This window comes from Coregonus clupeaformis, chromosome 9 (genome assembly GCF_020615455.1).
Source record: "Coregonus clupeaformis isolate EN_2021a chromosome 9, ASM2061545v1, whole genome shotgun sequence".
In the NCBI taxonomy this organism is placed as follows: domain Eukaryota; kingdom Metazoa; phylum Chordata; class Actinopteri; order Salmoniformes; family Salmonidae; genus Coregonus; species Coregonus clupeaformis.
The window spans coordinates 6,285,733-6,355,394 of record NC_059200.1 but is presented as its reverse complement, the minus strand read 5'-3'; the positions used below and the strand labels follow the sequence as shown (position 1 = coordinate 6,355,394).

General features: G+C 44.0%; 3 protein-coding genes across 5 annotated transcripts; 2 read left to right on the top strand and 1 right to left on the bottom strand.

Moving 5' to 3' along the window:
* Positions 1–29,217: 29,217 nt before the first annotated feature.
* Positions 29,218–34,507, top strand: LOC121574346 (probable E3 ubiquitin-protein ligase RNF144A-B). 2 transcript variants are annotated; one of them, XM_041886963.1, is made up of 4 exons: positions 29,218–29,375; positions 29,624–29,679; positions 32,451–32,498; positions 32,641–34,507. In XM_041886963.1, exons 1-4 carry the CDS (start codon positions 29,360–29,362, stop codon positions 33,079–33,081), a joined length of 561 nt encoding a protein of 186 aa, XP_041742897.1. In that variant the 5' UTR covers positions 29,218–29,359; the 3' UTR covers positions 33,082–34,507. The 2 variants fall into 2 exon arrangements, with proteins under 2 accessions (XP_041742897.1, XP_045078642.1); XM_045222707.1 differs by lacking the exon at positions 29,624–29,679.
* A 372-nt stretch (positions 34,508–34,879) lies between these two features.
* LOC121574345 (zinc finger protein 648-like) lies at positions 34,880–37,497 on the bottom strand. 2 transcript variants are annotated; one of them, XM_041886961.1, is made up of 3 exons: positions 36,550–37,497; positions 36,074–36,436; positions 34,880–35,851 (listed from the first exon to the last, which is right to left on the bottom strand). In XM_041886961.1, the coding sequence occupies exons 1-3, from the start codon at positions 37,130–37,132 to the stop codon at positions 35,271–35,273; spliced, it is 1,527 nt and encodes a 508-aa protein (XP_041742895.1). In that variant the 5' UTR covers positions 37,133–37,497; the 3' UTR covers positions 34,880–35,270. The 2 variants fall into 2 exon arrangements, with proteins under 2 accessions (XP_041742895.1, XP_041742896.1); XM_041886962.1 differs by having other exon boundaries at positions 34,880–35,848.
* Positions 37,498–40,517: 3,020 nt separating this feature from the next.
* On the top strand, positions 40,518–51,099 carry LOC121573626 (insulin receptor substrate 1-B-like). Its single transcript, XM_041885743.2, has 3 exons — positions 40,518–41,109; positions 42,903–46,199; positions 50,693–51,099. The coding sequence occupies exons 1-3, from the start codon at positions 40,749–40,751 to the stop codon at positions 50,698–50,700; spliced, it is 3,666 nt and encodes a 1,221-aa protein (XP_041741677.2). The 5' UTR covers positions 40,518–40,748; the 3' UTR covers positions 50,701–51,099.
* The last annotated feature ends 18,563 nt before the right edge of the window (positions 51,100–69,662 follow it).

Genomic DNA, 69,662 nt, shown 5'->3' with positions numbered 1-69,662 from the left:
CAGTCCATATCATAGGTCATCCCCTATCAGTCTCTGGTACTGTCCCCACTGTTAACAATTGACAATATTTACTGGTATGTATACGAGGCAAAAGTAAAGATGTCGTCCCCCACGAATGATGCAGTCCCCTTGGGCCAATTGAGATATCATGTGTGACTAACACATTTCAGTTAATTACTATAGCTCCCACCTTGGGCCAATCAGTAACATTTTCTAAATTCCGGATCTCTATGGCAAGACGCATCATTCACCCAAGTGCGGGCCAGTGCTGTCTGAGATATCGTGTGTGACAAATATATATGAATTGACAGAGACAGATCCACAGTCCTCTCTCCCATTTCATTGCGGGGGACAATAAAACCTTGACTTGCAACAAGCAAAATGTCACATACAAGAACTCAGTGGGGTAGGATGGGACTACAATATGAATAGAATTCAATTTCATGCCGTAGAGTAGCCCTTATGTTCTTATGTTGGCATAGAGGTGGTTGAGAGAGCACACAAGGGCTATGTCCCAATTCTCCACCCTTCTCCATAAGTGTGCACTTCTTGTCATGAATTGAAAAGCATAGGATTGGTGTAAGCATTGGAAGGAGGGCGTTTCCATTGCTAAATCCACGCAAAAAAAGTATAGAAGTACACACTTTGGGAGAAGGAAGAGAACCGGGACGCAATTCAACAACATAACTTCAGCAACACAACGTAAGTCCAACTAATTTGAGCACTGCCTATGAGGAGAAAGGGTGCGTCATATACGATCTGTTCACAGTGTGACACATGATGTGTCTTTTGGTTGCTCAATCAGTGCCAAGTAATGGCTTGCAAAGACTTGGAATCATAGAGTTAGATACAGTACAGTATCTACCTGTATGATTGCAACCACTCTACCTCCTATCTATCCATCCAAGCAGTAGTACTTAATATGGGACACCATGTATGACACAGTGTATCAGCTGCAGGGCCAGCGCCTGAACGAATCAGTTGGACGGGCCGTTGATTTCCATAGGCAGGCACGTTTTTCACTAGACCTCCTATGTGTGCATGCCAGTGGCGATCCGCCCTACCTGTTTAGCTATAAAAAAAACTTTTAAAAACTTGTGCATGTTATTTTGCCATTAATTCGTGTTACATATCAGTTTACAAACAATTATATTTGTTATTTTTTTTATAATCCTTGAGTTAATAAAGCCACATACAAACATGGAGGCGTTTCAGCCTAGCTCAGTGATTTCTGTGGTGGAGGGGCAGCCAGCGAAAGCACATAGTGTAGGCGTTGGTAATTTTCTCTAGTTGCGCCATTATTGGCTCAGTGTTCTGTCACTCATGGGAACACTACATCACTGCAGAATCTTCAGGGAGAGCTAGGCAGTTCAAGCCCCCTTGGGTGTTGCCATAGATTGACATTAGAAGTGCCCATCCACGAAGGCTCAAGGTCATTGGCCATAGATAAAATGACGTCAAATCACATTATATCTAAGGTAGCTTTGATTGGACTGATCATGTCAACATCATACTTTCAAAATCTTAGCTAGTGTGGTATCGAGACAACGATGCTGATTATGCTGTGATGACAAGAAATCCGCTGACACTGTCCTTGATTATAATGGTTTATTACATCAAAGATTTCAGCGTCAATTTACAGACTCCTGCAGACATCTGGAGAACAACTGACCCAATCTCTAATATGTTATATTCTCCCCCTCCTTTGTTCCAACCATGGTATTTATAATATGTAACATAATATGGGTGTTTTTTCATAGACCAATCCCTGGCCTTCACATAACAGACTCTCCTCTGTTTTAGGGGGCTCCTATAGTAATGCTTTCCAGATGTTTCCGCAAGCAGAGCCAACTTCCTCTAACACACCATTTGCAAACATCAGCAAAATCATAAACTGTTTAGATACTACATATTTCCCCCCTTCGAGACTAATTAAGTCTCGAAAACAAAAAGAATAGGATTATGACAAATAACAATTTTTCTTATTGAGTAACTTTAGCAATAAACCAAAATTTATGGAGAGTAAACAAATTTTTGTATGGAGTGTAAATTTCTATGAAATATGAACAAATCTTTATGGAGTGTGAGAGCGAAAAACCTGTCTGGCAGCTTTCTTTCCAAATATCCATCAATCAATCAAGACAGTAAAATTCTCTCACGGCCCCTCTGCCCCAGGCGACCACCTAAGTACTCCAGATCAATTTATAAATCTTTATCAATTCATTTTAAACTATGATGCAATTGAATACACATGAAAGCCTCAGAAAACAAAATACAATCAAAAATGTCCACATTCAGGCTGGTCGACCCATCGGACCCTCCTGCGGATTCTCTCTGTCCCTGCCTAGACCCAATATCCCTTAGCATCCACGAAAAAACAAAAACATATCATTGCAGACACTGGAATGTAGTCCACTACACTGCATCTCCTCAGCAGTGTCGACTTTTAATGCAACGTTGATGATGGAATCTGAACATTTCCACACCTTCCTTGTTCCACTTCCTCCAGTCCATTCATATTGTCCATGTTTGAGTATTTGAATCCCCTCTACACATTCCCCCATATGCTTCTGGAAGAAAAGAAAAGACCAAACAGTATCTTTTGCAAAACAACACATGCAAATTAAAACATCAATATCAACAATAATATAAAAATGATATATAAAATGATATATAAAATGAATCACATTCCATTTCCCCCCTTTGATTCATAAGAAAATACTAAATATCGCAATAATATGTAAAGACGTGAAAAATGATCAGATATTCAAAATGGATATCTATCCATCAATACTCCATCCAGTCCCACTTGTTTATCTCCATCTAGATCAGTAACAGTTTACAATGGCATCTGAGTGTTGTCTCCAGGCATCACAACTCCAATCCATCTCAATATCATAGCCTTCGCAAAAGTCAATAACAAAGTACAAAAGCAAAACATCACACACAGCGCTACAAGAGCGGCCACTAAAATCTGAACTATCACTGCTCCCACTGGGCCTAACTGATCTTGCAACCAAGCCTTCGCTGACCATCCAGCTCCTTCAGATCGACCAAACGCATCCCTTATATTCTTCAATGCATCTATAACACTAGTGATATTATCGGAACTATCAGGGATCAAAGTATAACAATCATCCCCCGTCAAGTTCATAGCCAAACATAAGCCACCTTGTTTGGCTAAAATATAGTCAAGAGCCATGTCATGTTTCAACAGCGTCAGTCTGTGACTTCTTTGAGTATTTGACAGAAGGTTAAACCCTCGTATCGTTTCATTTGCAAAACCCTGCAAAGTATAGGTAATATTATCAATGTGATCTGCCAAAAATGTTACACCATACAATGGAAAAAGTCCAAGTCCCCACTTCTCTCCTAGACTTATCCTCCAATGGTAGGATTCCAGACTATGAAATTGCGCCATTTCCCTTTTCACCCTATTTCCAGACCTAGAATCAGATTTATCTGTTTCCGGTGCCTCCCTCTTTGAATGGTAAAAACCTCATATGGAAGCTTCAACGTCGACATGTAACAACATCCTGTCCATCCATAGGGTAAGAATATATATGCTTTATCACCACAAACCCACCAAATATCTCGAAAATTCCCAATAGTCACATTGCTAGGCAAAAGCTGATCTTTCACCATCAAAGTCCTGCTCTTCTTACTAAATGGAACATAAAAAGTTACTTTATATTTCTCATTACTAACCTTACGTTCATGCTTACCCAAAGTCATCATATAATCATCACAATCTGATATTCCCATAAACATACCCGGTCCATCATATGTTTTATTTGAACAAAAACAGCTTTTAGCCCTCACGGGTTTCACCTCCAATGCTTCAGGAATCGCTGTCAAATGATTTTCCTTCCGATCTAACAAATTCACATAGGGTAATTCATTTAACCAAGAACAATTTAACCTAGGCCTAAACAAATGCTTCGACAACGACATCATTATATCTGTTAATGATTGTTGCTGATACAACAGCCATGATAAAGCATAAGATTGACACGTAGTTGATAGAGGTTGAGCCAGCGTCTCTAAGATTGAACCCCATGTGCCTGGTGCTGGAATTCTCAACAGACATGGACCCTCAAGATTCCTCACTGATCTTACAGAATGAGTTAACTGCTGGAACCATAGATTCCTACCTTCCCATCCATCTTTAATTTTCAAAACAGAAGAATCAAATCCATATGCCTTCCATTTAATTTCTCTCTTCCCTAACGAGCGGTATTGATCAGATATATCTTCTGGTCTTCCATCAAAATTAAAGAACTCATCCTGTACCTCCAGGGTAGTATTCTGCACTATTTCAGATGAATCTACATCATTCTCTACTACCATCTGCTCTCCTATTTCAACACTATCCTTACTACCATTCACAGCACTCTCCATCCGTATCATAAACTTCTGAGTCACTCTTACTACATTCTTTAGTTTCAAAAAAGTTGTTGTTGGTGTCTGTGTCACATTTCCGAAATTTGTTATCGCCGTCGTAAAATTAATCTCTTTCAAAGTTACTGTTAAAATAGTGGCTTTAGTTGATGTATTAACACTCTTAATTATTTCCAGTGGCAAAGTGACAGATATCCTCTGTGTATTATTTACTGTTGGAGTGGCTACTGTAATATACTGCTCCTGAACTCCTTTGGTGACTGTGGAAACTTCAGCAGACTTTAAATCTTCCATCATAAGCGTCACCTTACGAGTTACATAGCCTTGTAACCAATAATTCTTAACTGGAACAAATTTTAACGCTGGCTCTAAGTAAGTACACGTATATTCTCCCTGATCTTCCCATGTAACATTACGCAAAATAAGTGAGCAATCACTCATAACCCTCTTCCACTTCATATCGTTGTACAAAATATACCTCCTTTGACTAGATGGCACAGCCTCTACTTCTGGTCCTGATAACAACACTTCTTCTCCATAATTATCTCTCCACGTGGGAGGAATTTCACCACCCCCACTCCGTCTCTCACATCTACAAGGAAGATGAGCTGTACCACCCATCCTAACCCTAATGACAGTCTTTTCTTCTAAAATTGGTGTTGGAGCGATTTTCTGAGGCGCCATTGTAATCAAATGTGATACATTTGTAGCTTTAATATCTGTCAATGTTGAAAGAGTTGAATTGCTTCTCACTGTTGTTGTATTAGGCTGAAGTGTTGATATCATTGTTGTTGATTCATCTATTTTCCCTACAGCTTGGAGCTCTTTACTTGTATTTCCATCTATCACCACTAGTGTCACTACATTAACTCTCAGTCCCAACTCTAATCCCTCACTTTCAAACTGTGGATTATAAAAAATACATTTATAATCACCTTGATCCTCCTGCTGGGAATTGTACACATAGAGACTGCAATCACCCTCAATCTTCAGTCTTCTCTTATCATTCAGCAACGCATACTTTCTCAATGCAACTGCTCCTAACAGATCTAAACTCCTGCCATAGCTATCTTCCCACTGAACTCTAAATTTCCCTTCACCACTGTTCTCTCTCGTGCACTGGCATGGAAGCTGAGCTGACTTTCCTAGAGTTACTTCAATCCTAGTTTTCGTAACGTTTTGGTCTGACTTTTCTCCTAACTGGTCTGTGCCTACTTTGTCTAACCGAATCACCAGCTTCTCCTGTAACAGAGTTGCCCTTGGTGATCTCCGCTGTTTCACATTCCACTGAAATATTCCCTGTTGTTTCTGGGACGTATTGAAAATCAATGTCCCCAAATCTCCTTTCCTTTCCATCCATTGCAGAGTCATCTCTGGCATCATTAGAAGTGTAAACATTATCAGCAACTTTTTCCACAACATGGACAATCTCTCCTGGGTTTTGACTCTGGATATTGTCATGCATCCCTCCTTCTGCCTGTTCTCCCCTATCTTCATCCTGCTCTCTTGAGCCTTCAACATCCTGTCTCTCTGCGCGTGGCACCTCTTCTCCAGGCGCTTTAACACAATGTGACAAATGATACCACGTTGGAGACCCTTTAACCTGGACAGCTGTTCCAGTACCACGAACAACTTCAAATGGTCCTTCACGACGTTCGTTATACCACTTCCTTCTAAATACCTTCACGAACACCTTGTCCCCAGGTTGCACTGTACTCCTTTTTTGCTCATCAAGCTTCTCCTGCACCTCTTCTTTTCTTTTCCTGTCAGAAACATATGTGGACAACTTTTTATAAAAATTGGCCATATACAGTATGTAACGAACGCTCTCATTTCATCTTCCAAAAGAGCCAAGCTTGGACCCTTTCCGCTTGTTCGCAAACAAGGCGTAGGCATCCTTCTTCCTGTGACCAGTTCATGGGGTGTCATACGTAGATCACGCAACTCACTTGAGCGACACACCATTAATGCTAAAGGAAGCGCCGCTTTCCAGTTTAGACCCATATGCTGACAAATTTTGACAATGCAATTTTTCAAGACACTGTTCATTTTTTCACAAATCCCTTGACTTTGTGGGTGATAAACTGCTCCAAGACGTTGCTTATTTCCCAATTTTTGCAACATCAATTTCACTGATTTATCCACAAATTCCTTCCCATTATCTGAGGATATTCGATCGGGTAGTCCCCACCTGCTTATGACTTCTTTACACAAGAACTTGGCAACCGATTGAGCATCTTTTCGCTTGGTTGGACAGGCCTCCGGCCATCGTGAAAATCTATCTACAACCACCAACATGTATCTTTTCCCATGAACTGGTTTATCATATCAACAAAGTCGATAACCAACTCACGCATAGGACCTCTCGGTGTAGGAATGTAACCAGGAAGAACAGTCACACCCCTGCGAACATAATTTTTCAGATAGATTGTGCACCTGCCTATGACATAGTCAACCTGTTCAAGCAAAAATGGTGCCCAAAAACCATACTCCTTTGTGATCTTTCTCCTAACCTCCCCCCTTGCAACATGAGCTAACCCATGTGATTCCTGGATCATCAGACCTAACAGGTCTAGAGGCGCTACTATCAACCCCTCATGGTTTCAGTAGCATCTTTGACGGCACCTCTGTCTAGCCATAACTGTTTGTCGATCGTAGAAGCAGCTTCCTGCATCAAAATCACATCCTTAAGCGTAATTTTGTCTTCCAAGTCCACTCCATGAGTGACCAGACCTTTCCACACTGCTCCAAACTAATGACACACACTATGTGCATATGCTGAATGAGTGTATATAGTCACTCGCTTTCCTTCTGCTAACAAACATGCTTCTGTTAGCCCCACAAGTTCAGCAAGTTGTGCAGACGCAGGCTGCGGTATTACTTCAGCCTTTTCAACAACAAATCCAGTTCCTTGGGCTTTAACTACTGCATAGCCAGCACACAATTTATCTCCCACACGATAACAAGACCCATCAGTCCAATACTCCAGGTCTGCCTCACGTAATGGAAAGGCTTGCAAATCTGATCTAAGAGTATTTCTCTGCTTCTTGGACACAATCATGTGGCTCACCATCCTCTGAAGTTGGCAAATTCTCGGCTGGATTCACCGTATCACACCTCACTAGGGTGACATCTTCCTGCTCTAAGAGCCTATGATAGTCTCTGAGCCTAGGCATAGTCAATGTATATTTCCCATAGTTCAGAAGATTTCTGAGACTATGATGGGTAAGAATTGTTACTGGGTAACCCATCGTAACAGATTATGCTTTGTCATACATTGAATATACTCCCACCATTGCTCTGTAGCACAGTGGTAGCCCTAGTTCTACTTCTGAATAGGCAGTAGAGTAGTAGGAAATAGGCTGAGGATTCGTCCCTGTGCCTGTCGGCTGACAAAGAACTGCACATGCATATTTACCTCCAATAGAAGTAGACACATATAGCAAAACATTCTTAGAGTAGTCTGGTAGTGTGAGTGCAGGTGCCTCCTGCAACCTCTGTTTGATCGTTTCAAATGCCACATGGCCTTCCTGTGTCCAGGAAAGATTGCTATGGAGTTGGCCATTTCCAGTATCCTTAACCATAGCTCTCAAAGGTCCCGTCAAACTAGTATAGCTCTCAACCCAAGCTGAAGAATAACCAGCAAAACCAAGAAATGTCATCATCTCTCTGACAGTTCTAGGCTTTGGAGCCTTACGAATAGCTTCCAATTGACTGTCCGAAATGCTTCTATGTCCATGCGTTATTTTCTGACCCAAATAAACAACCTTCTCCTGGCAATATTGCAACTTTTTCTGTGAAACCTTATGCACCTTTTCTGCCAATACCTGTAGCAATTTAATTGAGTCTCTATGACATGTTTCCTTATTCTGTGAGCAGATAATTATATAATCTACGTACTGAATGACAGTGCTTTGCAATATCTGATCTATCCCTACCAAATCATCCTTCAGTACTGTCACGAACGTCTACTAAGTGAGTGGACCAAGGCGCAGCGTGCGATACGAACATGACTTTATTTACTTAAAGTACTCAATACAAAACAACAAACAATGACGAATCGTGAAGTCCTCAGTTACAATGACTGATACGGAACAAAAACCCACAACACTAAGGTGAACACTGACAGTTTAAATATGGCTCCCAATCAGAGATAACGAGCCGACAGCTGACACTCGTTACCACTGATTGGGAGTCACACGACCAAACAAGGAAACACAACCAAATACAACACAACCAATACCAAACACAACCAAATGAACACACCCTGGCTCAAAATACACAGTCCCGGAGCCAGAGCGTAACAGTACCCCCCCCTAAAGGCGCGGACTCCGACCGCGCCTACACCCCAAATAGGGGAGGGCTGGGTGGGTGTTGCTCCTCGGAGGCGGCTCCGGCTCGGGCTTGACCACCACCCTTCTTCAATCCCCCGTGGCGCCCCTGGTCCGATCTGACCCAGCTGGTAGGATCTGGACTGACGACGCGCACCCCCTGGCTTGGCGCGTGAGGCAGGAACGGACCGGACCTGGCTGACGATACGCACCCTAGGCTTGATGCGTGGGCCGGAACGGGCCTCACCAGGCTGACGACTCGCATCCCTGGCTTGGTGCGAGTAGCAGGAATGGGCTGGATCAGGCTGACGGCTCGCACCCTTGGCTTGGTGCGAGTAGCAGGGACGAGCTGAACCAGGCTGACGACTCGCACCCTTGGCTTGGTGCGAGTAGCAGGAACGGGCTGGACCAGGCCGACGACTCGTACCCCTGGCTTGGTGCGAGTAGCAGGAACGGGCAGGACCAGTCTGACGACTCGCACCCTTGGCTTGGTGCGAGTAGCAGGAACGGGCTGGACCAGGCCGACGACGCACACCGTAGGCTTTGTGCGTGGAGCAGGGACAGGCCGGGCTGGGCTGGCGACGCACACCGTAGGCTTTGTGCGTGGAGCAGGAACAGGCCGGGCTGGGCTGGCGACGCACACCGTAGGCTTTGTGCGTGGAGCAGGGACAGGCCGGGCTGGACTGGCGACGCACCTCGTAGGCTTGGTGCGTGGAGCAGGGACAGGCCGGGCTGGGCTGTCGACGCACACCACTGACTTGGTGGGAATGGCAGGAACCGGCCGGGCTGGGCTGACGACGTGCACCACTGACTTGGTGGGAATGGCAGGAACAGGCCGGGCCGGGCTGTCGACGCACACCACAGACTTGGTGGGAATGGCAGGAACAGGCCGGGCTGGGCTGACGACGCGCACCACTGCCTTGGTGGGAATGGCAGGAACAGGCCGGACCGTGCTGGGGACACACACCACTGGCCCCACGCAGGGATCAGGAACGGGCCGGACCGGACTGGTAACACACCCCAGTACCTCTCGCCGTGCCTCCACACTTTCCCTCTCCTCTGTGCCCAGTGGCCCCCCTAACCTGGCGGCCTTCTCTGCCAACGCTTTGCACCGCTCTAACCCGTACACCTGCTGCCCCGACGTCGTGAGCCCCCCCCTAAAAATTTCCTGGGGGTCTCTCCTCCCCGTGGCCCAGGCCTCTCTCCCTCTTGCCAGACTCGCAATCATCTCCTCCCACGTCCATCCTCTCTCCTCGTCACGCTGCTTGATCTGGTTAAGGTGGGTTTTTCTGTCACGAACGTCTACTAAGTGAGTGGACCAAGGCGCAGCGTGCGATACGAACATGACTTTATTTACTTAAAGTACTCAATACAAAACAACAAACAATGACGAATCGTGAAGTCCTCAGTTACAATGACTAATACGGAACAAAAACCCACAACACTAAGGTGAACACTGACAGTTTAAATATGGCTCCCAATCAGAGATAACGAGCCGACAGCTGACACTCGTTACCACTGATTGGGAGTCACACGACCAAACAAGGAAACACAACCAAATACAACACAACCAATACCAAACACAACCAAATGAACACACCCTGGCTCAAAATACACAGTCCCGGAGCCAGAGCGTAACAAGTACTTTATTGAAAATGTGGGGGCTATGCTTATACCCCTGTGGCAAACGACTGTACTCATAGAACTGTCCCTTATATGTGAACCCAAATAAACCCTGACTTTCTACACTAAGTGGAACACTAAAAAATGCACCACATAAGTCTAACACCGTAAAATGTGTCGCATCAGGAGGAATTTGGGCTAACAAGGTATGCGGGTCTGGCACTTCTGCTGGAAAGTCAGTCACTACCTCATTCACCGCTCTCAAATCATGAACCACACGATAAGTTTCATCTGTTTTTTTCACAGGCAACAAAGGTGTGTTACTCTGAGGATTTTTTGTTGTCCTTAAAACACCTGCTTTTGAAAGTCCTTCAATTTGTGGTTCGATCCCTTGGATTGCTTCATCTTTCAATGGATACTGATTCTTCCAAGGAGGTCTGGCTCCTGGTCGAAGTTCAACTTTCACCGGTTGGGCTGATTTCACAAGTCCAATAGCGGTACTGTGTTGAGACCACAAACATTCTGGAACTTGTTGCAACATCTCCTCTTTCATAGGGTCTGAATCCATCTTTGCACTGCAAATAGATTCATGTGTCATCCGTACAGCTTGTGGCTCTCCTTGTCCTTGAGCCGAAATCATGATTTTGAGAAATCGCTGATCTTCACTCCTCCAAATCCCCAAATTCTCTTTCATCGGTACGAAAACAGCTTTCTCTGCTTCTGTCATCATTTCTCCTATTTGCCTCTGCTCATAGCCTTCAGAAACCAACAAGGTCACATGTGGCACACTCTTCTCAATCTCAAATTCTTTATCCAGATAATCGTCTGTGTTTATCTTCATAGGTGCTCCTTGTGGTCCTAAAATTATGCAACATGAGCTGAGTTGAACTTTCTTTGGTTGATGACTCAACCATTCCTCTGAGTTCGATTGGGCAGATCTTGAAATACTTGAGCGTACAATTAAATGGATATTCCGGAAGCCTCGCATCTGGCATATTTGCCACAATACATTTCTCCCATATCTTAGCCTGCTTCAAAAAATCTTCACTGAGATTTCCAATCCAGAATACTGAAGAAGAATCCATCTCTGTCGTCATCAACAATTGATAAACCTTTTCCTTTGGCACTTCTACCAGACAGCTGTCTGGTGTACATGTTATTGTACAGTTCAATTTACACAATGCATCTCTTCCCAACAATGCAATAGGTGTATGTTCTGATACCAGTATGGGTATTGTAATTTTCAGATTTTCATAGCAGAGCTCAATTGGTTCCGTAAGAGGAATCAGCTGTTTCACTCCCTCAAATCCGATTGTCCTAATTAGTTGATTGGACATAGGGAGATGTGTAGCATCTTCAGGCCGAACACAGGTAAAAGCAGCTCCGCTATCCGCCATCACTTCCAATGGTCGGTTGTTTACTTTCACTTCAATTGTTGGATCTTTTTCCGGTCCTGATGCTACCAGCTGACACCCCCCTTTCGGATCTTCTGGGCACCCCTAGAATCCTTGCTCCGGGCCCCTATAAGGGTTCACCGGTCCTCCAGATGATCTTGACTGGCCCCTGTATCTTCCTCTGAAATTCCCTCTGGTGTTTCCTCCTGGCCCATTACACTCACGGGCAAAGTGACCAACCTGTCCACAATTATAACACACTTCTGAAGATTGCTGGAAGAATGGCTTAAATCTTCCTCCTCTTCCTCTTCCTCTTCCTAAGTCTTCTTGTCCTCTTCCTCTCCAATTCTGTGTCTGTCCAGAAACTGGCTGTGGATATGAAACAACTGGTACCGCTATTGGTGGCTGGTACAATTGCGGTTGGAACTGGTCCGGTTGAAGCTGTGGCAAATATTGTTGATTTGGTGCACACTGATTCTGCATAACCAAATCTTGTTTCTTCTCCTTCTTATTCTCCACCAGTTGTATTTGATTGAGTTTTCGGAGAGTTTCTTGGTCCTGTTCTTTCTGGTTGTGTTCCTTTTTCCGGTACAGATCCACTTGATGGGCTATATGATCTGTATAGACACCTTTTGTCATGCTTCCAAGTCCAACTACCTCTGCCAATTTGCTCCTTACTGTCTCCTATGGCAGACTGTGTTCCCACCGTAATTTCTTCCAATTTTGAAATCCAAGGATATGCTCCATCTTGAAGAGTAGGCAGCTTCTCAAGTATATCTGACATATCGGTATTCTGCAAAGGCTTATACTCCAGGTTCTGTCCTCGAATTATCACTGGCATCATCTTCTTACTTGTGCTCCCTTGTCTTGGCCTCAATGTATACCTCTTCTCCAATTCTTGGGATCCTTTTCTCAGCAGTTTTTTCTTCTGTATCTTCAGCTTCTTGAGTTGTTCTTCCAGTTCTCTTACTTCTTCTAAATTATTGGCCTTATCCAGGCATGATACGCATCGGTCTATATCTTTTTCTATTTCTTCTGTGCTAGTCATTGTAGGATAAAATCCTCTTGAATATGAAGCACCTTTAATCTCCAAATCTTTATCGCTGTCTTCATCTTCACTTTCATCAGAACTCGAATCTCTTGTATTCTTCTTCTTCCAACTTCCATCACCCCTTCTTTCCGCTCTGGCCAACCTCCGTCTGATCACAGGGTCATATCCACCCATGATCTCTTCTGAATCACTCTGATCATCATCATCATCATCTTCAAGTTCCATCCTCCTGAACCTCACTCCACCCTTAGTTTCCAGACATCTCGTTTTCTTCTTACTTTTGGAGTTTGGATTGATCTTTATGGTTGTTTCTGCTTGTCCTCTCTCTATTATTCGTTCATCTTCATCTCTGATGCAATAATCACCCTCCTGAATGATCACTGGACGCTGAGGATAGACGTCCTTAAACTCTACTTCTTCCTCGTAAGGTGGGGGTCTTTTTGCTGAATCCGTATGTGAGAAAGGTGTATTGACTTCTGCCATTAGTTTTTCTGTCACCTTCACCTCTTTTGCCATATTCTCTATACCTCTGTTTCTTTTATCTTTGGTATCTTTTATCAGTTTTTGTCCTTCATTTTCAAACAGCTTAAGAACACCCAGCTCTCTTTGTCTCTTTTCTTTACGTTGTTCCCTTTTTTCCCCCTTCTTTTGATCTGCCTTATAAATCGACACAAGCACTTTTATTATGTTGATGACGTCAGGGTTAAGAGTCCCTTCCACTGGCCATGGTTGTTCAATGTCAGGCCAACGTTTATTCCATTTTCCAGATAACCTTGCAATACCATTAACTAGAGGATTACTATTTTCTACTACATCAACAGGAGTAATTACTTTCATAGTTTTGATGTCCTTTTTCCCCATTGTAACAACTCTTTTATATTCCTTTATTGTGAAATATTTTATTATTATTATTATTTTAAACCAATTAATTTGTAAACCAAAAAATACTTTTAGACTATGTAGCTTATGTTTCCCTCCTTAATTTTTTTTTAAAATTAATTAATCAATCAATTAATTAATTAATCAATATATTTATTTTTATTATTTTATTAATTAATTAATTAATTTTTATTTTATTTTATTTTACCAAATTATTGATTAGTGGCAATCTTACCACATCCGATCAGGAAAAGTAAAGGAAAGTAGTCAACTTCAGAGCAATCCAAAAAAGAAAGACCTGTAATCCAGCTACACTACAGCACTCACAAACCAATTGCTTAATAATCACCCAATTACCTTAATTTTACAGAATAATGTCAGTGCTGGATTTCCAACACAACTCTAATCAAACCAACTCATGCACAAAAAACTCCAATGTGCAATTCTTAATTACATCAATTGATCAGTCTGTTGCCAAGTCCCTGTCAAATTGTCACAACATGAAATATGCTAGGCACACACAATATCCTGTATGGGAAAGTAAGTTTTGTGAACAGAGCAGTACTGGCCTTGATTGGACTGGATCCGGGGCAGCACACACTGTCGCGTGACGCACTGGTCAGCACCTCCTCTCTCTCTCTGTCTCCTCCTTCTCGTCTCTCACATGACAGAAGAACAAAAGGAACAGACAAGAATTTAGTCTTTTATGCACTCACTGGGTTATTTCAACCATACAATACCCTTTTAGACATACCTATGTTCACATTCGCGCTAAGAAATAAGCAAACAGCTTAACTTAGGAATATTATAAATAGCGCAATAACATTTTATTTTATTTATTTAATCATTTTTATTTTTAATCCGTCAACATATCTCTCATTTATACATTCAATAGATCTCAATCAAATAGTTTCATAGTTAAGCAACACCCGATTTAACAAACAGAATACTTTATTCGTGTGTAAGTCTCCCCCTCCTTCTCTTTCTGCATGTCACAGCAGCTCAGTGCAGGCAGGGGAGTGGCATATTTACTCTACCTAACTCTAAACTCATAAAATCCCACGCATGCGCAGCTCATTCACCAGTGCGATTTCAGAGTGAGAAGAGCTCCCAAGCAGCTCTCTCCAAGCTAAACAACAGAAAGCAGACAGACCAGCTGTCCTTCCGTTATTCCCAACACAGATAAACAGTAACACTTAACAAAACTCACAAACCAACACAGAACATAGAACACAAATCCTACTTGAAGTTTCTTAACTTCACTTATCCTAATCTGCAGATTTATAGTTATTTTCTTATCCATTACAAAACATCTCTATACAATCATAAAATCCTCCCTGTAGGCTTATAGTCTTTTAACAATTATTAAACGTTCTCTTTTATAGAGACTCATACAAGGTTTTAACCTTAACGTCCTCCCAGGGGCTCATAGTTTTGTAACAATTATTAAACGTTCTCTTTTATTAGAGACTCATACGATTTTAACCTTAACTTCCTCCCAGGGGGCTCATAGTTTTTTTAACAATTATTAAACGTTCTCTTTTATTAGAGACTCATACGATTTTAACCTTAACTTCCTATATTTCCTTACAAAAAACTAAAACCCCTGTTCTCAACCAAAACATATATATGTATATATCTCTAACATAAATCTTATCATAACATGAGTCGACACACAGCTGAAACACAACAGAGACGTCTTTATTAATTTTTTTCCCGCACACACACACATGAAAAGAATGCATCCATTCATACGGTACTCTAAAGCATGCTACCGTCGCTCCTTATTTCTCATTGTTCCTGCCTAAATTTCTGCTACCTCGAGTTGCAGATATTCAATGAGAGGTTACTTCGAACACATACCTCGTCAACTATATGTTGAGGGGTAACTTACAATCAAATGTATCTACCACAAACTCCAGTTCCCAGAACTGACCTTAAAAATCAACCTAGTGAGTTTTCAGGATTTTCGGCCCATCCTAATGATCGCCTCGTTTGAGGGCTTCCGTAGATCAGCGACGTCCTAATTAGTATACATTTTTCCTTAGTTCCTTATTCTATTCCTTTTCCCTTTAATTTTATTCAAGACAAATATCCCTGTGCCCAGTGTTATCAATTCCTATAGACACTCCCCCCTGTTTGCGTTGTTTTCAATGCAAACAAATTTAGAAATTTAGAACGGATTCTTATCCCACAGCAAATAACAGCAAAGTGCATACACAAGTCTTTAAATGGTACATCTCCTCAGCGCACACACACAAGCACACGAACCGACCAGCGCCCAAAATTGTGAGAAATCTCACCTTATCTGCCGGCGTCTTGAGCGGGAGTCACTTCGTAGCTCATGAATGGAACGCTGGAGAGACGCAACACGTCCCAAAGGTCCTCGTCGCCATTCTGTGGTATCGAGAAAACGATGCTGATTATGCTGTGATGACAAGAAATCCGCTGACACTGTCCTTGATTATAATGGTTTATTACATCAAAGATTTCAGCGTCAATTTACAGACTCCTGCAGACATCTGGAGAACAACTGACCCAATCTCTAATATGTTATATTCTCCCCCTCCTTTGTTCCAACCATGGTATTTATAATATGTAACATAATATGGGTGTTTTTTCATAGACCAATCCCTGGCCTTCACATAACAGACTCTCCTCTATTTTAGGGGGCCCCTATAGTAATGCTTTCCAGATGTTTCCGCAAGCAGAGCCAACTTCCTCTAACACACCATTTGCAAACATCAGCAAAATCATAAACTGTTTAGATACTACACTAGCAAGCTAGCTAGCTAGACAAGCAGTCATCGCCATGAATACAGTTGACAATCTACTGGCAAATCCTTTTCAATCCTTGTCATATAAAAGAGAAATTATAGATAAAACGTATCGGTGCTCATCGCCATTGTACATAAACATTACACAACAAGTTGGAAATCGCAAATTCAATAATGAGTGGTTTGGAAGGAATCAGTGGCTAACTGCAATGTAAAGCAATCACTACTTTGCTTCACCTGCCTGCTATTCGGTGGAGAGGGTGTGTGGTCCAAGTCTGGGTTTAAGCATTTAAAACATCTGTTTGAAAGAGTCTATTTTCTGTGGGGATCTATTTTCTCATAACTGGATGTGATGACTAGCTTAGAAAGAATGCATTAATGATTAAGCATAAAAGGTTTTACTGTACTGATATAAATTGTTTCACCTAACAAGCTGTGATTAATGTGAGGAGCTGTTTTAGGGAGTAGGGGGAGATAAGAACTTGTGTCTCAATATACTAGACTACACTGCCTCTTTGTGATCTGTGAACCGTCCTTGAACGTAGGTACAGAGAGTACAGGGGAACAGTGTCTATCGGTGCTGACTCTACAGGTTGTGATGATAACAACTTCTGCCTGGCAACAGTGTGCAACAGTGGAGCGCCAAGGGTCTGGGACCAGCCTGTGCGCCAACGGATTGGCTGAGTAAGTCTAAACCACGCTCAGTCTCTACCCTGATAGGCCCAGCAGAGAGCGGGAACTAAAACTGTCAGGGTATTTGAGGAAGAATTTGTAATGAGGAAGCCAGTTCTCTGTCTGCCCTGCGTGGTATTACAGTGAGCCCGTATACGAACTCTCATACTTACCATTTAAGCATTTGCATTAATAAATACTAGACTAACTTGGATACTGTGTAATGACCTCTTTTGTCCCAAATACCAGATTTGCATTGACGCAACTTAACAATTGGTGACCTCCGACGTGATCTGGTAAAGGGACTTCGCTGGATATCGTCCGGCCCATTGGACATCTCTGTCATTGGACGTGTGTTTCACAAAGAGTCCGGACTACTAACAACAGGTAAGCAGACAACTATTGTTATATAACTGAAGTTCTGCACATTAGCTTTATCCAAATTAATTTTGTGAAACACCTGTTTGATGTAAGCGAACTAAATTATGAATTATTATGAGTAAATAAGAAATTGTCGCTATTGTGATATGCAAATGTATGGTAAATGTGAGTGTTAAACCCTGGTACCATAGAGTATTTGTGCTACCGGCAAGGTCCGTAACTGTGGAGTACGGCTAGGTTCGGAGACAATACTGACATCTATCGGCAAGGTCCGTAACTGCGAGAGTACGGCTAGGTTCGAAGATACAGGGAATAATTGACTTAAGTAATTGCTATCGGCAAGGTTCGTAACTACGTCAGTACGACTAGGTTCGAAGAATTACACCGGCAAGGTCTCTAACTTCGAGGGTACGACTGGGTTCGGGAAATTTTTGATAATACTGGCGACTGGCAAGGTCCGTAACTTAGGGGTGCGGCTAGGTTCAGCAGAGTATTTGTATTAATTTTTTTAGATAGGGAGAAAAATAGTAGGCGAGGTTGAATTTGATCATGTAAAGGTAAAATAATGAATAACTAGTATGACTAAACTGAAATGTTTGAACTGATATAATTGAACTGTAACGTTTGATGTTTGACATAGCATAATACTGGTTCTAAATAATTATGTTGAAGCAATTTGGTTTATTATTTGATTTAACGTTTGATGTTTGACATAGCATAATACTGGTTTTAAATAATTATGTTGAAGCAATTTGGTTTATTATTTGATTTAACGTTTGATGTTTGACATAGCATAATACTGGTTTTAAATAATTAAATTGAAGTAATTGTCACGCCCTGGCTCTGGGGACTCTTAAATGTTGAGCTAGGGTGTGTAGTTTCGATGTTGTGTTTGTCTATGTTAGTTTCTAGATCGTTTAGATCTATGTTGGCCAGGGTGGTTCCCAATCAGAGGCAGCTGTAGCTCGTTGTCTCTGATTGGGGACCATACTTAGGCAGCCTTTTGGCACCAGTCAGTTGTGCGATCTTGTTCCGTGTAAGGTATGTTGTTTGTGTGCTACCTAGGACTTCACGTTTCGTTTGTTGTTTTGTTGTGTGTTTATTCGTTAAAAAAACATGTTGGCATATCACGCTGCGCCTTGGTCCATCCCGTCTGTAAACGAACGTGATAGAAGATCCCACCAATCCTGGATCAAGCAGCGTGACGAGGAGAGAGGATGGACTTGGGAGGAGATGAGCGAGAGTCTGGCAAGAGGGATGGAGGCCATGATCACGGGGGAGAGACAAGCCCAAAAAATGTTTAGGGGGGGCTCACGCCGTGGACGACGAGGCAGCAGGAGGCCGCGATAGAGCGGTTTAGCCGTTTAGCAGAGGAGGCCGCCAGATTAAGGGGGTCGTTGGTTCAGAGGGAGCAGAAGGAAAGTGTAGAGGCACGGCGAGAGGAGCTGGTTAGGCAGCAGAAGGAGCGGGGGTTAATGAAGGAACCCAGTCCCGCTCCTCGCACCAATCAAGTGGTGCGTGTCGCCAGTCCGGTCCGGCCCGTTCCTGCTTCCCGCACTAAGCCAGTGGTGTGTGTTCCCAGTACGGTTCGGCCCGTTCCTGCTCCTCGCATCAAGCCAGTGGTGCGCGTCGCCAGCCCGGCCTGGCCTGTTCCTGCCCCTCGCACCAAGCCAGTGGTGCGCGTCGCCAACCCGGCCCGGCCTGTTCCTGCCCCTCGCACCAAGCCAGTGGTGCGCGTCGCCAGCCCGGCCCGGCCTGTTCCTGCCCCCCGCACCAAGCCAGTGGTGCGCGTCGTCAGCCCAGTCCGGCCCGTTCATGCTCCCCGCACCGAGCCAGGGGTGCGCGTCATCAGCCAGGTCCGGCCTGTTCCTGCTCCCTGCACCAGGCCAGTGGTGCGCGTCGCCAGTCTGGTACGGCCCGTTCCTGCTCCCCGCACCAAGCCAGTGGTGCGTGTCGTCAGCCCAGTCCGGCCCGTTCCTGCTCCCCGCACCAAGCCAGGTGTGCGCGTCATCAGCCAGGTCCGGCCCGTTCCTACTCCCTGCACCAAGCCAGTGGTGCGTGTGTCCAGTCCGGCACGCCCCGTCAGCTGCTCCACTCCGGAGCCAGAGCAATCCGCTCCACCGGGGTCCAGTCCAGCTCCGGTCAGCGGCTCCACTCCGGAGCCAGAGCAGTCCGCTCCACCGGTGCCTGATCCAGCTCCGGTCAGCGGCTCCACTCCGGAGCCAGAGCAGTTCGATCCACCGTCGTCGGGTCCAGCTCCAGTCAGCGGTTCCAGACCAGACCAGGGGCACAACAGGGAGGCGGATAATAGGTGGTGGTCACGCCCGGAGCCGGATCCGCCTCCGAGGCGGAATGCCCACCCGGCCCCTACCCTGTTATGTTTAGGTTGCGCGGTCGGAGTCCGCACCTTTGGGGGGGGATACTGTCACGCCCTGGCTCTGGGGACTCTTAAATGTTGAGCCAGGGTGTGTAGTTTCGATGTTGTGTTTGTCTATGTTAGTTTCTAGATCGTTTAGATCTATGTTGGCCAGGGTGGTTCCCAATCGGAGGCAGCTGTAGCTCGTTGTCTCTGATTGGGGACCATACTTAGGCAGCCTTTTGGCACCAGTCAGTTGTGGGATCTTGTTCCGTGTAAGGTATGTTGTTTGTGTGCTACCTAGGACTTCACGTTTCGTTTGTTGTTTTGTTGTGTGTTTATTCGTTAAATAAACATGTTGGCATATCACGCTGCGCCTTGGTCCGTCCCGTTTGTAAACGAACGTGACAGTAATATGGTTTATCGTTTGAGTTGACATAACAACCATTGGTTAAATAATTGAAACACTTTGGTTTATTCGTTCGATTTACCATTTGATGTGTGGCGCTTTGATTTGACATAACAACCATTGGTTAAATAATTGAAACACTTTGGTTTATTCGTTTTGATTTACCATTTGATGTGTGGCACTGTAAGAATACTGGTTTCAAATAATTAAGGCTGAAATAATCTGGCACCGAGTTTAACTAATTAGGTGGGAATAATTTGATTTAAATAAATAGATAGACGTACTTTAAATAACTAAATAACGGACGAATATTACAAATTAAAACGAAAAACATGACTACCAGTGGAGAAGCGGAAAGAATATTGAAGGTTCTAAAATCCACACTTGAAACAAACAGAGGAAAAGATGGAAAGGAATGGAGCAGGCGAGGAGAGAAACTCTATAAGGAATGGATAGACGATGGTTGTATACTGTCCCCCGATGGAGTGCCTGTAGGAAGCGAACCAGGGAGAATACTGGAGACGTTGAAGCGGAAAACCCAGAAAGCAGAAGGTGAATGGAAGAATGAAGGAGAGCCCCGCAGAGGCAAGATTAAAGACGCAATGGAGAAAGCAAAGCTAAAGGAGCAGATTGGCCTAGCAATGCTTGGAAAATTGAAGAAACTGTGGGAGGAGAAAACAGGACAGAAGGAAAGGACCCGTTTATACCCACCCCTACCAACAGCGCCACCACCATATGACGACCACCCAAAAACAATGGCTCCGGTTCTGGACATAGCGGGAAAAGTCCACTATCAACAAAGGACAGATGAGGAGGAAGAAGGAATGTGGGTCAGAAAGAGTGATATGACTGACAGAAGGGGAGAAGTGGATGTACTTCTAAAAGCTGCAAAAGCGCTAGAAAAAGGAGTGTTTGAACTGAGTAGAATCGAGGGAGAGACGGGGAGCAGATGCGGAACAGAAGGAGGAGGGAGTGTTGACGGTGACGGTGAGAGTGAGAAGGAAGAGAGAATGAGCCTAACTGGAGGAAACGTAAGGGGTGGTCTAGCCCAGGGGGAGTGGCAACGAAACAAGGATACTGAAGAAGGGGAAAGGAGGGAGAGACTTGAGAGACAGAGAGATGAAGAACGACTGGAAAAGTTGAAGATGATAAAAGAGGAAGTACGACACCAGGAAGCACAATTGCACAAGTTAAAGATGGAGCTCGAAGCAAACAAAAACAGAAGTGAAAGTGAACGCTCACCAGTAAGGGGACACTGTATTGACCTCAGAGACGGGGAAGAGAGTGAGGAGGAAAGAGTGAAACAACAAAAACTTTTGATGGAGACATTTGATGGAGACATATGGGACAAAAATGATGGACCCGCGTACCACACCCGAGCCAGGGCCCAGTCCAGAGAAGGACACAAAGGGGGGCAGTACCCGTTGAGGGAGACCCCAGGGGGGGGGCCTCAGTTTACAAGCCATGGGCCCACAGAGACATACAGACCCTGGTGGACAGTCTCCCCCAACCTGAAGAATCTGGACACAGATGGGTGAAGGCTTTTGAGAGTCTCACCGCAGCGGATGAACTCACCATAGGTGATATGGTTACTGTAATGAACAGGTGTATGGGTGACCAGGAATGCAAAGAGATAATGACCTCTGGGGGACTGAGAGGACAAGTGGGGTCGGCTACAAGATTTGACCCCCACCGCAGTGACGTATGGGACGCCATAAGGAGGAAGTATTCTACCCAGGCCAGACCCGAACTGATGAGAACTCTGACATTGAATGACGATGAAACCATACCAGCATACATGAAGAGGGCTAAGTGCCTCTGGAGGCAAGCGTGGTATGAAGAACCAGGAAAAGACACCATGAAGCACCTCTTCCTGACAAACTGCCTGGGGGGACTCCCGGATCAGGCTCAAGTTGAATGTGAAAAAGTTGTGGCAATCACCGCAAAATCGATTCTGGAATTTACCGAGATAGCACAACACCATGTGGAACGATGGAGAGAGGGTAAGCGAAAGGAAGAGGATGAACTCAAACAACTTCAGAAGAAGGTTCTGAAGAAGCAACTGACAGAGGACAAGCCAGGAAAACAAATGGTGGTAACCAGTACCCCAACATCTAATCCTACCACTCCTGCACCCGGAAATGATACTGCTGCTGCAGTTACTGCTGTAGTACAGGCAATGACGGGAATGATGGCACCTTCTGGTCCTCCTGGATATGGTGCACCCGCATACCAGCAACCCTATGTACCGCCACGACAACAGGGCTACACCCCTAGATATGCCGACCAAGGGTGTTTTAACTGTGGGATGCATGGCCACCTGGCAAGACACTGTCATCTCCCAAGACAGGGACAACAAAGAGGGAGGGGTTACATGGGACAGCCCAGAAGACAAACACTGAGATACCAGCAAGGACGGGGAAGCTGGCAAGGAGGAGGAATGCCAGTCCAGCAGCACCAACCACCACAACAGCAGAACCGAAAACAAGACCCAGCAGTGCCTAACGCTGCCCTCCTGCCCAGCATGTCATGGCTGGTTGACGAACACAATTACCAATGAAGCTGCCCAGAAACCCATAAGGATCCCACCACCAACATTTACACTGTCCCACCAGGTTCAGAGCCGGTAGTGACATGTTTGATTGGAGGAAGACAACATAATATGCTGATTGATACAGGATGTACATGGTCTTCTGTACAAGCAACATATCAACTCACTACCAAAACACAAGCTTTCTCTGGGGTTTCTGGGGCTATTATGAGAAAGCCATACACAGTTCCATTGGAGGTTGTATGGGATGACCTACAGGTTACCCATCAGTTTCTATACAACCCGGAATGCTCGGTGGGGCTCATGGGGAGGGACCTGCTTTCCAAACTGGGATGTAGTATCTATTGTAACCAGGAGGGCCTACACGCATCCATCACGCCCATTGATTAACTCATGCCAGTAATCATGGAAAAACTCTCCGACCCCCCTCGCATGCTATATGTGGGAACACACCTAAACGAGGAAGATGAGGAGGAAGCATATGTTTACTGGCTGAAGCTCATGGATACTGACCCTGATGCTCCCCGAGTATGCAGAGAGTTCCAACTATGGAAGGCCTGGATACAGACCTTAAATGCATACTATCCACCTGAGGACCCTCCGCACATGACAATGAACTATACAAGGGACTTGGATGAAGCATATGATGAAGCCTGGGAGGAGGAAATGGACGATAGGCGCCCGATTGTGACCAGCAATCATATGTACATACTCAAAGAAGGGGTGGCTACCAGCTGCATGGTCATGGATGGAGACGTGGTGCTCACAGACAAATGGTTTGCTCTTCCTAGTGATTCTGTGCCGCATGTTACCCTTCTCGTGGGATTTGGATATGAGGCAAGATCTCTGGGACCTGCAGTAAAGGCAGCAAGTTGCCTACGGTGGAACAAAACCTCTTGTTACAAAGTGGAAAGCGCATTCCTTGATGGAAATCAAGTATGGAGAATTAAACTCAATGTGGATGATGTGTCAAAACCAGAGGTTGTGAGGAGATCACGTTACCATGGCAGGGAGATGACTGATCATCCGGATACTCCTAACATTTTCAATCAACTACCAGAGGAACTGTGGACAACAAGTGCTGAAGATGTGGGGCTGGTTGATGTAGAACCAGTGGTTGTCTCCATTCGAAAGGAGAGTGAACTCACTGTCCCAGTTCACAAATCTCAATACCCTCTCAGTGAAGAGAAGACGAGGGGAATTGAGCCTACGATATCAGGACTCCAAAAAGGACAGGTTATATATCCAACCTGTTCTGCGTGGAATACACCCATCCTTCCAGTGAAGAAAGGTGACACTGGGAAATGGAGGATGGTGCAGGACTTCAGACCAATCAACGAAGCAACTGTACCAGATGTTCGACCTGTACCAGACCCATATCTGGCCTTACAGAACATTTCACCCACCCAATATTGGTTTACAGTTGTGGATCTCGCCAATGCATTTTTCTGCATCCCATTACATCCAGAGTCCCAGACACTTTTCGCATTTACCTACAGAGGGCAGCAATTTACGTATTCCCGTCTTCCACAAGGCTACCGTGATTCCCCGGGAATCTTCAACGCTATCCTGAAGAGCCACTTGGAAGAACTAACATTACCTGAGGGGGTGACGCTACTCCAATACGTTGATGATCTTCTGTTGGCAGCACCCACTGCCGAGTCTTGTTTGCAGGCCACCAAGTCCCTTCTCCTGTTGGTAGCCAAAAAGGGATACAAGGTAAAGAAAGAGAAAGTGCAGTGCTGTCGGAGAAGTGTCCAGTTCCTGGGACGAGTGCTGTCCGGGAAGGGACAAGCTGTGTCTGTGGCCCAGAGGACCTCCATCTTGGAACATCCCAAACCCACTACTGTACAACACCTTTTGTCATTTCTTGGCCTTACTGGATACAGCAGAACACACGTGCCAGAATACTGTCTTAAAGTGGAACCACTGCCGGCAATCTTGAGAGAAGCAGGAAACAGAAACCTCACAGCAGTCCTTAAGTGGACTCCAGAGGCAGAGGCAGCTTTCATCCAACTCAAACAGACGCTAGCACAGGCTGAAGCACTGTCCTTACCCGATTACACCACGCCATTCTGTTTGGATGTTTCTGAGCAGGACGGTTATGTACATTCCATCCTGTATCAGAAACAAAAGGGGGAGAGAAGAGTGTTACACCACTACAGCGCGAAACTGGACAACATTGAAACAGGACAAACTGACTGTGCCAGACACATGGCTGCCATTGCAAAAGCTATAGGTAAAACAGCCCACATTGTGATGAGACATCCACTTGAAATCAATACAGATCATGGGGTGACCGCTTTTATAGGCTCCAAACTTTTCACACTGTCCAGTAAAAGGAAATCCAGCATAACAAAGGCCATCACTGCAAAGCACATTACATATGTGACAACAGCAACCAATATGACCGATGGTATGGGTCTTGGAGAACCACATGTCTGTGAGGATAGAGCAGCCAAACAGATCAAAGTCAGAATGGACCTGCAAAACTCACCCTTGGAGGGGAACAAAATCACCCTGTTCACTGATGGATGCTGCTATAGGTCAAAGGACCCAAAGGAAGGAAACACTGCTGCCTATGCAGTGGTGAAACAAGACACAGAAGGATGACATGAAGTAATGGAAGCAGAGAAACTTGGTCCCAATGAAGCTTCAGCACAGCTAGCTGAACTTAGGGCGTTGAGGAGAGCTCTACAACTAAGTGAAGGAAAGAATGTGGACATCTACACAGACTCTGCCTATGCACATGGGATTGCACACATTGATGGACCCCAGTGGATGAGGAGAGGATTTGTGACCAGCTCAAATGAGCCCATCAAACACAAGGTTGAAGTACAGAAGTTAATTGATGCAATCCAGCTTCCCAAACGAGTGGCAATAATGAAGTGCAAAGGTCACAGCAGAGAAAGCACCAGAGTGCGTGAAGGAAATGATCGGGCTGATCAAGCAGCAAAGGATGCAGGAGGATACACTGCCCAGCAGATGGTGCAACGAGCCACTCAAGGACAGGAGGAGCTGACGACAGACACAGTAAGACAGTTGCAAGAAGCAGCAGGCGCCTACGAACAGAACATATGGAGCAGACAGGGAGCAAGGCAAGACCATAATGGGATTTGGAGATCTCACACAGGAAAAACAGTGGGACCTGCAAAACTCCTCAGATCAATCTTAAGGGAAGAGCATGAGAAGGCTCATGGAGGATGGAAAAGTGTCACAAAATCAGTTGAGAAAGCATGGTGGCATCCACACATGTTGGACATGGCAAGAGAGACATCAGAGAGCTGTGAAGTGTGCAAACAATACAACAACAAAGTGTCACTTGGAGCAGTCATAGGCAGCTTCCCAATACCTGACGCGCCTTTTCAAGACATTTGCATAGATTTCACGGACATGGGACAGGACAACAGAGTGGAAGGAAAAAGATACCTGTTGGTAATGGTTGACAGATTCACCAGATGGGTGGAAGCCATCCCCACAGCAAGGGAAGACGCAAAGGCTGTGATTAAATGGCTGAGGAGGGACCTCATCCCAAGGTTCGGGGTCCCGCGAATGGTCCGTTCCAACAACGGTACCCATTTCAAGAATAAACACCTGAGGGAGGTAGAGCATGCCCTAGGAATCATCCACAAGTTCGGGTCAGTGTACGTTGTTTAGTAAGCTTTTAGTAGCCCATGTGTCTCACCCTAAGAATGTAGTCCTCTCTCCCCCTCAGAACTTAGCCTATAGACTACAGTTCTGACTTGGTGGTGCACATGTAGCCTATAGCCAGTTTTAGAGAAATGTCATCATCGAATATTGTAAAAGCTTTCATTGTCTGCTTATATGCCCCCGTTATTTATCCTTTCTGACTTGGTGTACAGGGAGAACACTGCAAGAACGGCCCATGTTCTGAATTCTATCGCTGTCCATTTCAAAAGTGCTGAACAAATAGGCATATCGTCCGTCTGAGCTCGGTCATGAATGTCTTAACCGAAATTACGGCTTGCCTCTTATCCGCTCATCATTCCCTTATGCCATAGTTTGTTCATCTCAATTGTTATATTGCTTATATAGGTCTATCTCATTAGTATCTTATTCATCATTTTAGGCAATGTTGGAATGATGCATTTATTTGTTTTGCTTACTTTGTGTATTATAATTAGCACATGCGCTTTTCTCCACGAGGAGGGGATACTATAATGTTGTTGGGTCTGTAACCATGTTTGCCAGTGAAAGGTCCGTAATAGACCCAATTCCAGTTGATATTGCGAGGGTTGTTTTGTTTGCGCAATGCGCTGTCTGTGCGTCGGTGTAGGCCTATTGTCTATAAGTGGATCCTCGCGATTGTATTTCCCTTCCATTTTAGACCACATAGGCATGTGACATTTTGCTTGTTGCAAGTCAAGGTTTTATTGTCCCCCGCAATGAAATGGGAGAGTGGACTGTGGATCTGTCTCTGTCAATTTAATTAATTTGCATTTTATTGCATGACATAAGTATTTGATTCATCAGAAAAGCAGAACTTAATATTTGGTACAGAAACCTTTGTTTGCAATTACAGAGATCATACGTTTCCTGTAGGTCTTGACCAGGTTTGCACACACTGCAGCAGGGTTTTTGTCCCACTCCACCATACAGACCTTCTCCAGATCCTTCAGGTTTCGGGGCTGTCGCTGGGCAATATGGACTTTCAGCTCCCTCCAAAAATGTTCTATTGGGTTCAGGTCTGGAGACTGGCTAGGCCACTCCAGGACCTTGAGATGCTTCTTACGGAGCCACTCCTTAGTTGCTCTGGCTGTGTGTTTCGGGTCGTTGTTATGCTGGAAGACCCAGCCACGACCCATCTTCAATGCTCTTACTGAGGGAAGGAGGTTGTTGGCCAAGATCTCGCGATACATGGCCCCATCCATCCTCCCCTCAATACGGTGCAGTCGTCCTGTCCCCTTTGCAGAAAAGCATCCCCAAAGAATGATGTTTCCACCTCCATGCTTCACGGTTGGGATGGTGTTCTTGGGGTTGTACTCATCCTTCTTCTTCCTCCAAACACGGCGAGTGGAGTTTAGACCAAAAGCTCTATTTTTGTCTCATCAGACCACATGACCTTCTCCCATTCCTCCTCTGGATCATCCAGATGGTCATTGGCAAACTTCAGACGGGCCTGGACATGCGCTGGCTTGAGCAGGGGGACGTTGCGTGTGCTGCAGGATTTTAATCCATGACGGCATAGTGTGTTACTAATGGTTTTCTTTGAGACTGTGGTCCCAGCTCTCTTCAGGTCATTGACCAGGTCCTGCCGTGTAGTTCTGGGCTGATCCCTCACCTTCCTCATGATCATTGATGCCCCACGAGGTGAGATCTTGCATGGAGCCCCAGACCGAGGGTGATTGACCATCATCTTGAACTTCTTCAATTTTCGAATAATTGCGGCAACAGTTGTTGCCTTCTCACCAAGCTGCTTGCCTATTGTCCTGTAGCCCATCCCAGCCTTGTGCAGGTCTACAATTTTATCCCTGATGTCCTTACACAGCTCTCTGGTCTTGGCCATTGTGGAGAGGATGTAGTCTGTTTGATTGAGTGTGTGGACAGGTGTCTTTTATACAGGTAATGAGTTCAAACAGGTGCAGTTAATACAGGTAATGAGTGGAGAACAGGAGGGCTTCTTAAAGAAAAACTAACAGGTCTGTGAGAGCCGGAATTCTTACTGGTTGGTAGGTGATCAAATACTTATGTCATGCAATAAAATGCAAATTAATTACTTAAAAATCATACAATGTGATTTGTACCTATGATAAAAATTACAGACCTCTACATGCTTTGTAAGTAGGAAAACCTGCAAAATCGGCAGTGTATCAAATACTTGTTCTCCCCACTGTATATGCTTCATTATAAACTGGGTGGTTCGAGCCCTGAATGCTGATTGGCTGACAGCCGTGGTATATCAGACCGTATACCACAGGTATGACAAAACATTTATTTTTACTGCTCTAATTTCGTTGGTAACCCGTTTATAATAGCAATAAGACACCTCGGGGGTTTGTGGTATATGGCCAACTTCAGAAGAGTTACAGTGTGTTGAGTGGTGGTGTCCCGTCCTCCCAGGCCGTTGGCATGATGCAGGAGCAGATAGCGTCAAAGTAGTGGAATGGGGTAGTGGGTAGTGGGTTTTTAATGAGTGTACGGTTAGTTGGAAGGTATTTTTTCTTATCTATATATTTGTTATTTTGTAGGGTTTTTTTGTTTCATTTTTTTTCTTCACATTTTGTATCACAAAGTATAATGGACTTATTATAGTCCAGTTGGCGGCGGTAATTTCACATATTGGATGCCAACCGCCGTTATACTCCAAAGAAGAAGAAGAATCTTGACACGTCCATATAACCAGTGAGAAAACCCTAAAACCGGAACTCAAATCTCAGGCCGTCTAAACGCAGAATTTGCCAATGGGAGATTACCCTAAAAAAGAGGAGTGGGTCACATAAACATTGCAACGAACGTACAATAAGTGGCATCATAAGCAGACCACCAGGATAAATTGATATTGCCGCTATTGCAATGGGACTGGGAGCAGGTAGGTTTGTTGATTAGGCAAAATTATTTAAAGGTTTTCGTTTATTATGTGATTAAATTATTCCAGTTATCATGAGGCCAATGAAATAGAAACTCTACTTTGCTCCAAAGATTAAATGTTGGTCGGCAACTTTTAAGTTTCTGTTTCTCTTTGGGCAAAGCAGTAGTTTGGGGAAAAACTAAATACAGCAAAACTGGATCATCACATATTCACCTCAGCTAATCCATACCCTCTTCTGGCCTGAACAGCTAAGAGTGTGGATTTGTCTCTCCCGAAGGAAGTTTATCCGAAAGTCGTTTTACAAGTAAGCTATTCTTCACACCTGCCATGTTGTGTGTACGCGTTCATAACACTCACTAGCCCTTGATCATGACTCTCAGTCCCATTACATTACACACAGTTGCGGAAAAAGTACCCAAATGCCATACTTGAGTAAAAGTAAAGATACCTTAATAGAAAATGGCTTAAGTAAAAGTGAAAGTCACCCAGTAAAATACTACTTGAGTAAAAGTCAAAAAGTATTTGGTTTTAAATATACTTAAGTATCAAAAGTAAATGTAATTGCAAAAATATACTTAAGTATTAAAAGTAAAAGTATAAATAATTTCAAATTGCTTATATTAAGCAAACCAGATGGCAACATTTTCTTGTTTTTAAAATGTAGGATAGCCAGGGACACACTACAACATGCAAGACATAATTTACAAACAAAGCATTTGTGTTTAGTGAGTCCGCCAGATCAGAGGCAGTAGGGATGACCAGGGATATTCTCTTGATAAGTGCGTGAATTGGACCATTTTCCTGTCCTGCTAAGCATTCAAAATGTAAGGAGTACTTTTGGGTGTCTGGGGAAATGTATGGAGTAAAAAGTATATTATTTTCTTTAGGAATGTAGTGAAGTAAAAGTTGTCAAAAATATAAATTGTAAAGTCGAATACCAAAAAAAACTACTTAAGTAGTACTTTAAAGTATTTTTACTTAAGTACTTCACACCACTGATTACACATACGTGTCATTGGAGGAAGGCATCTTCTGTACAGGGGAGTTTTGTTAAGAGCCCCAAGTATTTACATGCATCGCTTGCGGTATGGTTTTGGAAGCATAAGGACCTTATCTTTCATATCAGCAATAAATCATTTTCTAAAAACTGAAGGTTACATTGTACACACCTTTGTAGGGTTAGTGTTCCCACAAGGCCATATCTCCATGTTACAGCGTGTGTTTACAGATGACCGAGGGACCACCTGTGCTAATATGCTATCTAGCATGCTCCAAACACCTGTGTGTAACAGATGAAGGCCGCTAGAAACGTGTTGTCACCTGAAATATATTGTCGGCTGTAACTGATAAAGCTGGTTAAAACAGTGTACAGTAAGTGTGTCTTTAGCGTTTGTGAAAATATTTTGATATGATATGAAAGTAAAGGGCTTTATGTTTTTAGAACCGTATCGCAATTTAGAATCGGTTCACGTTTATTTGGATTATTAGGCTGTTTTGGCTGCCTGAGCAAGTTTACCTCTGAAGATATCATATAAGATCCTTGGACCTTAAGGAGTAATGGTAGGTTCCTTAAGAGTACATATTGGGCTGAACACTCACATGACAGCCTCGCCTTTATCCAACTCTCATAGACAACCTGTAGCTGTGCGTGTGTAAAATCATCAGGGAAGCCAATCCAGAAAAAACCCCATTAAAACCTATGTGCTGTGATAATTGCCTTGACACTGTGAAATATAGGCCTAAGAACAAGACAATAATAAGACAGTGGCAGAATCAATTCAACCACACATTTGTTTCATTACAAAAACGGAGAGCAACATGTCTGGGGAAGTCCACAAAACATATTGCATGTAACAAACAGTTACATGACATACAGCATGGTCAAGCAAGATAATGTTTGCGACATTTTCGGACTACTAAACAACTATAGATTTAGAACCACGGAGAGTTACCGCAAGTTGCAAAGAAAACAGGAGCTGCCTCCACTATTCAAGCACCATTTCAACTAAAACATTTCAACATCATCTAATCACCTATGCAGTCTACAGTGACAACTAAAAGATACCAAAAAATGATTTAGTCCAATCAACATAAACTAAATATGATGTAGCTGTCCATGATAATGATTTCTCTGTGTGTGCATGTAAGTAAAAAAACCTGTAGACTCACCCTACAAGTAGAGAAACGCCAATGCCATCCTCCTCATGTTGCCTAAACGCTTTTACTTTTTGTTGTCCTAGGCTACCTGGCTAAAATACTTGCTTGCTAGCGTAACTTCCTTTCATGGGCAACGATACGCCAGGCCAGCTAGTTAACATTAGCATACTACATCTAGCTACATGTTGAACTTCCATCCAGGCCAGGGACACAATGTCTGAATTTATGGTTGGATCAGAATCGCCATTATAATCATTGGCCAGTACGAAGAATTAAGTAAAACCACAAGTCCAAATCCCTATCTCTATCCATGGCAAATTTAGGAAAGGGTCGATTTTAGCTAGCTAGTTAGCCAGCCACCGGAGGACAACAACACAACGAGATGCAATAATTCAAGTTTTTTTCTGTCAATAATGACGTTTGTATTGTGATGTGATTGGTCTGAAGCCAAATCAAAAATTGCTTTCCTTGACACTTTTTTTGTTGGTGTGCCAGGACCATTCACAGCTGAGCTCACTCAGTTTAGCTCAACGCTGCTTGTCTATTATTTAATTTCTTTTTTTTATCAAGGGAGGCCAAATGCTCGCTGGCTTCCCTTGCAGTCAATGCTATGGGCGGCAACAATTTCATACCCTTTCTGACCAGACAGCATCAGATGTCTACGCTACACATACTGAGACAGAGGGGCGCTGTTTCATTCGCTCTGATGCTTTCTCCGGTGAGATACAGTCAGCCTCTTGCGAATTAAAGGACATTATGAAACACAGAGAGACGAAAGATAAATGATTTTGTATGTTCTTTTATTTATTTTTCTTGGTAAAGTTTTGGGGAAGCCTGGCTTCCCTTGGGATCCACGAATACACGTCACTGTAGGCTACATCAGAGCACTTCGGATAATTACTGAACACTTTGTTTCAGGTGGTTCAGAGACATTGCATGCTGGAGCATCCTGATCTCAACAAGAGGGTAAGCAATAGTCAATCTGATCTTTGGTGATTTTCCTATTCATATCAAGAAAGTTTAAAAAGAGGATAATTAAGAACCCTTTGGATGACAAAAATTACTTAGTTTGCAAAAACTTTTGTAATCCTCCCTCCCTGTATTCCAGTGTTTATCCTGTTCCTCCAGTCTCGTTCGCATCCTGGGCAGAGATGGAGGGCCCAGTCAGATCGCCCTGTGTACCCAGTGCCCTCTCTCTCCACGAGTCTGCTGGTCCTGCCTATCCCCCTTGCAGTCCTCTACTATTGAAGCTACACCTGGATGCTGCAGCAACAAGTCCTGCCAGCTGGTGTCCAGCCTCCTCAACTGTGATCTGGTGACAGACCCTAAGAGCCATGTTCGGGGCTGCCCAGAGTTCCGTGCCTGCCCCAGGTGCTACAGTCTGATAATGCACACGTCTGGATGTAAATACATGTGCTGTTTCAGCTGCCAGAACCGCTTCTGTTGGATCTGCTTACAGCCCAGTGAGGAGTGTGGGAAAGATAAGGAGCTGTACTGGTCTCTGTACTGCTCTAAACCCACAGTAGGCAGGCAGGTGTTCACCACGTAGCACTTGTTAGTGTGCTTGCTGAAGGCAAGACCACTCTAGATTTCTTACATACTCTTATTATTATTTGATTTCTTTAGCAATTAACAATTTAAGCTATGAACACGAAACCAACTTTAAAACATACAAATGGCCCCAATATTTTTTATAGCATTTATACTTTTTGAACTACAACAACATTTTTTAAACGATCTCCAATGGATTTCAATGGCAATAAAGGGGACATAAACTTGAATGGTAAAAACATAACAAATTCTAGACGCATCTCCTATTTCACTGTTTAAGCTTTAAACACCTAGTCTGGCTGATACCAAACTCGAAGTCCTCCTGACTTCTGAGTTTGGAAAGGCTGTTTTGATGTCGGCACGATGCGTTGATAATGAAGGGGTTGTGATTTTACCGGTTGGTTCTCCTTCGTGTCTTTCTCACTCAAACACCCACAGGCACAGCAACACACAGCCCCCCCCTGCTTAATTTCTGCGTGAATATTGCATTAACAAATTACCTCCTGTCCAGTCCAGTGAGTTACAGCTCTTCCTCGCCATGTGGTCACGTGGGACGCGTCAGCCAGGTTATTCAACACCAAACCAACATTGAAATGTGCAGACTGACCCAACTTAGATTGCTTGCCTTCAGGTTTGTTTTATACTTTTGATACTTTTTGAACTATAACCTTTTTCAATTAGCAAAAATTAACATGGGTTTGAATGAGAACCTTAGGAATACACAGCTATTCAAAATGGTCCTGCTCTTTGGCCAATTAAGCCAGAAGACCAACTTTAAAAGGTGCTGGCTATTCTAACTTCAAATCCTCTAAAACCTTTACAAACTATTCATACTTCATTGTTTCAATGCCAACCATAAGAACAGTGGTAGACATATAAAATGCTACTGCTCTTTAACTATTTCAGCTACAACCATTTTCAAAACGTTACTATAAAAATGTGCATACATTTGCATAAAACAACCCACCAACAATAATACTAACTGTTGAGGTAGTCAGGTGAAGGTGATCCGTTCGGCATTCCCTCTTTACTAAAATATGCCTCTTAAATAGGAAAAAACTTGACTCTAAAGTTAAGAAATAACTGAAACGTTCTGTTGGCAACTGCATGTTATGGCAAATTACTAGATCAACAAATCGAGAAACAGAACACGACCATAGACCAAGTAGCTGCTGACTCGATTAAAGTGAGTTTAGAGACACTAACAGAAATTCGCAATGATAATGTATTGTGTGTAGGCCACTGACAAATCTAAATTGAATGCATTTTAAATTCAGGCTGACATAAAAGAAATGTGGAAAAAGTCAAGCATACTTTGAAGGAACTGTAAGATCCTAAACTAAAACTGAATCCTACATGTACAAATTACCTCAACTAACCTGTACCCCCGCACATTGTATCGGTACTGGTACCCCCTGTATATAGCCTCGTTATTGTTATTTTATTGTTACTTTGTATTTGATTTTTTACTTTATTTAGTAAATATTTGTCTCCATTGCTTTTTCTTGAACTGCATTGTTGGTTAAGTGCTTGTAAGTAAGCATTTCACGGTAAGGTCTACACCTGTTGTATTCGGCGCATGTGACAAATAAAATTGGATTTGAATCATTGAGGAACTCCTAGATCAGTACAGTAGGTGGCAGTAATGCTCCTTTTTAGACTTGACCACGTTATTACATAGCTCTTATTAGCCAATAATCGTAGGAGCAAAATGTTCAAAGATCATGTTTCTGTATTGCAAATAGGATTGATTTATGACAGAATACATCTAACAAGAGATAAAGACAAAGTATGCATTTGTTTTGTGGAGTTTTAATACAGAAACATGTCAGTCTCCTTGGCAATACAGTAAAATAAGCAAGCCATAGCACAACACCAGCTGAGTTAATGTGTATGGGAACAGATTGTCATATTTAACAGGATATTTCAAGCCGTACATCTGTCTATACATCATCAATGATGCGCCTAACCTTGTATGAGGATTAACTGTGCTGCACTCAAAGTTCTGCCCCCTTTGCCCCCAATCTGAATTATTTCTGTTCCTTCCAGTAAAAGACAGAGGATACTTTTATTTTAACACGTACAGTAAGCTAATACCGTATTCTTTTTTTACCCGTCTCTCTGTATATCCCCAGTGCTTTCCTTGCTCCCTGTTTTTCCATCCATTAGTCTATCATGAAGACCTTGTCAGCCGACCCCTCCCATTGAGTGAGTGCGCTGGTGAAAGCGCAGCCCCCCACAGTTTCGGAAAGTCTTCCCACACTGGCTGCAGGTGTAGGGCTTCTCTCCTGTGTGAATGCGGAAGTGTCTTGTGAGAGCCCAAGAGTGACGGAAGCGTGCGTTGCAGACTGTGCAGGCATAAGGCCTTTCTCCAGTATGAATACGCTGATGGATCTTCAGGTGCTCCATGCGGTTGAAGTCTCGACCACACAGGGAGCAGTGGTATGGGCTCCGCCCAGGGGGGTAGAGGTTGCGCTTGGGGAGCTTGTTCATATCCTTTGGGTGAATAAGACTACGATGTCGCCTCAGCTCCTCAGACAGATGGAACTTCTCTCCACAGATCTTGCAGATGTGCTGTGCTGCAGCCATGTTGTTCACTTCACCTATCTCAGGGCTGTACATCTGGTGTGAGTGAGAGGTGGAAGCCCCAGCAGTCTCTCTGGGTGGGTACTGCTGCTGCTTACCAAAGCCTGCATGGAGACCTGTGGCTGAAGAAGACGATAGGATGTCCAAGTCTGGAATGTCTGGGTTGAAGATTGGGGAGTCTGCTACAAAGTCAAAGAATAGAAAATGGATTAACCACTTAAAATACTATCATTGTCACCTAACATGAGATCAAACCCAGTTACTACAGAATTCTTTGGGATAGTTTCCCAAAGACAACTTAAGGCTATTCCGGGACTAAACATTCTCTATTGAAATAGCTTTTTTTTTGGTCCAGGACTAGGCTTAATTTGTGTGCGGAAACCGGTCCATAGTGAGGGACTTACATAGAGAGTGGCTGGTGGAGGGGGTGAATGAGTCTGGGTCCCTGTGTGGGAGTTGCAGTGCCTCTGGCCTCCAATCCTCCAGCAGCCTGGTTTGAGCCAAGGAGAGACTGTCTGGACAGTACTCCTCATCTCCTCCAGTGTGGGGACCAGAGTTCCTACTGCATCCCAGGTCTGCAGACTCCACCTTCACTTCAACCAGACACTTCACCTCTGCATTCTTCATGTTAACTTCAGGGAATGGATGGCCGTCAACATGGGCTGTTGATGTGTCATGTCCTGTGGTTGTCTCTGTACCTGCTCGGTTAAAATGTTCAGCATCTTCGTGGTTGTCTGAGTACATGTTTGAGAGAACCTCTTTAGTCCCTGAAACGAAATATTGATAAGGAGAACATGCATCATAGCTTTGTGGAAACAATACATTACAGAACATTTAAAATGTGAATAGTTCAACAGTAGAGAATGACAGTCCAACTTACCAGCTGCATCTCCTTGATTTAAAGTCGACTTGCCCAATAAATCTGGCTTAATATCTTGAGTGCAGATACGACCATCCTCACGGATCTCACAAAACGATTCATTAAGATATGCAGGGTTATCAGCAACTTCTGATTCAAATCCTCCATACCTATCCTCAACATTTTTTGTATTTAGAGACTGATTGGATTCATGAACTCTATGCTCTCCTTCTCTTCCTGATTTGATTGTATTTTGTGAGACGTTTAGAGAATTCAGCTGCTGATGAACCTGTTGAATTCTACTATTGGTACTGGCTTTGTCCCCAATTATTGATTCTACTTGACGTTCCTCTCCTCGCGCTGCACATAATTCAAGTTCGGCTGCTTGCAAGCGAAACTTTAGGGACTTATTGTCCCGCAGCGTCTCGTGCATTTGATCCCGCACGTCCCTCAACACTTGGCCGACTAGTTTTGTAACCTCAACCACCGCTATCTCCACTGCCACTCCTAATGCATTTTGAATAGTAGCAGTCAATTCATCCTGAAACGAAAATGATAATTCCGCTACCAAAGCCGTGTTTGGAGGACTCAAGTTTGCCGACATTTTCGTGTTACCCTCGAACAAATGCTGACCTCAAGTCATGAGTTATGAATAACACTGATGTCCAGAGATGTTTTCAAACAAGGTAAACAAGCTAGCTAGTAGCTAAGTGAGTTAGCTTGGCCTGTATGTTAAACAGCTGGCTGCGTGCATCTGGCAGTGGCAGTTTGTTTTAGTGAAAGCTGCTCACTCCCTCCCCTTGTCTCGGACTGTCCCTTCGCTTGTTTACAACACTTACCTAGCGAGTAAATAATATTGTCTGTAGCTAACACGTAGTCACAAAATAATTAAAAACTACAATTTCAAGTGACATTTAAAGAATTGTTGCATGCTTTCCTGTTCTCATCTTTCCTCGACTAATAACGGAAGTTTCTTCTTCCTGTTTGCTGTTAGGGCCAACCGGTATCTATACCTTCAAATTGTAGCCTATACCAGCAATATCTTTCAAGAGCCTATATGATAGATCATGTAACTAGAATACGTTTAATATAAACTCAGAATTTATAACATACATGTTGGATATTATGTTTTTATCAAGTCGTGTGAAATACATTGAGTGAAAAGCAACGCAATGTTAAACTCTGGCTTGAGTCTTAGTTGGCCATCTAGTTCACGTCAAATGGCCCTGTTCGAATGGCTAGTTCCCACAGCCACAAAGTCATAACCCCCACCTATTTCTACAATTCATCTTCTTAAAATCAGATTTTAAACCTTAACCCTAACCTTAACCACACTGCTGACCTTGTGCTTAACCTTTTAATACCAAAAGGTTTTCATGATTTTTTACGATTCACTTTGTGGCTGTGGTAACTAGTGGAAACCACGAGTACGTGTACGCATAATGCATCCTTCCTTCCTTCCTTTCCTACCCTCCTTGAAATTATGACTACTGGCAAATCAGAGTGAGTAAATCATTAGTGTGATCATTTTGGGGAAGGAGGAATTGACACCTTTTTTAAAGGGCGTTGGAATTCTGTAGGCCTACAGCTATAAAATAGGTTGTGTATCTTATGCCTTTATGTTAGACAAAATGCTATTATTGACTGTATGATTGATTGATAGATGAGGAGGATGATGATGAGCAATTGATGTTGTTGCTGCTACAGTAGTAGGCCTAAGGCTATTGTTGTCATTTTCCATCATTTACTTTTCTTACATTTCCTTGCTCCTTGCCTAATGTTACCAAGTATTTTAGCAGTGGTGGAAAAAGTACCCAATTGTCATACATGAGTAAAAGTAAAGATACCTTAATAGAAAATGACTCAAGTAAAAGTGAAAGTCACCCAGTAAAATGCTACTTGAGTGAAAGTATTTGGTTTTAAATATACTTAAGTATCAAAAGTACATGTATTTGCAAAAATATACTTAAGTATCAAAAGTAAAAGTATAAATAATTTCAAATTCTTTATATTAAGCAAACCAGACAGCACCATCTTCTTGTTTTTTAAATTTACGGATAGCCAGGGGCACCCTCCAACACTTAGACATCATTTACAAATGAAGCATGTGTTTAGTGAGTCAGCCAGATCAGAGGCAGTAGGGTTGACCAGGGATGTTCTCTTGATAAGTGTGAATTAGACCATTTTCCTGTCCTGCTAAGCATTCAAAATGTAACAAGTACTTTTGGGTGTCAGAGAAAATCTATGGAGTAAAAAGTACATAATTGTCTTTAGGAATGTAGTGCAGTAAAAGTTGTCAAAAATATAAATAGTAAAGTAAAGTACAGATACCCCCAAAAAGTATTTTTACTTAAGTACTTTACACCACTGTATTTTAGTGATTGCAAAGATGAGAACAGAATTTCCAATGATATTCATTTTAATTCCTATAATTTAGCAATTCTTAAGGAGAAATGGGAATGGAATTCCAAAGATTCAACAGGCCTCTCGCCTGCAGCCACACAATGACACAGGTCATTTAGAGCTGTTCAGACCGAGTGGTCAAAAAGCCTATTGACAGGGGTGTCAAACTCATTCCATGAATGGCCAAGTAGTGTCTGGTTTTCGTTTTTTCCTTTCAATGAAGACCTAGTAGGCAACCAGGTGAGGGGAGTTATTTAGTAATTAGTGACCTTATTCATCAATCAAGAACGAGGGAGTGGCGAAAACCCATCGACACTCGTAAGTAAGTCTATGGAAGGTGGTGAGAACCATGAGCCTCCTAGGTTTTGTATTGAAGTCAATGTACCCAGAGGAGAACAGAAGCTAGCTGTCTTCCGGCTACACCATGGTGCTACCATACAGAGTGCTGCTGAGGCTACTGTAGACCTTCATTGCAAAACAGTGTGTTGTTTAATGAATTAATATAGGGGAAACACTGACCGTTATTAAGGTAATTAAGTTATTGCAGGGCCATTGTCTTTACACTGTACCACTCAGAGGGGGATATATGATGGGAGACATCTCTTATTAAATAGAGGTTTGAATCTAGATCCGTCTCTTTACACTACCTAAGTATCTCTCCTGGACCTAGTTTGTCTTAAAAAGTAATGAAGTGTAAAGAGGCCCTTAGCCTGTTGGACCTCTGGGTGTGAAAACTCTGGCATGGTGCTGAATAGTTGACCGCGGCCCTGTCCACGGACGTGGTGCTGAAGAGCTGACCGCAGCGCTGTTCATGACCCCATGGTGCTGAAGCGTTGACCGCAGCGCTGTTCACATTTATGACATTGAAAAACTGACTTGGCGCTGTTTACGGCCGTGCGTGCTGAAATAACTTAAATATTTTTGCGTTCAGCGCTTACTACGGTCCAGGCTGCTTGACGTATAGCCCACAAAATGTGCAAAAATACAAACCCATACACGGAGTGACCAACATGTGTTGCAAACGCTCTGATGAAAACATGATTGGATAAATCTGTCAATGGTCAGAAGGGATTCCGCATTCAATAATTAAAACATGTTACATATAGAAATTGATATGGCTGACAAAAATATAATCCGTAGATGTCTGGTCTTATTTTCTCTTTCTGACTAGTTAAGAGGCGTATTTCTGTAAACACATATATAGGCTAAATATAAAAGGATTTAGCCTAATTGGCTAACTTTTGGATATTTATTGATCAGTCCATCGATGGTAAAGCATGCGATCACTGGCTTGTGATAGCCTACATAAAATAGCCAATATTTGTGTTTTCTTAGTAGGCCTACAGTGAACAAGAGCCCGATATCTTATGATAATTAACCTTAACTGAACGCAATGTCCTTTCAGTTTTGCCCCACTATCAATCTCAAGACCCAAACAGTCATTTGATTGACATTGCATAATGTGTGCAGCACATGAACATGCATAGAGGAGCATCAATGTGACAGTCAATGCAGAATAGTAGGCCAGGCTACAGTAAACAGACTGAGCAAGCAGCATAGGCTGGCTATAGGGAGCAGTGCAGGCGTCACTCGCCGAATGTACCAGCCTGTGTGTGCTCGCAGACGGGGGGAAAGGCTGATTTATAGAAATAACACATGTTCAAATTAGCTCGCTTATTCTGAAGGCACGCACGTTGGATGCTTCACTCTATGGATACGATGAGAAGGAAAAGAGGAATGTGGCTATAATTAATTAATAGCCTGCTCGTTTTAGTGGGGGCGATTTTAAGCAAGCAAAACAAGAGACCTGCCTAGTAATGGAGAACCAGGCAGCGGAGCTGCTACAGCAGCAGCAGAGCTACGAGGACGTTCGGAAAAGCGGGTATCTCCGCAAGCAGAAATCTATGCACCGGCGATTCTTCGTTTTGAGGGAGGCCTCGGAACAGGGCCCAGCCCGACTAGAATATTATGAGAATGAGAAGAAATTCCAAAGCAAGTCACCTGTCCCGAAAAAAGCACTGAATCTGGAGACTTGCTTCAACATCAACAAGCGGGCGGATTCCAAGAACAAGCACATGATAGTGCTTTATACCCGCGGGGAGAGCTTTGCCATTGCAGCAGACAGTGAGGAGGTCCAGAATGAATGGTACCAGGCCATGCTGGACCTTCAGTGGAAATGTAAGCCATAGTACACGGGTTTACTATCTATGCTCAATTTTCCCATTGCACGTTTAGTCTGCATGGGCTAATGTTGGTCTAGCCATTCTGGATTGAAATCCATTTGACATTTACATCTGTAACGCGATATCATGTTATTGTATCCTTTATAGCCCATCACACGTGTGATGCTCTTTGTAGTATATATATATATATTATATAGTACATTGAATACAGGATATTGCTATTATAAATCAAGGTATAGGCCTATCCTATGAGCAGGTGCATTGCAGTTCAAATGGGGTGGTGGACCACTGCTGCATGCGCTGTCTCAGCAGTAGCCTATCTGAATAATTTTTTTGGTATAATAACCAATGTTTTTGATCGTTTTCATTTTCCTGCATGTTAGCCTACAACATTATTGCAAACGTGCGTGAACCAACATATGGAATTGTTGTATTCTTATTCGCGACCAAATAGGTTGCAGCACGCCATCATTCATAGCGCATAGCCTAGGCTACTGCAGAGGATGCAGCCGAGTAGTCCGCTGTATGTTTTTATTTTTCTACACATAACTCTGCATGTCGTGCGCATAACCTACATTTCTGTGCTATGGCGTTGCCTGGCATGGGGGAGAGCCGCAGCATCTGCGTGTTTTCATTGGGAAACGTGTTTCTATCAGTTTCCGTCGTGTTTACAGTAGGTTGTTATGCTGGAACACTAACCCCCACTGCTATCGTTTCAGTAGTAATATATATATATATATATATATAAAAAAATCCTAATAATGATTGTAATAATGTGGCACAACATTTCCTCAACATTACATTTGTCTTTATTATAAGGGCCTAGTTATTATATTTTCTATTTATATAGGCATATGTAATTGTGTCATTCCACCAATTGGGTGCCTTTTAAGTAGTGTAACTTAGTCCCAAAAACGTTTGATTTCACCTAATTTTAACATCGTCAAAGAGCACATGTTCAACTTAATAAGAAACACGTTTTTCCATCTCAAGAGTAAAAAAAAAAAAAAGAAGACTATATTAAGTGCCTATTAAGTGCCAAACAAAGCAACAGGGTTGACTGTAACAGGGTTTACGATGTCAATTGAAAACGCAAAAGGCACTCATTTCGTGGAACAACCCAATTTAAGAAACAGTATAGAGAACAAGGCTACACAAACACATATATTGGTTTCTTGAGTGGAGCAGGAATGTTGTTACATGAAACCTATCTGGTGTTACAATGTGATGGTCAGTAATAACATTGTAATAACCTGTAGTTAGAGTTTCGACACCTTGTAGGTTATAAAGATTGATCATTTTCATGATTATAAACATTCTTTATTGAAGCAACCCAATAATATTAATGTTCTTAAAGAAATGGTTTAGAAAAATATGCCTTATTTGCACAATATTAAATGTCACTCCACCACATGCGCTTAACCATCATGCAGTGTTTTTGTTATATGATACAGTCTTCAATTATTGTTTTTTTATGAATGCATTCATGCAACAACAGGGGCCTGCATGAATAATTGGGCTAGTCATGTGTCTCTCACATGGACAGGGATTTTTAAAGCAGTTAGGCTGCGGAGTTCCTAAATGTGCTGTATGTGCTACAACTGACGTTCCTTCTGACCTTGATAATATAGGAATATTGTATACAATATTTTGGTCTCCTGTCTGTCAACCGTCGTAATGTGCTGTCTCTCTGTGTGTGTCTCTCTCTGTCTCTATACTGTATATCTCTTTGCATAGTTTTTTGTCTTGCTGTGTATTGATATGTGTCTTTGTTGTGATTCTCCGCAGGTAAAAGCCCAGAGGACTGTGGCAGTGGTGGAGAGTGTGGACTCCCCTCTCCTCCAAGCCCTGTCTTTAAGGAGGTGTGGCAGGTCAAGGTGTGGCCTAAAGGGCTTGGCCAGGCCAGAAACCTAGTGGGCATCTACCGGCTGTGCCTGACTGATAAGACGGTCAACTTCGTCAAGCTCAACTCTGACATGGCCACCGTGGTCCTACAGCTGATGAATGTGCGTCGCTGTGGCCACTCTGAGAACTTCTTCTTCATCGAAGTGGGCCGCTCGGCCATGACGGGGCCTGGGGAGTTCTGGATGCAGGTGGAGGACTCGGTGGTGGCCCAGAACATGCATGAGACCCTGCTGGAGGCCATGAAGGCTCTGAGCGAGGAGTTCCGCCAGCGCAGTAAGTCCCAGTCTGTGGGAGCTACAGCTGGAGGTGGCACCGCCTCCAACCCCATCAGTGTCCCCACCCGCCGCCACCACCCCAACCTACCCCCCAGCCAGGTGGGCTTCGGCAGACGATCCCGGACCGAGACCCCTGGATCAGGTGGGGCCAACTGTACCAGCACTTCACCCACGCCACGCAACGGGTTCCCCAGGGCGCGTACAGCCAGCATCGGGGAAAGGATGGAGGAGGGTGGAGGTGGAGCCAGGGGGGCATGGGCAAGCTCCAGTCCCAGCCTGAATGGATCCTGTTCCAATACGCCCACCCTGAGACCCAAGCCCACCAGAGCTCCAACCCCAGCTAAGATCACTCTCAGCCTGGCCCGCTACACCCCCAACCCAGCCCCTTCCCCAGCCCCAAGTCTCTCCTCCAGCTCTGGTCATGGCTCAGAGTGTGGACTAGTCGGAGGGGCAATGGGAGGCGTAGCGATCTGCTCTTACACCCGTGTCCCTCAGAGAGTCTCTGTGTCGGGCTCCCCTAGTGACTATGGCTCCTCAGACGAGTATGGCTCCAGCCCTGGAGAGCACTCCCTGCTGGTCCCCAGTCTGCCTGGAGGGTCCCATGGCGGGATGGGACACCATACTCATGGAGCAAGCTCTTTCAGCTACATAGTGATGGGCCAGAGAGAGAGCCTCCCTGGGTCCCATCAGCGTCCTCAAGGCCGGAGGATGCTGCGGCGCTCCTCCAGCAGGGAGTGTGAGGCAGAGCGCAGACTCCTCAGCAAGAGGGCCTCCCTGCCCCTGGCTGCCCACGAACGCCTGGCCCCTCACAGGAAGGAGGAAGAGGATGAGGATGAAGAGTACGCTGTCATGTCGCGGAGTGTTAGCAGGGATACCTTTGTGTCACTGCGTGGATCAGGGGGCTCGGCAGCAGGGGGCTCGGCAGTGGCAGTCATGGTTGGGGAGACCCGGGCGAGGGCTGATGGCGTCCGAGGAGAGGTGGGAGGAGGAGGAGGGGCGCCAGTGGACAGTGGCTACATGTCCATGTTACCTGGAGTGACGGCTCCTCCTGTTTCTCTCTCTCTGTCTGTGGCCGTGTCTGATGTCGGTGCCAAACCTGGGGCTGATGATGAGTACATGGCCATGACCCCCAACAATAGTGTGTCTCCCCCCCAGCACATCCGCCTGCCTGTCTCAGAGGGCTACATGGTTATGTCCCCCAACAGCAGCTGCTCCCCAGACTTGCATGGAATGGCCATGTGGGGGAGCAGGGGCAGCATGGAGAGCCGGGCTGGCAGTGACTACATGAACATGTCTCCAATCAGCATCCGCTCGGCTTGCAGCACACCCCCCTCCCAACCTGAACAGAACCAGTTACAACCCAAGATGGTCTACTCCTACTTCTCTCTGCCGCGATCCTACAAACACACGCTCTCCACACGCTTCGAGGATGACTTAGATCAAGGGAAAAGGAAGGAGGGTGGTCATCACAACCATGACTGTCCTGGAAATCGGGATGGACAAGTGGGCTACAGCAAGAGGGACACAGCCATTGTTGGCCCTGCAGGAGGCTGTCAACTCTGCCTCTCCTCTTCCTCCTTCTCTTCCAGCTCAGCTAGCAGTGAGAGCCTGGATGATAGGCCCATGTCAGTGGCAACTGGGGGAGGGCTACGACTAACAAGAACAGGGCCAGGGTTCAAGAATGGGGGAGCACGCTCAAAGGACGGATCCTACCAGCAGAAACGTGCATTGCATGGCCAAGTGGGACAGCAGACGAAGCCTCGTCCCCTCAGTGTGTCTGTGGACATGTCTAAAGCTAACACCTTGCCAAGGGTTAAGGTGAATCTCCTTCCCACAGTGCCTCAGAGCCCTGGGGATTATGTCAGCATTGTGTTCAGGGGTGGTGATGTGGGGTGCAGGAGAGGGGGCCAGTGGGGGCCAGAGCATGGACTGTCAGTCACCCATGGAACCCCGAGGCCCCTGCACCGTCCAGCCCTCTGCCACAGTGGCTCCACCAACCTCCCCCGCAGCTTCTCTGCACCTCTGGCCACCTCTGCTGCCTTGGCTGCCTCTGCTGAGTACGTCAACATGGACTTGGGGATGGGGGACTCCCCTTGCCCCTCCCCCCAGACCCCTGTTAAATCACCTTTCAGCCTGCCCCCAGCCATCGCCCCGAAGCCCCGAGTTGTGGCCCGTAGTAGGACCTCTCCTAGGGCAGCAGAGGGCAATGTAGGTGGGCATAGGGCGGCAGTGCCAACAGACTTACCCACGTCATATACAGACTACACAGAGATGGCCTTCAGCATGGGTTCAGAGCCTAACCCTGCAACGCCTGCCATGCACGTTGCCCAAGCATCATCTATGGAGCAGGAACCAGGCTTGGACTATCCCTCAGAAAAGTCCTACTCATCTCCTGACCAGAACCAAAGCAGCAGGCTGGCCAGAGACAGGGTTGACAGGGGCGACCAACTGGGACGGAGACGCCACCACTCTGAGACCTTCATCATGACTCCTCCCTCTCTCCCCTTCCACCTGTCCTCCTCAGGCTCCTTGTTCTTGGAGAGCGCCCAGGCAGCATCGCCTCATCGGCATGGAGTGCTGGAGGGGGGTTCACCATGGGAGAATGCACAGGCAGCTATGTCTCAATGTGCCATTCCTGCTGCACCCGCAGCCCAGGCTTCATCCTCTGGGCCTGCTGAACAAGGCCTTAATTATATTGATCTGGACCTGGCCATTAAGGACAGCTCTCAGACTGGACTGGAGGGGGGAGCCACTGTCCCCCACAACATCTTCACATCCATCCACAGTGGGGCAGTTGGGGGAGGCATGACTGTTTTGCGGAACAACCCTGGCTATGCCAGTATTGATTTCTGCAAATCAAAGGAGCTGAGAGCACATCATCAGGGCAGCAGGAAAGATGGAAAAGGTAAAGTTACTAAACACCTGTTGTATATGTTTTATCACGAAATGCACACAGAAATGGGTATGTTAGTTATCAACATCATCATCAGTAGTAGAAATCTTTGTTATTCTGTGTGATGGAATACATTTCTGGCACACAATTGCTTCGGGGTCGAGGTGTTGGCTGGCCTCCTAAAATGACTGCTGCCTCCCTTGAGTTGAAAAACACATCTTATATCACCATCAGAGTTTTTATACATAGGGAAGCATGTAACACCAATACCCCTTCTCAAATGACCTCAAACAAACCCTGTCACCTTTTTGTCCATCTCTGAGAGGTTGTCTAGACAATGGATTGTGCTGGGTTATGAAAGCTAAAGTCTAGCCCATTGATGGCTGGAGAAACAAGGGCTTTCATTGTACAGGGGTTACAATAGGATCTGAGTGGCACTCAACTATTATTTAGCATTATTAACATTAGTTGCCTTTTAACACAGCAGAAGCTGTGTGTGGTAAAATAGGACTGATTAAGTTTATACAACTTGATAAAGGCTGACCCTGGCCCCACCACCCCTGGATTACACAGGGATTCGATTGGGAAGGGGGAGAAATACACACCAGGTTTACCTCCCCATTAATTCTACCCAAATCCAATTTTAGAATTAATTCTGGAGCAAAACACAGAAAAAAAGTTTAAGAATGTATGTTTTGTTGTAACCCTTACCCTCTTAGCTGTTTTTCAAGAGGATTGCCTTTATAAAATATTTGTTACTGTTGTAAGGACACAATTTTCTACAGTGTTTACTGCTGGTGTAATTAATAAATACTTCTCAGGTCAAGGAGACCCTTTGGATGATGCACAGTAAGCCGTGTATAAAGAACTGAAGTGGAATACAGGTTAGGTTACGTGATATCATCCTTTAGCATTCTTCAATCGGATGACTGAAGTTTAACCATAAACTATGACATGTCTGGTGGTCAGCAGGCTGTACATAGAACCATGCCATGACCAGTGTCAGTGGTCTTCATTACCCGTGGCAGAGATTGTTTTCTGTCAGTGTATGTCAAAGGATTACTCATGAGGCCTGTGTCAGCAGCGTGTACACAGTGTGTTACAGAGCCTCGAGAAAGGAGCCAGATATTTTGTGTTCTTTGATTTTGCTTACGTCAAAGGAAGTCTTATTCTCTTTGTTTCCTTAGTGATGCCAATGAAAGTGTTGTTGTTTTCACTCTGCTCCCCCCCCTCTCTTCTCCTCTCCTCCCTATTGCCCAGTTCTACTGAGCATATTTTCACCATCACAGCCTATTTTCACTCTCTCCTTTTCATTTCCTCCTTGTTGTGAAACCATTTCCTCAACCCCAAGGTGCTTATCCTTCAGTGTGTGATTGAACAGCCCAGTCAGCTCTTGTTTGGTAACAACAATCACTAAGCAGAAAGTGGTTACTCCTCTTAGTGCAATGTCCAATTCCTCAGCCAGCCACACTTAATCTATGTATCTTTGTTTTTGCCCTAAACCTTTCAGCCATGTCTGATGTGTACCTTGGCTTCCAGTCTGTGAGAAGTGTTGCGCTGCCTGCCAGGCTCAGGGTCGTCTATAGAGAGATTCTCGTAATCACAAGTGGGTGTTCAGTGAGCGAAGCCAATTGATTTGTCTGTTGGTAATGAGCCATTTCAGATGGGTGGAGGTGGAGGGTTCAGGATTGTGGCCAGGTGTTTGCGTTGATGTGTGGGTGGCTTGTTGGCTTTGGGCTTTCATATGGCAAATGATGTAGGATGTTTTGTGTGTGTGTGTGTGTGTGTTATATAGAAATGGAAGCTAGAGTGTATTTATATGATCCAATGACTGGAGAATTTTGGTTTATCAAAGGGAACAAAAACTGCGTTGCAATGGAGGATGATGCAAGAGGTGATAGATGGATTGACATTGTCTTCTGTCGCCACTCTGGTCAAAGATATACACTCAATGGCCAGTTTATTAGGTACACCCATCTAGAACCGGGTCGGACCCCACTTTGCCTCCAGAACTGCCTGAATTCTTCGGGGCATTCTACAAGGTGTCGGAAACGTTCCACCAGGATGTTGGTCCATGCTGACTAGATTGCATCACACAGTTGCTGCAGATTAGATGGCGGTGGCCTCCCAAGTGGCGCAGCGGTCTAAGGCACTGCATCGCAGTGCTTGAGGCGTCACTACAGCCCCGGGTTCGATCCCAGGCTGTGTCACAGCCAGCCGTGACCGGGAGACCCATGAGGCGGCGCACAATTGGCACAGTGTCGTTAGTCGTGGATGTTGAAATATTGAGTCTTTATGGTAACAGAATGCAGATTCTTTGTTAACAGAATAAATATGAGAGAGAGAATAGAGCTGAGAACTCTTGAGAAGGGAGGTACGGAGGAAGAAGAAGGCCTTGTTCCAGCTCTTTACAACAGTGCTTGTGTTGAGAGTTCCAGCGCTGACTGAGGTCACTATAGAAGCAGTAATGTAACAGTAACAGTGGAGGAGGCAGATGGGGCTGTTGGACAGAACAGAACCACTCCAACCTGAGGTGGATTCATCAGGTATTTTGTATGTGCTTCCTGTGATGTAGAAGAGTAGTGGGGGACCGTAGGCTACTCATGGTGGTGGAGGCCCAATGCCATGCTTATAAACCTCTTTGAAAACCGATTCTTCAGACTCTACAAATATTTTGTTATTTTCAAAAATGTATAATTATTTGATTTGACCACATTATAAGGTGTCCGCTGTTTTCTGTTGGCTTATATCTAGTGTAGCAGGAGTGGAATGTGTTGTGTTGTTGTTGCCACGACTGAAGCAATGCCCAAGAAAGCCAAGCACCCCTCGTTTTGTGATTGGGCTTAGTGTTTACTCCCCTTTGCCGTCTTGGATCCACTCCTTGTCCCCAAGCTGGTTATTCCCAAGCAGAACCCTGATATCCTTCTGTTCTACTCTCCAGTGATGCCCACAACCGTCTGTGGTGTATTGGAAATGTTCTTATTCAGAATAACCAATCATATTAATTCCAAAGAGGGTTATGGTTTGAATTAACAAGTAGTAATTGGGTTACTCAATCAAATCAATCAAATTTTTTATAAAGCCCTTTTTACATCAGCAGATGTCACAAAGTGCTATACAGAAACCCAGCCTAAAACCCCAAACAGCAAACAATGCAGATGTAGAAGGACGGTGGCTAGGAAAAACTCCCTAGAAAGGCAGGAACCTAGAGAGGTACCAGGCTCTGAGGGGTGGCCAGTCCCCTTCTGGCTGTGCCGGGTGGAGATTATAAGAGTACATGGCCATTTAAGGCCAGATTGTTCTTCAAGATGTTCAAACATTTGTAGATGACCAGCAGGGTCAAATAACAGTCACAGTGGTTGTAGAGGGTGCAACAGGTCAGTGCCTCAGGAGTAAATGTCAGTTGGCTTTTTATAGCCGAGCATCCAGAGGTCGAGACAGCAGGTGCGGTAGAGAGAGAGTGAGTCGAAAACAGCAGGTCCGGGATAAGGTAGCAGGTCAGCGTTCCCTAGCCGCAGGCAGAACAGTTGAAACTGAAGCAGCAGCACAACCAGGTGGACAAGGGACAGCCAGGAGTCATCAGGCCAGGTAGTCCTGAGGCATGATCCTAGGGCTCAGGTCCTCCGGGAGGGGAGGGAGAGAGGGAGAGAGAGAGAATTAGTGGGCGCATACTTAAATTCACACAGGACACCATATAAGACAGGAGAATTACACCAGATATAACAGACTGCCCTCCAAAGAGTGTGATTGGCTAATGAGAGGCAAGGGGGTCACCTGGGAAGGCAGTAGGGTTAATAGTAGGGCTGAAGTAGCAAAGAGTGATGGCTAGCTGTGTTACCTGTGTGAATGTGAAATAAACGTATTCCGTTGTTTTACAATTAGCGAAGTCTTGGAGTCATCAGTAAAGAACCCAGCATCTAAGATGCAACACCATCCACTCAAACACTTCCATGTGAGATCATTAATCACAATGGTCCTATGAAGATTATCTTTTCTTCCTGAATTTTCTGTTGTACTTCATGCAGTTTGTGTGTTAATTGAAACAGCATTGTTTAAGTGATACACTCAGAGATGTAACGCTATTTTAGCTTTCATAACCAGTGCTTTTGTAATGCTGAAAACAAGACAAAAATATCATTATTTGATGCAGCTTTCAAACATGTCACATAATGAAATGGGTGGGGGGAAAGGAGAGGGGGGATTCAGCTCACTCTCAAACAGACTGAAAAGGAGACAGACAAATGAGTCTCCCAGTGGCATTGTTAATGACCTGTGTACAGACAGCGAAGAAGACAAAAAACAAAATCTATTGATTGACATTACAGTTACAGGCGCGTGTGAGACAGTTAGAGACAAAGAAAGAGCTCCTTAGATTTTTTTGGGGCATCTCAACCATTTCCCCATTAGGCTTCTGAGGTGATTGTAAATCCTAGATCTTAGACCTCTCCTTAACGGTATTGTTATGATGTTTGTTAACGCCTATATTTCTTCTTCCTTTCTTTCAGAATGTTAATGATCCATCTTCATGTGGGCATTACTCCTGGGATTGAGCTGCACTGTCCAACGCTCCTCCTTACTAACCATTGTGGGGTTGTTTGGGCAACAATATGTTTCTCACTGAAAGATGAGTAACGGAGGTGAAGACATACCCATCAAATCATCATTAACTATTTGCCATTCTATCCAGTTGTTGCTATCCAATACTAATGTGTGCCAAAAAACTACTGGTTATAACCCCCACAACATGGTTAACTGAGGTTAAAAAAATCTAGCCAGTCAAGAGTGATTACAGCAACTCCAACCAACAACAAGGAACTAATTATATTTGATTTATTTTTCCTTAACATAAACTTTATGGAAATTGTTATAAAAATGTGAAATAGTATAAAGGTACATACAGTGGGGAAAAAAAGTATTTAGTCAGCCACCAATTGTGCAAGTTCTCCCACTTAAAAAGATGAGAGAGGCCTGTAATTTTCATCATAGGTACACGTCAACTATGACAGACAAAATGAGGAAAAAAAATCCAGAAAATCACATTGTAGGATTTTTAATGAATTTATTTGCAAATTATGGTGGAAAATAAGTATTTGGTCAATAACAAAAGTTTCTCAATACTTTGTTATATACCCTTTGTTGGCAATGACACAGGTCAAACGTTTTCTGTAAGTCTTCACAAGGTTTTCACACACTGTTGCTGGTATTTTGGCCCATTCCTCCATGCAGATCTCCTCTAGAGCAGTGATGTTTTGGGGCTGTCGCTGGGCAACACAGACTTTCAACTCCCTCCAAAGTTTTTCTATGGGGTTGAGATCTGGAGACTGACTAGGCCACTCCAGGACCTTGAAATGCTTCTTACGAAGCCACTCCTTCGTTGCCCGGGCGGTGTGTTTGGGATCATTGTCATGCTGAAAGACCCAGCCACGTTTCATCTTCAATGCCCTTGCTGATGGAAGGAGGTTTTCACTCAAAATCTCACGATACATGGCCCCATTCATTCTTTCCTTTACACGGATCAGTCGTCCTGGTCCCTTTGCAGAAAAAACAGCCCCAAAGCATGATGTTTCCACCCCCATGTTTCACAGTAGGTATGGTGTTCTTTGGATGCAACTCAGCATTCTTTGTCCTCCAAACACGACGAGTTGAGTTTTTACCAAAAAGTTATATTTTGGTTTCATCTGACCATATGACATTCTCCCAATCCTCTTCTGGATCATCCAAATGCACTCTAGCAAACGGACCTGGACATGTACTGGCTTAAGCAGGGGGACACGTCTGGCACTGCAGGATTTGAGTCCCTGGCGGCGTAGTGTGTTACTGATGGTAGGCTTTGTTACTTTGGTCCTAGCTCTCTGCAGGTCATTCACTAGGTCCCCCCGTGTGGTTCTGGGATTTTTTGCTCACCGTTCTTGTGATCATTTTGACCCCACGGGGTGAGATCTTGCGTGGAGCCCCAGATCGAGGGGAGATTATCAGTGGTCTTGTATGTCTTCCATTTCCTAATAATTGCTCCCACAGTTGATTTCTTCAAACCAAGCTGCTTACCTATTGCAGATTCAGTCTTCCCAGCCTGGTGCAGGTCTACAATTTTGTTTCTGGTGTCCTTTGACAGCTCTTTGGTCTTGGCCATAGTGGAGTTTGGAGTGTGACTGTTTGAGGTTGTGGACAGGTGTCTTTTATACTGATAACAAGTTCAAACAGGTGCCATTAATACAGGTAACGAGTGGAGGACAGAGGAGCCTCTTAAAGAAGAAGTTACAGGTCTGTGAGAGCCAGAAATCTTGCTTGTTTGTAGGTGACCAAATACTTATTTTCCACCATAATTTGCAAATAAATTCATTAAAAATCCTACAATGTGATTTTCTGGATTTTTTTTTCTCAATTTGTCTGTCATAGTTGACGTGTACCTATGATGAAAATTACAGGCCTCTCTCATCTTTTTAAGTGGGAGAACTTGCACAATTGGTGGCTGACTAAATACTTTTTTTCCCCACTGTACGGAAAAAAATATATAGTATACATATGTTGATGAAAGCCACAAAAATATAGAAATATATATATTATACTTTTTAAAAAGTGCCTGATTTTTTTAGTGTAGCCGTTTTTTCACAGGGAATCTTGAACTGGTCTGTGAGAGGGGAAAATATGTTTGTCTTGAATATAATTGTGTTAAGAATATTGTGTATACTGTATGTTGAAAATGACAGAAAACGTAATATAAAGTTATATAGTAAGAATAATCAAACTGCCTTACTGTGTTTGTGAAAGTACTCAAATAATAGCTTATTTTTACTTTATGCTGTGCCTGATGCTTCAGTCACAATGAAGGCTCTCATTCCCTCACTCTCCTGCCTGAACCCTACCAGCTGGATCTCAGCCAAAGACCAATGCTGTATAAAGACAACCACAACACACACACACTCACACACACACACACTTTAATAGTCATACATGTGGTCCAGCTGAGTAGATGAGGTTGATAGTAGTCACATGTACTGCTGAGATACTAGTGTTTGCCAGAACATTATTACACGAACAGGCTGAGAACGGGATTGGATGTCTATCAATGTGATTAAAGATTCCTGTACGGCATGTGTGCATGTAAGAGCAAGAGAAAGAGCATGATTAGAGTGGAGATGGATATCAATTAATTATGATATTTCCAGACCACATTATGTCCTCCCACAGCCTGTCAATGATCAACAGGGACATTTTTATTTATTTCATAATAATATTCATCCCTCACTCACTTGCTTGTTAAAGGGGCAATCTGCTGTTGCTACATCCATTTTTTGGACTTATAAATTGATGATATGTGCCCATTGATTCTTAAAGAATATAACTTAGAAATGCCTCATGAGCTTAGTTCCTCTGTCGTACCCCATCAGAACCTTAAATATAAGCTTGTTTATCTCCAATGTTTGTAAACAAGGTAAATGTAAGCAAACAAAACATGGTTAATACTATCATTTTGATATCATGGATGGTCAGTCCTTGCATCCGTAGCTCTGTCTATGAATTTGAGAGTGGTTACATTTCTCCAGCCCCATCCCTCAGCTTTTTTTTTTACTGAAACAGGGAAAACTCTTTGATTAAACTACTAAACGCTGCTTTAAGGTTCCCTCCCTCTATATAACCACAGTAAATGATAATCATATCACACACACATCCCATGTAGCCTGGTCCCAGATCTGTTTGTGCTTTCTTTCAGACTCCGAATGACCATAGGAGCTGGCACGATAGTACAAACAGATCAGGCACCAGGCTACGTCATCTGTGTATCCGAAAAGACACTCAAGTGCCTGGCTGCCTGTGTTCTTTGGTGTCCTCACATTCTACCGGTTACCCTCACTCATTCTCACTAGGTCCCCCTTCCCTTATATTTCCCTTCCCCTCCCGTACCAGTTAGATTCTCTTGCAGAAAAACTATGGTATTTTTGATGTGGTGGTTCAGTTTTATGAAATCCCTTTAGTGATTTGAACATAGCCCACCCATTACTGCCAGTATCTTGTGCTTTAATGCAGTGAAATTTTGTGCCAAAATCCTGTATTACATAGATCAATGGATTACTCATACTTCACTATGGTAGACTTACGCTGTTGTTACTCTTAAGTTTGTCTCACCATACAGGCTAATGGCATTGCTTAATGTGACTTTTATAATATGCCTTTCTTTCTTCTTCCCTTAAAATTATTATTCTTAATTGGGGATTTTCATTAGTGAGTTTCTCTTACCTCATGTCTAAAGAATCTGAACAGACGTGACAGTTGGTCTTAAGCCCCCCAGGGCTGTCTGAGAAGGGTTCAGGATCTCACCTTAAGTTCCCCACATTTTGGTTCACTTAACCACCGTAGCTATGGAAAAGTCCAATCAAGAGCTTTGTGTTTTACTGGGTATCGTTTTACCTCAAAAAAATGTTATGCTATCTTTTAATGCCTTACTATTTTCTATATTAACTCTCACATGATACAGCAGCTGTATAAAGGCGCTTTGCATTCTAGAATAACCAGAATCCTGTCAAGTCTGAATATTCTTAATTTGGAAAACTGCAGAGACGTGTTCTATGTGGCTGTAGTGTGTTCAGCATAACGCGATACAAAGTGATGTAGAAATTAGACATATATATATATATATATATATATATATATATATATACTGAGACCCCTCACCGTATCAAAATACATGCCAGTAGTTGTGGGAAAAGGGTATGATATGTACAATCATGGTAAGGCTTCCTGTTACCAAGGAGAGAGCTGTATACTTATTTCAATGCTATTAATAATACAATGACTGACAATGATGTATAATGTATTGTAAAGAGGAGAAGGAGCAGGATCTATGGGTATGTACATTATTCTTTGTATAAGGGTGTAGGCTTCATGGGAGGGATATGGGCATGGGGTTCATGAAAATGTTATGGAAAAGAGTTCTGTTCAAAACAGAATAATGCTGATGAGTCTTGCCTGTGGTGTAAACAATGTCACTTTCTTTCTTGGAATAACTGAGAAATGAAATAGAAAGAACCAATTTTATTGTGTGTCGTGTGTCTGTTTCCTAGATCTATGACAATGGCAATGTTATTCAGATCGAATTCATTAGAGAAGTCACTAAAGTGGTGCAATGTGTCAACAAACAAACCAGCCAGTCTAGACTGTAATAAGCCATCAGTGAGCCGGCTGAAGGAAGGATAAGCCTGGGGGACAGAGGGGTGCTGGTTGGCTGTATGTGTGTATTATCCTAGTCTTCCTGAACACTGACAGTCACAGTCCTCCCTACTGTATACCACTTCAGAGACTTCTGAATCCTCACAACATACACACTGTTGGTAAGGACTGTGTAAGGGTTGGGATGCACATATACACAGCTTTTGTCTATTTTTATTTGCTAATTGTTTTACTTTTTAACTCTGCATTGCTGGGAAAGGGCTTGTAAGTAAGCATTTCACAGTAAAGTCTACACCTGTTGTATTCGGCGCATGTGACAAATAAAATTGGATTTGATTCGATTTTTTCTTCTTCTCCCAAACCTACAGGATAATAACACTTTATCTGAGTGAAATTGAAATGTGATTAAGCATCAAATATAAACAGTGAGGAGATTACCTATTAATCATAAACACAGGACTTTGACACGTCTGGTTACTTTAAAATTGAACAAAGAGTGAATCTATTTTATTTTTCTTGTGAACATGGAACATAGGCCTATTATGGACGAAGTTATCCAATAGGAAAAACAAGACGAGGAGAAATACAGTATATATAATATAGCTAATGTTGACGTTTCTGCTTTGAGGCCTTTCTCAATACCAGTCACAAAGTGAAAATGACAACGTTTGTTACTGTTAAACTAATTTGAGTCAATGTCTCAACATTACAGTTATATTTCTGCATAGACCCAATGCATCTGGGATTGGATTAAAATAAACATGTTTATTAGTTTGCAAAGATAATATGAATGAAGTGTTGAAATGTAAAACACCCATGTTTCTGCCACATTTTGTGATGCTTCAGCCATCATTTGAATGGTGATGAGAAGCCTAGCAAGCTTATTGTTTTATCCACAGGTCAGCGACTTCTTCTGCACGTAGAGAAAACATGTTTGTAGGCATGTTTTAGTCATGTTTTCTTGTCAATCTTTGCCTCGTTTGCAGACTTTATTGAATCCTTACGAATACATATAGCTCCATCTAGCGTACACTGACGCAAGCAGTTGCCCTGCAAAGCAGGGTAGAATCAAGCCATGTAACTACTCAAAGAAAGCAGGACATTTTGGTCATTAAAACACAAGGACAATTTATATTTTGACACATTTTCTTTACTTTTCTTGAAAATTCAAGGAAAAGCTGATATCCTCCCTGAATGGAATACGTTGGATCTCATTGATTTCCAGTTACATCTTGTGGAGAGGCCGTCCACTCACACACCCACCCTTGACTCTTCCTGTGGTCCAGGCTAATTGAGGGCTGGGTGGGATCACCAGTCAGGAGGGCACATTCAGCCCCATATTCAGCATCCTCCTGAGGAGGATCAAACAAAGGTTAGAAAGGAACTTATTAGGAAACATTTTCTTAAAGGCCCAGTGCAGTCAAAAACATGATTTTTATATATATTTCCACACTGTGAGGTTGGTATAATACTGTGAAATCGTGAAAATTATGATAATGCCCTTTTAGTGTAAGAGCTGTTTGAAAAGACCGACTGAAATTTCAGTCTGTTTTGGTGGGATGGAGTTTTGGCCTGCCTGCCAATTAGTTAATAGACCAAAAAGAAAGAGAGTTCCAAACCTTTCTGCCAATAACAGCTAGTTTTCAGTTTTCCCCTCCCCACTCACAGACAAACCTAAAACATTATTGCTTGAGAAGTTGCTCTTTGCTAACAAGCTATTTTTGTTTATTTTTGACAATTTTAATTGAAAACAATCACAGTAAGGTTACTTAATTGTTACCCAGAAATAATTTGATATTGAGATAAAAACAGCTGTATTGGAACTTTAATGAAAACATGAAATAGAATAACTTATGGAGGATATCTGCTTTTCTTACTTCTCAAACATTTAATGAAATTTGTTGTAAAGCATTGCTTGGAAATATGGTTGAGCTCTTTACCATAAAAGAAGACAGCTGGTGAAATCTCTTTAGTATTCATCATTTGTTTTCATATTACAACGGCACTCAAGCTGATTCATATCTATAGCAGAAGCAAGTAGTGATTCCCTGCAGTAAAGGGCCATGTTTATATTCCCACGGGGGGCCAGTATGAAAAATGTATGCACTCACTAATATAGCAGACACACAGGAAGAGTGGGCCCCATAGCCTGCTAACATACACCAAACCAGATTGTGTGTTTGTGTGTGTGTGTGTGTGTGTGTGTGTGCGTGCGTGCGTGCGTGCGTGCTTGCGTGTTTGGACTGCCAGTCACAATGTCCCCACCACTGCTCTACCCCTCCATCCCTCCAGCTCCTCCACCCTCCACTTTCACTCCTCCATCCCTGCAGCTGCATCGATTAGCTGACGTTCCAAAACACTAATTAGGTCATTTAGAAAAATCTGCTCAGACTTTCCATATGTGTTAAAGTGATGTCACAATGTCCGATAGCCTTACCCCTTGTCTCGCTAAAGCCACACTACCCTCCCTCTAGCCCCTATTGTCTTGTCTATCAGCCTCACCACTGACTCTTTCTTATTATAAACTGGGTGGTTCGAGCCATGAATGCTGATTGGCTGACAGCAGTGGTATATCAGACCATATACCACGGGTATGACAAAACATTTATTTTTACTGCTCTAATTACATTGGTAACCAGTTTATAATAGCAATAAGGTACCTCGGGGGTTTGTGGTATATGGTCAATATACCACGGCTAAGGGCTGTGTCCAGGCACTCCGCAATGCGTCATGCTTAAGAACAGCCCTTAGTCGTGGTATTTTGGCCATATACATTTTCGTCATTTCGTCATTTAGCAGACGCTCTTATACCACACCCCCTTGTGCCTTATTGCTTAATTATAGGCCTCATTCTGTATCAAAACCCCTATCACTCCATCCTAGCCCTTCCCATCACCACTGTGCTACTGTTAGGTGTGCTACACATTAGGACGCATTGGGGAAGTGATCACACCCACATGACTGTGTCGAGCTGAGGTTGTCATTGATAATATGTGTGGTGTGGGCCTGGATGGAGGTGTTTGTCTGATGTGTGAAAATACAGACACAATATAATGATCACACATGCACGGACCTACGCACACACACTACTGTTTGTGGTTGGGTTGATTAGGCAGCAGCCTGGCCCCATATTGCAACAAGGACCTCATCCACAGATGTGGGGAGGGGGCCCTCTGTGTATGTGTGTTTGTGTTTCTGTGTGTGTGTGTGTCTGTGTGTTTCTATGTCTGTGTGTCTGTGTGTGTGCGTGTGGCAGCCCCGCCAGCTTCCTGACGTGTAAAGGATTAGAAGCAGTCTCTCTGGAGGGGTCATTAGACGCCACTGATTTTCTAACTACCCCTGAGCTCCCCCCCCATCTCCTCATCCCCCTGGGGCCCAGGTGGGGGCTGAGGTAGGGGTCTGGTGAGATGTATGTGGTGGGTAGTCATCTAATATTGACCTTATAGCTCTAAGGTCTGTGTGCTGGAGGTGAAGGCTGAAGTGGTTACAAGAGGTTTGGAGAGGTTTGGAGTGGCAGAGGGGGTTTAGAGGGGTTTGCATGGATGAACAGTCCTTCTTGCACCCGTCAACTCTCACCACCAGGTGGCAGTCACAGAAGCAGGTTGAAGTGTTTTGAAGGTGCATAGGAAGTGACATCTAATTTAGCATCAGTCCTACCAGAAATCACTCCCTGATTAGAAGGCAGATACAAATCTGCAGATCTGCAGCCCTTGCGGACTGGACCTGTGCACCCATGCCTGCTCCCATAGACCTGGTTCAAGTTCAGTATTGCCATCTTTCCCCCATCCTCTCCCTTGTCCTCCCTGCACCAGTCATGTCTCACCACCAGATGGCAGTCACAGACAGAGTTTGGCTAATGAGCAAGTGGACAGGCAGACAGACTCATGCGCATACACACAGTTACAGTGTTTGGCAAAGGGCCATGTTTATATTAGGGACAAGTTATTCTTCTAATTTGCACCCGATGTTCTCCTTAATGAAGACAGAGGAAAAGCCCCGTAGAGAGACAAAGCTGTGCTAGAGCCGAGTCTCAGGACAGAATGTCATAAGAATATGCAGCAATTAAGGCATCAGGGTGTACACACAACACACACACGGCACACACACACATGTTGAGTTGTGAGAGGATCATTTGAACAAAGCCCTTTCCCCATTTCAGATTTTTGAAGCCTGGTGCAGTCTGTCGAAATGTCAATCATTATGACACAATAGTACAATTGAAGGTGTTATTTTCAATTGAGAGGGATATGATTACCTTTTGAATGAATCAATCTGAGTAGAATCAATGTAAAATGGGTCACGTACAGTATGAGAGAGAGTAGTTGTGAGTAAAGCACAAATGTGTGTGTGTGTGTGTGTTTGTGTTTGTGTGTGTGTGTGTGTGTGTGTGTTTGTGTTTGTGTGTGTGTGTGTGTGTTTGTGTGTCTATGTGTTTGTGTGTCTGTGTGTTTGTGTGTGCTCCATGTCAGGTTGTGTTCATTAGAACCAGCAAAGTGTAGCCCATCAGTCAGTCCTGGGTCTTTCCTGTACTAATCGTCCTACTGCCATTAGGAAGTGTCCATTAGGCTGCTTTCTCTCCCCTCAACTAACCGCTCCTTGTCTTTACAACACCTCAGAGACTATTTCCTTCTCTCTCTGTTCCTCTCTCTCTTTCCCCTTCCACTCTCTCCTTGATCTTCTCTCTCTCTCTCTCTCTCTCTCTCTCTCTCTCTCTCTCTCTCTCTCTCTCTCTCTCTCTCTCTCTCTCTCTCTCTCTCTCTCTCTCTCTCTCTCTCTCTCTCTCTCTCTCTCTCTCTCTCTCTCTCTCTCTCTCTCTCTCTCTCTCTCTCTCTCTCTCTCTCTCTCTCTTTTCATGGGGTGCCATGTGCAGCTGTCACTCGTAGCTGCAGGGCATTGGAAAGGGGGATTATATGAATTAAAATATGAAATATTAAAGTCTCACTCCTCTGAGTGAAGAAGACTGGGAGCCACTTGTAACATGGTCCCAAAAGAAAGAAGAGCAGAGCAGAGAGAAGAGAGAGAAAGAGAGGGGGATCAGGGGTAGCGATCAGAGGATGGGGTGAGAAAAACACACCCAGGAAGTGTCCCTAAGACAGGTTGATTAGCTTGTATGGAACCTCTCCTCTCCTCCATTCCCTTCCCCTCCACTCCACTCGATTCGACTCCCTTCCCCTCCTCTCCTGTCCTGAGCATCGCCAGCCATATTGGGTTCATTCATAATGATGAACTATCTGGGCTATCGCTGGTGCTTTAAGGCAGTACAGGTGTGTGTGTGTGTGTGTGTCTGTGTGCGTTCATCCGTGTGTGCTTGCGTGTACAGAAGTGAAGAGAGCAAGCCTTTACAGTACAATGTGTCTGTCACTTTGAATACACTGCGGTGGGATCAGTGCAGGTACGCAGTGCTATAGTCGTAAATCCCAGGAGATCACAGACTCTGAGGGACTCTGTGATCCACCAATAACAGGCCATCAAACTGATGACACAAGTGTTACCTGACTCTGGCATTAAAAATGAATGAAATATGAATGATATATTGTACTGTTATACACACAAATGAACGCACGCACACACACACACATGCTTGTTTTACTATCCTTGTCGGGACCAAACAATTAATTCCCATTCAAAATACTGTTCTCCCTAACCCCTAACCCCTAACACTAATCTTAACCTTAACCCTAACCTTAACCCCAAACCCTAACTCTAACATTAAACCTAACCCCTAAGCCTGAAATATCATTTTTCATTGTGGGGACCGGCGAAATGGCCCCACTTTCCTTTTTTTACTATCCTTGTGAGGACTTCTAGATGGTAAACCAAACACACACACACATATGACATTGGGCATATGATACAGAAAATTCCTGGCTAAGAGTTAACACAAGATGGGGCTCGAACAGTGGGGGAACGAGAGAGAGAGAGAGAGAGAGAGAGAGAGAGAGAGAGAGAGAGAGAGAGAGAGAGAGAGAGAGAGAGAGAGAGAGAGAGAGAGAGAGAGAGAGAGAGAGAGAGAGAGAGAGGGAAAGAGAGATGGGTGATTGACTGTCATAATAAACCAGCAGCTGGGTGGAAATTGAGTGAAAATCTATCAATCAAATTTAATTTATAAAGCCCTTTTTTTTTCTTTTTACATCCAACAACTTCACAGTTACCCTGCCTAGACCCCAAAGAGCAGGCTGAAGCACAGTGGCAAGGAAAACTCCCTAGAAAGATGGAGAATATATTTTCATAGTAGTCGGACTCAAAGGGATAAGATGGACAGGAGAGGCTGTGTTTAGATCCAGTAAGGGGGAGGTCACAGGTGGGGAGGGTGTAGGCGGAGCAGGATCAACGGCACGACCAGCTGGAGTCAGGCACGTCAGGGTGTAGTCAGGCTGTGGTGTCTTTAGCAGTTGCAGTGGAAACAAACAGAGAGAGAGAAAGACAGGGTTAGTGGCAACATGCTGAAGACCACACATCAGATAAAGCAGTCTGAACACCCAGCACATATAAACAATTGCAGCATAAATATTGCAAACAGGGGTGGGTAGAGTCACCTGGGATGGAGCCAATCAGGAAGGGGGGGTAGTTAGGTTTAGGGTTATTGCTAGGGCTAGGGTTGAACTGTGATGTGAACATGACGCTAGGGTTAGGTTTAGGGTTATTGCTAGGTCTAGGGTTGAACTGTGATGTGAACATGAAGCTAGGGTTAGGGTTAGGGTTATGGCTAGTGTTAGTGTTGAACAGTGGTATGGACATGGAGCTAAGGTTAGTATCAGGGTTAGGGTTATGGCTAGGGTTAGTGTTGAACAGTAGTGTGGACATGAAGGTAGGGTTAGGATTAGGGTGAACTGTAAATGTTTTTCCAGTAGTGATCATGGTGAGACCATGACGTCTGTGTGAGTCTGAGGGTAGCACAAGTTAGTCAGCCAGTATCTGATGACTGCAACTGGAGACTCCACCTTAAACTCAGGCACAGGCTTAACAGTAGCCCTAAGAAACTGTTTAAAGAAACCTTAAGCCTGAACCAGGGAGTGGTGAACATGCCTTTGTTGATAGATAGACAGCTCTGATCTTGAGTCTAGAATTGTTGGCCTTCTAAAGAAACCAGAGAGCAGGGTCATATCAGGGCTCTGGGCTGTAGAACTAACTGGGCTGGAGCTGAGAGAGGAGAATGCTGATGATGGCAGATGCTTTATTGACCGCTGTTCACCCTGGAGGGGTTAGGTTGTGTAATAACCCACCTACTGGTTTACACACTCAACACTCCACCCCTCTCCAACCCTGTCACACAAACACACACACTCGTGCACACACACACGCACACACGCACATAGGCACACACACACACACATTTATCTGACAAAAGAACATGCCCTGATATCAACTTAAAGGCAAAACACTCAGAAATAAACCATCAAGGATATCAAAAACAATTACTTTGCCAGCATATTTGCATAATGTATTGTATTGCATCAAACGGTAGCTAAGCGTATTCCACAGAATAAGGTATGTTACCGCTTTCTCTCAATCTGATGCAGGCAATCTGTTAGTCAAAGGCTGTCTTACTGGCACCAACATCTCACCCCGAGTTTGTGTCTCTCTGTGTGTGTGTGTGTGTGTATGTCTGTGTGTGTATGTGTGTCCTCTGCTGCTCATCCAGAGAGACCATCCCTCGCTCTACGCTCCCTGCTCGAAGGCCCAAACTCCCCTTTCAGTCCTGCCATCACACACCTGCTGTTGGCAATGGCAACAGATTGTGCTATTTGTCACAGTAAGGACTGTGGCAAAACAATATACTAGTACCCTCTCCTCCCCCTTCATACCGTTTTCAAAGAATGTCAACTAGGGTCTTTTATCAGCATCTGTAGGGTGTAGGAGGTACAGTAAACGTTAAACAGCAGGCAGGCTAGGTGGCTAGATTCTGCAAATCTGGTCTGGCTGTTCAGGAAGCAGTGGCCGTGACAGCTTTAAAGCAGGCTGTAGTTACTGTGTTGAGTGCCATCTCTGATCTTATCAACACTCTCATTTGACTAAACACTAGAGTGGAGAAATACTACAACTGATCATTTCACATTAAGAGGTACTTAAACAAACTATTAAACTATATATTTACATAAACTTGTGCAGAGTGATTTAAGTGTGATACTTAAATTATAGTGGGAACAAGTTTGTTTGTCCTTTGAATGTAGATAATAACAAATGTAAACGTGCTCAGTCAAGTTCTTTAGGTGCAGTTGTTGTTGTCACAAATCAACTCAACAAAGCATGGCGTTTTCTTGTTCATATACAGTCAGGTCCAAAATGATTTTCACCCGTGATAAAGATGAGCAAAAGAGACTGTATAAAATGAATAATACAAATACTGAGCTATATTGTATAAAACCCACCACTGTTGTGCATGGCCAAAGAGCTGTATTTTCATGTCACCCAACAAATGTAAACGCCTGGAGTTTGCTAAATGACATTGGCACTTGCAAATGAACCAGTGCTATGGTCAGATGACATGAAAATAGAGCTCTTTGGCCACGCACATAAGTGGTGGGTTTGCCATCGAAAAGAGGAATCATATGCAAAAAATAACCCCATACCTACTGTAAAATATGGTGGTGGATCTTTGATGTTATGGGGCTATTTTTCTTCCACTGGTCCTGAGGCCCTTGTTAAGGTCAATGACATCATGAACTTTATCCAGTACCAGGACAATTTATCCAAAAACATGGTTGCCTCTGCCAGAAGGCTGAAACTTGGCCGCAAGTGGATGTTCCAGCAAGACAATAACCCCAAGCATACATCAAAATCCACAAAGAAATGGTTAATTGACCACAAAATCAACATTTTGCAATGACCATCTCATTCTACGGACTTGAACTACATTGAAACGTTTGGTTTGAATTGAAGAGGGTGGTCCATAAGCGCAGAAAAAGGATATCAAGGATCTGGAAAGATTCTGTATGGAGGAATGGTCTAAGATCCCTCCCAATGTGTTGACCAATCTCATAAAACATTTAAGAAAAAGGCTCAGTGCCGTTATACTCCAAGGTGAGGTATTGAAAGGTATTGATAACAGGGGTGCCAATCATTTTGACCCCTATCTTTTTGAGAAAAAGTATTACTTGTTAAACAAAATCACTTTATTTGTTCAATTGTATTAGTATAAAATAATATAATTTCAAAATGGTTAGAGCTTACAATATAGCTCAGTATTTCTATTATTTATTTTATACTGTATTTTTTGCTCATCTTTATCAAGGGTGCCAATAATTTTGGACCTGACTGTATCGCTTTAATCAATGTGAAATTCAAATAAAACCCAGTCATTAACTCTAAACGACCATCTATGTGGTACAAATTGATTGACGTTGTGTGTGTGTGGGTGCATGCAAATTTGTGTCTATGTGTGTGTGTGTGTGTGTATCCCATGGGACTGTCTGCTCTGTGATCCAGGTAATGTAGTGACAGGGACCAACAGAGATGACAGCGCTAGGCTAACAAGAGGGGTGCTCCATCCATCTTTCCCAGTCAGCTCCCATTCAGCTCCCAGCCAGGTTATTGATCGGGAGGGAATCACACAAAGCTGTTTCCAGACAGATCCCTGACTCCCAACATGCTCTCCCCCTCCCGGGAATGCCTTAGGAACGCTTTGGGAACGTCTTGGGAATGTCTTGGGATTTAGGAATGGGAACAATAAGGATTTCTCAATGAAATAATTTTGTCTCAAGACTTGGGGTGCATCTCAATACTCTAAAGTGGCGTTCTCTCCTTGTTTCTTCTCCTCTACTTTGCCTGAACTGATCTGAGAAGCCAGAATAGGTGATGGATGCATACTATGTCAGGTGTTTGCTTTCATCTGTCCAGTTCTTTGACATCAATGCAGATGAAGAAAAGGGGGCAAGGAGGTGTATAATACCTCAACTTTAGAGTATTGAGACTCACCCCAGGACTTTGCTATTTACACTACAACTCATCAATGCAGATTATGGAAGGAGACGAGGATGCCACCTAAACATTTTTTAAATGTCTCCATAGATTTGGTTTGTGGACTCTTGCCCCATTATTCATCCAGTGTGGTTGCATTTCAGATGTGTTTCAGTGGCTTTAGCATGAGTCATTATGCAAATAGTCTAGGCAATGCAAATAGTCTGGGTACTGGATTAGATGTTCAGGAGTCTGGATTAGATGTTCAGGAGTCTTATGGCTTGGGGGTAGAAGCTGTTTAGAAGCCTCTTGGACCAAGACATGGCGCTCCGGTACCACTTGCCGTGCGGTAGCAGAGAGAACAGTCTATGACTAGGGTGGCTGGAGTCTTTGACAATTTTCAGGGCCTTCCTCTGACACCACCTGGTATAGAGGTCCTGGATGGCAGGAAGCTTGGCCCCAGTGATGTACTGGGCCGTACACCCTTTCCTGTAGTCCACAATCATCTCCTTTGTCTTGATCACATTGAGGGAGAGGTTGTTGTCCTGGCAACACACAGCCACGTCTCCTCCCTATAGGCTGTCTCGTCATTGTCGGTTATCAGGCCTACCACTGTTGTGTCATCGGCAAACTTAATGATGGTGTTGGAGTCATGCCTGGCCATGCAGTCATGAGTGAACAGGGAGTACAGGAGGGGACTGAGCACGCACCCCTGAGGGGCCCCCGTGTTGAGGATCAGCGTGGCGGATGTGTTGTTACCTACCCTTAACACCTGGGGGCGGCCCGTCAGGAAGTCCAGGATCCAGTTGCAGAGGGAGGTGTTTAGTCCCAGGGTCCTTAACTTAGTGATGAGCTTTGAGGGCACTATGGTGTTGAATGCTGAGATGTAGTCAATGTATAGCATTCTCACATAGGTGTTCCTTTTGTCCAGGTGTGAAAGGGCAGTGTGGAGCGCAATAGAGATTGCATCATCTGTGGATTTGTTGGGGCGGTATGCAAATTGGAGTGGGTCTAGGGTTTCTGGGATAATGGTGTTGATGTGAGCCATGACCAGCCTTTCAAAGCACTTCATGGCTACAGACGTGAGTGCTACGGGTCGGTAGTCATTTAGGCAGGTTACCTTAGTGTTCTTGGGCACAGGGACTATGGTGGTCTGCTTGAAACATGTTGATATTACGGATTCAGACAGGGAGAGGTTGAAAATGTCAGTGAAGACACTTGCCGGTTGGTCAGCGCATGCTCGGAGTACACGTCCTGGTAATCCGTCTGGCCCTGCAGCCTTGTGAATGTTTACCTGTTTAAAGGTCTTACTCACATCAGCTACGGAGAGCATTATCACACAGTCTTCCGGAACAGCTGTGTTACTTGCCTCGAAGCGAGTATAGAAGTAATTTATCTCGTCTGGTAGGCTCGTGTCATTGGGCAGCTCGCAGCTGTAGTACGATTCGATTTTAGTTCTGTATTGACGCTTTGCCTGTTTGATGGTTCGTCCGAGGGCATAGCAGGATTTCTTATAAGCTTCCGGGTTAGAGTCCCGCTCCTTGAAAGCGGCAGCTCTACTCTTTTGCTCAGTGCGGATGTTGCCTGTAATCCATGGCTTCTGGTTGGGGTATGTACGTACAGTCACTGTGAGGACAACGTCATCGATGCACTTATTGATGAAGCCAGTGACTGATGTGGTGTACTCCTCAATGCCATCGCAAGAATCCCGGAACATATTCCAGTCTATGCTAGCAGTCCTGTAGCTTAGCATCTGCTTCATCTGACCACTTTTTTATTGACCGAGTCACTGGTGCTTCCTGCTTTAAGCAGGAATCAGGAGGATATATTTATGGTCAGATTTGCCAAATAGAGGACGAGGGTGAGCTTTGTACGCGTCTCGGTGTGTGGAGTAAAGGTGGTCTAGAGTTTTTTTCCCTCTTGTTGCACATTTAACGTGCTGGTAGAAATGAGGTAAAACGGATTTCAGTTTCCCTGCCGCCTCTGGATGAGCATTTTCCTGTTTGCTTATGGCTGTATACAGTTCATTGAGTGCAATCTTAGTGCCAGCATCGGTTTGTGGTGGTAAATAGACAGTTACGAAGAATATAGATGAAAATTCTCTTGGTAGATAGTGTCGTCTACAGCTTATCATGAGATACTCTACCTCAGGCGAGCAAAACCTTGAGACTTCCTTAGATATCGTGCACCAGCTGTTATTTAGAAATATACATAGACCGCCACCCCTTGTTTTACCAGAGGCTGCTGTTCTATCCTGCCGATACAGTGTATAACCCGCCAGCTGTATGTTATTCATGTCGTCGTTCAGCCACGACTCAGTGAAACATAAGTTTTTTATGTCCCGTTGGTAGGACATATGTGGTTGTAGTTCGTCCACTTTATTATCAAGCGATTGTACGTTGCCCAATAGTATCGAAGGCAGATTAACCACTCATCGCCGGCTCCTTATCAGGCACCCCGATCTCCTTCCGCGATATCTCCTTTTCTTTCTACTGCGAATGACGGGGATGAGGGCCCTGTCGGGTGTCTGGAGCAAATCCCTCTCGTCCGACTCATTCAAGAAAAATTATTCGTCCAGTTCAAGGTGAGTAATTGCTGTTCTGATTTCCAGAAGCTCTTTTCGGTCATAAGAGATGGTAGCAGCAACATTATGTACAAAATAAGTTACAAACAATGCAAAAAAACAAACAAAATAGCACGGTTGGTTAAGAGTCCATAAAACGGCAGCCACCCCTCCAGCACCATTACATACCAGCGGCTGAGCCGTTGTTGCTCCTAGACGTTTCCACTTCACAATAACAGCAGTTACAGTTGACCAGGGCAGCTCTAGCAGGGCAGAAATTTGACAAACCTACTTGTTGGAAAGGTGGCATCCTATGACAGTTCCACATTGAAAGTCACAAGCTCTTCAGTAAGGCCATTCTACTGCCAATGTTTGTCTATGGATTTGTCTCGATTTTATACACCGGTCAGCAATGGGTGTGGCTAAAATAGCCAAGTCCACTAATTTGAAGGCGTGTCCACATACTTTTGTATATATAGTGTAATAGTATATACAATATGCTATGTTCATGAATGGGTATTGTAGACTAAATAACAACATGAAAAAGTCAGTTGGTCTGGTGGAGACATTCCACAGACATGGACAGACAGTCCAGACAACATGCAGAGACAGTAAGGTCATTAATACAGTTAATACTGTTGAAAGGCAGGCCAGAGACAGATGTGTCCGGGAGCTATAGATCTATGGTGCATTATCTGACTCCCAGGGGAACCCACTAAATGCCCTAACGAAACAACGACTCAAAACACAACAGTCAAAGAGACAAAGGATGGGATGGGGCCCAAACACACACAAACACTTTTTCCTTTCCTTTTTTAAATCCCCCGCCAATGCTCAAGGCTGGTCATGTGATACACACATGCCTGACAGGACACACACACACAAAATGAATGCTGGGAACGATGGGTATAGACACGTGCCACACAATACAACAGAGATAACAAAAGAGACTGTCGGTTTAGACTGACATGATCCCTCTGTCCTTAACACAAAGACACATTGGGAAATAAAGTATTTATACAATAATATATAAATAATAATAATAATACAATCCACCATGCCACATCACACCCCACCATACCATGCCAATAAAACCTGTTGGGGTCTGAAACAGAAGTAACATTAGAGAGAGATAGAGGTTGAAAGTGAAAGAGATAAAGAGGGAAAGATCAATGGAGTGATATGACATAAATGAGAGGAGGGAGGGATAGAAAGAGAGAAAAATAAGAGTACAGCAAAAGATAATTCCACTCATTATCTGGTGGCAGTGTTAAAATATGCATTACAGTGAATCTAAGCAACATAATAGAGATTCTTATTAGCCATCGCAATGGGCAGAATTTGTCATCATGTGTCGCAGTGTGTGTGTGTGTATGTGTGTGTGCAGTGAGGCTGGCTCTAAGGCGTACAGACGTTTCCGTATGGCCCAATGACAAATCTCTTGCTGTTGATCACTTTGTAGAACACTCAGCTGACCTGCAGGTTCTATTGTTCTGCTCCAATCAGGCATAGTGGGAGAGGGGCCCCAGGGTCAGGGGTTACCACGGAGATTCATATACATGCCTTGTTCTCCAGCTGAACCGCCCACTGAACACTCCTAGATCCCCCCAGGATGTCCGCATAGGAGAAGCTTTTTTGGTTCTAGATAGCACCTTTTTTTCTAAGAGTGTACAGGCCTTTGAGTTTATTACCAGACATAGAGGAAGAGAGAGAGTGAGGAGGAGAAATTGATAAGGGGGAGACAGGGAGAGAGGGACAGAGAGAGAGAGAGAGAGAGAGAGAGAGAGAGAGAGAGAGAGAGAGAGAGAGAGAGAGAGAGAGAGAGAAATATCAAGGAGAGCATGAAAGGG

Coding starts and splice junctions, on each gene's coding strand:
- LOC121573626 (XM_041885743.2), top strand. CDS start 40,749: ATGGAGAACCAGGCAGCGGAGCTGCTACAGCAGCAGCAGAGCTACGAG. Junction 41,110..42,902: donor GCTGGACCTTCAGTGGAAAT/GTAAGCCATAGT, acceptor GATTCTCCGCAG/GTAAAAGCCCAGAGGACTGT.
- LOC121574345 (XM_041886961.1), bottom strand. CDS start 37,132: ATGTCGGCAAACTTGAGTCCTCCAAACACGGCTTTGGTAGCGGAATTA. Junction 36,437..36,549: donor AAATCAAGGAGATGCAGCTG/GTAAGTTGGACT, acceptor ATTTCGTTTCAG/GGACTAAAGAGGTTCTCTCA. Junction 35,852..36,073: donor CTCCACCAGCCACTCTCTAT/GTAAGTCCCTCA, acceptor TTGACTTTGTAG/CAGACTCCCCAATCTTCAAC.
- LOC121574346 (XM_041886963.1), top strand. Junction 29,680..32,450: donor ATCCGAAAGTCGTTTTACAA/GTAAGCTATTCT, acceptor ACTTTGTTTCAG/GTGGTTCAGAGACATTGCAT. Junction 32,499..32,640: donor ATCCTGATCTCAACAAGAGG/GTAAGCAATAGT, acceptor CCTGTATTCCAG/TGTTTATCCTGTTCCTCCAG.